General features: G+C 37.5%; 3 long non-coding RNA genes and 1 pseudogene across 3 annotated transcripts; 2 read left to right on the top strand and 2 right to left on the bottom strand.

Moving 5' to 3' along the window:
• Nucleotides 1-13953: 13953 nt before the first annotated feature.
• LOC112174011 lies at nucleotides 13954-15531 on the bottom strand. Its single transcript, XR_002925810.2, has 3 exons — nucleotides 15318-15531; nucleotides 14201-14259; nucleotides 13954-13999 (listed from the first exon to the last, which is right to left on the bottom strand). It is a non-coding gene; the product is annotated as an uncharacterized LOC112174011 (long non-coding RNA).
• Nucleotides 15532-18122: 2591 nt separating this feature from the next.
• On the top strand, nucleotides 18123-18711 carry LOC112174012. The gene is made up of 2 exons (XR_002925811.2): nucleotides 18123-18248; nucleotides 18438-18711. It is a non-coding gene; the product is annotated as an uncharacterized LOC112174012 (long non-coding RNA).
• Nucleotides 18712-30383: 11672 nt separating this feature from the next.
• On the bottom strand, nucleotides 30384-31209 carry LOC121049693. The gene is made up of 2 exons (XR_005801080.1): nucleotides 31001-31209; nucleotides 30384-30835 (listed from the first exon to the last, which is right to left on the bottom strand). It is a non-coding gene; the product is annotated as an uncharacterized LOC121049693 (long non-coding RNA).
• A 39061-nt stretch (nucleotides 31210-70270) lies between these two features.
• LOC112171154 overlaps nucleotides 70271-72089 on the top strand; it is a 6994-nt pseudogene continuing 5175 nt past the window's right edge.

Genomic DNA, 72089 nt, shown 5'->3' on the forward strand with positions numbered 1-72089 from the left:
ATGTTCTTGTTGTTCATTCTTTATCAATAGCATGTTGTTCCAAATGTGAGGTTACCTTTCAAATAATTGAGTTAGTTTTCCATCTTAATGTTGGACTTCCTTACTACTGTGAGTGACTTTGTAATTGGAATTTTGCTTTGTTATATCTTTTTCTGATTTTACTATGGAATTCTTTTGGTTTGGGTTATTTGTTGTTTGGTTCTCATTGTTCTATTAGCTGATGAAACGGTGTCCGTGAGATGGGTTGGTTGATAACTGGCTTTTTAAATGTTCTTTACTCCTTTAGGATTTGCTTGTGTTTAAGTTAAGGTGTTTCTGCCTTTATGTTTCATCAGTCGAAGGTACGTTTTACCTTTTTATTCATTTCTAATGGAAGCCTTTTTGAATTCTTTGGGGGCAGGTTTCTATGCCAATGATTTTATAGTTAAGTTTAAACTTGTTAATCTAAGTTTTGATTTTTTATAAAATGGTTACAATTTTGATTACTATTTGACAGAAGTTCTTGGCAGTAATTGTATGCCCAGCTCTGATTGTTCAAGGCAACCTATTTAAACGCAATTATCACCCTTTGATGTCTATTCTTAGGAACTAGTATAATCTTCTTGGAAGTTTAGATACCTCTGACTTTTCTTGGAGTTATCTAATTCTATTGAGTGCTGTGACTGCTGTCGAATAATCAGATCATGCATTATTGTGCGGTAGTGCGTACTCTATGTTGTTTTAATTTGTCGATCCCTTTTTATTGATGAACAGGTGGAGCAAGATCAAACTACAGGTCATCGTTGGCACTATATGTTTGCTTGGACTGACCCTTTTCTTACAGAAAGTTATCTTTCTTTGGAAATCTATCTTTCTTAACCCAAGGTTACATATGCATTCCAGGTAGCATTTGGTATGGGAACCAACAAACCTGATGGTTAGTATTTGACATCGTCCACCATGTGTTTGAGTTTGTCTCTAAGTATACTTTGCTAGTTTGAGAGTATGTCAGGACTTGATAATTTTAACAGTATAATTGTCACCATACTTCCTATTGGGACACTAATTGGCTAGAATATTCCAAACTACCCTTATCTTTTGTCCATTTATATACACTCTACATACGTAATAAACTGTCTGAATACTTTTATATAACCTGGAAAGTCCCTCACAGGATATTCCTGACAGGTTTGTTTTTAATTATTTAATATTTTGGCTATTGCTTGTAGTCAGGTTCGTCATCCACCACAGCTTGAGTAAATCAATGGAAACATACTACCAAGTTTTCTACCGTTCCAGCTAAGCTTACATACTGTTTGAACTTTATCCGTTTTGTAACCTTCTTTGCTGCAGGAAAGTGGCCGTGCTGGTCGAGATGGACACCCTTCTCAATGCCTACTTTACTTTAGACCTGCTGACATGCCTAGGCAGGTGCTATTTCTACCATTTGCACCTTTTCATTTATAATTCCTAAAACACTGCGTAATGTATATGTATGACCTTCCTTTGAGCAGAGTTCAATGGTCTTCTATCAAAACTCCGGACTGCAGAACCTTTATGACATTGTACGCTATTGTCAGGTAGTGCCCTGCATTATAAGCTTCATATTTAGTGTCGAGGTCCACTTAAACTAGACCTTGCAACAGGTCATGTTTTGCGGGGTTTTGTTGGATCACGTTTATGGTATATGAAAATTAGCCCAACCCAAACATCAACCATGAAGCTAACTATGGAGTAGGGTGAAGCCTAACACAACTCGAAAGTTACCAGTTTACTCGTGATATGTGTTGTCACTATGCCAAAAAGGCCTTCAGACGACAGAACAGTTCTGTCGTCTGAACGAACAAAAATGTGTCGTCTAGTACGGTGTTGTCTCTTGGGGGCATCAGACGACATAAAAAATAAAAGTCTTGTGTTGTCTGATGAGTTTTGCATTTTGGGAACATTGTGATCTATATCTTTAAAAACATTGAAACAACAGTTTTGTATTGTTTGATAAACAAAACAACCACAATATTTTTTAAATGCTATTGTGTGAAGCATATTTGCAAGACTTATTTGTGTGGTCTGAATGCCCTTAAATAAGAAATATGAAGACTCGTATGTAGTGTCTTCTCTCATACAACAACAATTAAAGGTTGTGCTAATTTACTTTAAACGACAATTATATGTGGTCGTAAAGAGTATCAGAGGACAATTAAGTGTCGTTTTAGGGTAGGTTTGTATGATATTTAAGTGTTGTGTGAAAGGTTTTGAAATTATACATATGTGATGTTGGGAAATGGTTTAGACAATAGATATCATATTCTTTCTGTTATGTCAATCTCATTACGATGACAATTTATTGTCATTTGAGATTATTTAGACGACAAATATTTGTGGTCTGAATATAAAAAGGACCACTAATAGTTCGTGTTTTATATTGTCTGTAATCACGTCCAATCACACTTATTTGTTGTTGTTATACACTTTAGCCAATACTTTCATCTAACTTATGTTGTTGTTTTGCCTTTCAGACTACAATTTTCTATTGTCCCATTGTCAAAAAGACAATAGACTTCTTATTGGTTTTTGTGTTGTGTCTGTGCAGCTGCAACCACACGTTTTGGTGTGCTTTTGTTGTAGCTTGCAATTTGTGACGACACATTTTAGTAGTCCCTTGTACAATTGGTATGCATTCATTCTGGAAAATAAAACTGCCAATTCATGAAACCATAAAATCCACATCCAAAATTATTCATTGCAATTTCCATTAATCCATCATTGTCTCATGTACACAAATTAATCATGAGCATCCGTTCAAAATGGCCCAAATCTACTAATCTGGGCAGCCAACAAAATATATGCACACAGTACTGCAAGCTAATAAACCAAAAGCACTACACAATCTGGGCAACCAACTAAACAACACAACAAGATAGCTAGCAGTATTGTAAGTCAAAGTTTGGCCTATATATCAACTATGCATGTCCAAAAGCTGATGCTACATATCTCCAACTACTAATTAACCTACACACTAGCTATGTTTAAACTTAAGAACATACTTTGCCTACTCTGCCCGGACAACATCAACATTCTCCATTGTGTAGTGATTTACTTTTCTTTCCCACTGCAAGGACAACAAGGACAGAAGCTTAGTCATAGATCACAGTGGATTAATCCAATAAATCAATATTAGAGTGGATTAGTTTAATCTTTTAGATTATGAGGATATCTTTTGGAGTAGTCTCATCCCTGGTTTCACAAGCAGAGGTTTGGTTAAATAAAGAGTATACAGATAACAGAATTCTAACTTTATTTGCACAAAGATTATGAGGATACTCAGCAGAAATTAATTTATAATGGCGTGTGAGGGAGATCCACATAAGCTGGTAACTAGGGTATAACAAGCCTTACAGAAGATATTATCCATGTACTAGTCTTTTCATACAATCAGACAAATCCACAAGATCAAGCAAACTACAGGAAAAGACCATGTGAGTAATATTGATGATATGATACGTGATCAAATTTCCCTAATTTATCTAGCTATATTGGTTAAACCATTGACTGCTCTCATAATTATACTAGTGTTGTGAACCTAATGAGTTCTCAGAGTATAATTATATTCAAACAGATTACAGGGACTGGTTAGAAACAAAATGCACTTATTATAGGAAAAATATAAGGAACCAACAGACTAACAGAAGAACTACAATATCTGAGAGACCAACAATGAATACTCCCCAAAGACACAGCTAAAGAAGCCTCCACTTAGCACCTAGTTGCAGTAGGTATTTTCTCAACTGGCTAAGGGAGATAGAATGAGTCTTTTATTGAGAGCTGATGTAAATATATCTACGAGCATAAGAATGAGTCTTACAAAGAAGTCTTCTTCCTTAGTTAACCAAAGTATCTGGTTGAACCTTTCTACGTATTCATCTACCTATGATGGTAATATGAATGTTATTTTCAGAACCTCAATAACAAGGTTAACCTAAGGAGTGTTCAGCAATTATATACAACTATGCAACTAATTTCCCTTTGATTAACCATAACCTCTATGATCAACAAAATAAAGAGAAAACATGCAAAGGAAAAACATTGATCCCAAGGAACTAACTCATTTAACATTTGCAACAAAAATACTATAAACTAATATGATCCTTAGTGGTCTGAGTTCATTGCTATGAGTTATAGTCATCTCAAGTTCTCAAGAGCCCAATATATTTTCATTAATCAAGCAATGGATCAGCAATTGTTTAATAAAACTACAATGTCATACCTGAAAACACCAATAATAGGAAGTCCCTTCTGAATAGCTACACTTCTCTTCATCAGGAGTACTACTCAAACACCATCACTTACCTGGCTAGCATTTCCTAAAATAAAAAATAAATGAGCTGAATTCACAATGGTTGATTCATATGCATTAAACAAGGACAAAAGTCCTGATAAATGAAGATACTATCATGAGTAACAAGCTACTTGATACTTGAGTGATGAAATACCTGCAGTTGTTGTCCCATCTGATTTAAATGCAGGCTGCAATTTCGCCAAATCAGTCATGTTTGCATTTGGCCGGATGCCATCATGCACATAAATTCTAACATGCCTCTCCTCTCCAGTTTTTGGGTCCACAATCTATGCAAACAAATAATCAACTACCGAAATGTAAACATGGGATGACTGTTCAGAGATTCAAAATATATGCAATGCATTGCTCGCTTTCTCCCTCTCAATCTCTGTCTCTTTTACACATGGCGCGCGTACACACACATGTACATGCAACAATGAATATCAGAAACACTTTTATCCTTTTACAATTTTTGTGTGCTCCTAAGAAACATTAAAATATTCAGGGAAACAAAGGTAAGCCAAAGACATGTTGACTCTTTAATGTATCATGATACTAACTTTTTGCAAAGGCATTTCAAATTCCAAAGTCCATGAATTCAAGAGCTGGTTGCTTGAATTTTGGGATTCATAGTTGAAGGGTTCACGGACTCAGGGATTTATAGAATTATATTAAATAACTAAGATACAATATATAACTAACAGGATTGAATAAGAACTACTTGCTTGAATTCCAGGATACTTATGTATTAGGGACTTTGGGACTGTTCTGGAAACTTTTTTGAAGGGATCACGGTAGGGTGCATACTCTAATATGCAGCAAGTAACGAACATTAGTCTTACCATTCTTCTCACATCCCTAAGTTCTCATAATGTTAGCCAAAAGAAAGTTTTATCTCAGAAAACTTATATTGCCTAGTACCAAGAGTCTGTTAGTAAATATGTCACACTTTTCCTACTCAACTACTACTCACGATTTTATCTTATTAGCCAAGTCAAAAGTAGTTTAAGAGGGAATGCTTAAGATAAATGGAATAAGATAGTATGGAAACCCGTTTTGACTAGGGATCTCTATAATTTTCAACCATTGATTTCACCAAGTACAGGAAGATGGATGAAAGTAAAACACTAACAAGTACACACATTGAACAAGAACTCTACTATTCTTTTTCTACCTTCAAAACAAAACTGCAAAATAAAATTTGTGCAAGACAAATCATCTCAATGTCCTCCACAATAAGCAAATAGCACTCTAATTGAAAAGGAGGTTTTTTTTTTTTTTTTTTTATTCTCCTATCTTCTCACTTGTCAAACACTGTTTTGTTTCTCTAACATATCTATGCAACATAAATCTTCAAGCACTTCAAGGAATGCCATAATAACAGTGCCATGTTCCCGCAGAACTACAGAAACTGTTGCAGCTCATGCAACAATATAAAACTAAGTTTGGTCGTAGTATAACCGCACCTAACTCTAAAAACACTTGTAATGTAACTAGGTCATGAGTGCAAGCTAAAACAATAGAAAGAAACCACTTTGGTACGATCAACAAAGTGGACCTTTATCAAAGTACATTGTCAGTCAATCCTTCAGTCTTAGTCATTTAATGTGCATCTACAACATGCTTGAAAACGAGATGACTACAACTACTACATCACACCTGATGACTGTCCTGATGCGAATAACTGAATATGAAACAGTAAAGTAAAATTAAAACCATTTGCAATGAAAGCTAAGCTAAGCTATGTGCTAATGAAGGATTGAATAAACATGAGCTATTAAGAAAGGAACTGAAAGTAACCTTTGGAACTTCAATATTGATTCCCAGTTCATTGTCTTCTTTAAAAAAAAAAAAAACTTTTAGTTAACAGTTTATTATCTCCATACATTAGGCCTAAAGTATATGTATGACAATAACGTAACCAATGGCCAGAGTCTCATCTCTCATTACTTTCCCTTTTTTAATTACAATAAAGAAAACAGAATCAAAACCAAAGTTGTTATAAGCAGCATACCATAAGAACTTATATTCTAACTTACAGTGTCAATTATACCGGTAGTCCAGTACTCATTCTAGGATTCCCTTGGGTACTTAGAGTCATTCAACGAAAGGCCAGGAATAACATTACCTCCCTGGTCAATCATAAAGTAGATTAATTCAAAACTTTAAAATATTGATCCTTTCATGGCATATAGAATAAAAGAACTGATTTAAAACCTTTATCTAGTTGCTTGACAACTTAAGCAATACCTGGTCTTGACTTGTTTTGAGATCATTACAGTTTTCCAAAAAAGTACCAATGCCTGCATTGTGATACATGTTTTGTAATGAATGTTCAAGATAAGTATGATACAATCAATCAAAGAAGTCAACTTGGGGTTTGCCGATTATAGCTAGAGGCACATAAATGATTCCATACAAAATTTTAAATCCTATTAACATTAACTAAAAGGAAAATAACAAGTAATACCTGCCCACAAGTAAATCAGTTCATGAACTTAGTTAATTGGAATCTAATCCCCAGTAGGTACCAAAATATTCATTCAGGTCATGACAAAAAAAGAAAGGTGTGTGTTTGACTAAGCTAGCTATAATGATAAGCAAACAAAACTGCTAGCTATAATATTTCTGTTTAAGGAATGACTAAGCCATATATTAGAAGCCATTTCTATAGTAATAAACAAACAACAAACAGATAAAAGGAAATTAACCTAAGACAATGCTTTGTGAATTTCTTCTGAACCCCATAAATAAAAACCACCAAACATAAAAACTTTGAGTATAGACATACAGATTGGTTTAGGGAATGATGGAGCCATCCTGGTTGTATGGATTTCACTCTACCATTAGCTTCCAAACCCCCAAAAGCACCTGAGCAGTGACTTATCATAGACTGAAATACCACAAAATGGGCAAGCAACTGCATAGATTAAAAATAAATTGTCATTATTAAAAATAACCGTAGATGATTCACAAGTATTGTCGTCATCTATTAAAAATAAATTGAACTGTAATATCCCATACCTTGCTCCAGTTTTGACAAGCTATCGCTGCACCTATTCATGGATAGTTCAAATTTCATGCTATCAACTTCTCGAATATATGGATCAATAGTTATCCACCTAGATAAAAGTGAGACATCTTTTATGACCTGAAGCAATAGAAAGAGGCAAGTTGATATAATTGTGTAGAAGATCTAGACACAATATCAGCATTATAAATTCTACATAAATAATAATCTAAAGTTTGCAATCTAATCATGAAATCTGGCAGCAAACCCAAAGAAAAGAACAGGGAAGGGAGAGAAGATCGAAGTGAAGGGTAAACTGATGGTCTAAAACTTTACAAAACTAAGTCATGCTTATTCATCAATGTCTCTATACAGTTTAGTAATTAATTCTAAGTACCAAGGCTTGCTTTATTCCCTCAAAACATAAGTTACTGCTCCATGAATTGCCAACACCATCACCATAACAGTAAATTAAGTTATATATAATAGAGATCTAATATATGCCAAAGTTATGATTAGTTCATGCTTCAGGTCTTTTGTTGACATGAAACGCATGTTCTAGATTTAAGAGAGTAATAATATCATTAGGAGAACGTATATGAAATTGAGAAAGAATTTGGCATCAGTGAACACTCCCAAATCCACCAGGCTGAGATTACCTGCAATCTACATGTTCTACATCCCATAGAGCTCCGTATTGCCTAGCCACAATCTCAATCAAAAAGAAAATCCCTCAATGCACATTCACAAGCAGATAAACACAAAAATTCTACCAAACTTTCATAAGCAAAACAATGCCTTGCCTCAACTCGAAACACCATGCAAAAGGATATGACGTGCACAGAAAAAAGGGAAATGGGTCAAAAGAAACAAAAAAAAAAAGATTGCAACTTTATACTTATTTCTACGTTCTAATAAGTGTAAGAGAGTAAGAACGGTACCAAGAACAACATGGCACAGATTAACCAAGGCATACGATAGATTAGTGCTGTAAAACACTTCCCTGCTGCCGATTTTGTACGGTCCAAATGTATAGGATTCCAAAGCCATCTGGGTCCATTTTGCACCAAAAAACCCAAATCAAAATAGATTAAATTCAGAAACAACAACAATGAGAACAAGGAAGAGTTGGAATAGGAACTACCTTGGTGGAGGCCTGGAGAATCCCTCCTTGGCTTGACAATAACGTCGTTTGGACCTCGACGCAAAGCTTGGAAGCATGTCAATGGCGGCTTCTGTATAAAGGGTAAAGGGTGATCGAAGTACCTCTCTACCACCATCAAGAACAAAACCCATACCATATTCAAAGAGAAACATAGTACCACCATTTGTATTCAACTATATATCTGCAAATCGTTGTCAACTAAAAATAATTCATTAACTAAAAGCACACTACACCAAAAATGGTCTTTTACGGCCCACCATGTGCGCCGTAAAAGCCTATTTATGGCGCACAAAAGCATGCCGTAAAAGCTCGCGCTTTACGGCGATCAAAAATGCGTCATAAAAGAACAATTAACGCGCCATAAAAGTGGTTCCACAAATGTGATTGAGGTCATTTACGGCCCACATTGCACGCCGTAAAAGACCTTCTATTTAAGGCATACCCATGCACGCCGTAAAAGAGTGACTGAATTCCTATTTAAGGCACACTTTGCGCCGTAAATGAGGTCTCTTCAAACAAAAAAAAATTTATATTGCTCAAATGTCATATTCATATTCATATTACCCTCACTATAATTAATCACATTTACAAAGTAACAATTGGAAATGTATTGGTAGAATTCATTACATCAATCAATTAACCCCCTGTCCCTAAATTCTAGTAAGCAAAGGACGAAACAAAAATTAAAACAATTCGTAGCTGCTGCTGAAGCCAGCAATGCTTCACATTTGTCAAGCATGGCTTTCTTCTGCGCTGCTACAACAGCAAGTTCTGAAACCAAACCATTCACACCCTCCACCTGCTCATATAAAGTTTCAAACTATTAGGTACTTATCTAGCTAGTAAACCAAACATTAGTTAGCAATTGTTGAACGCTTCGGACAATCTCCTCATAATTATCTGATAGTATGAAAATTTAATGCAACAAATTCTCAGTAAATACCTCAAATCCATATGTGAGCAAACTAACAGAAGAACAGAAAAGGAAAGAAAAATGTAAATACCATAGGTATTCCCAGCTCTTTGAGGTCATTTTCTCCCTTAGCTTCAATGCAGTCATATCAATCTGCACAAGATCATAAATGATACTAATAAGCTTAATCGAAAAATTTTAGAAACTTATTGTCTCCTTCACTTACAATTATCTATTTAACCTAACAAAACTCTAGTGTTTAACCATCTGGGTAAGTCTTAAAAACAGTTTCAGATATGTGCTGCTTTGCTAATATGATTGGGAAATAATGTTTGTTTCCTATGCTGGATCCTACAACTACCAAGTACCAAATGAGCTCGAACATAGTCATAAGACCATGCCACTATCAAGTAGTAAGGTAATAAACACATGAGAGATTTGATGCCCAACAAACCTATAATAAGATACTGTATACAAAAAGATGTTATGAACTAGGAACCAAAATCTAAATATCCTTAAAAAAATGTGAACACATAACATATTAGAAACAAATATAGCAAGAAACATACTTCCTCAGCCTTGAATATAATGGCATATTTTTCCAATCCGAGGTGTTGCAGCAAGCCATCTACTGTCTGTTGTTCATCACCCTAAAAATAACACCCAGAAAAAAGGTAAAAACTCAAAGAAAATAAATAAATAAAATTGAGAAGATTATAGTGGTGACTCGTATAAAAAAAAAAAAAAAAAAAGTAGCTCCTTGCACACAGTGAAATGAGCAAATGACTAGCACAATTTATCAGGTGAAGAGACAAAACTACGTTATGTATGAGCAACCCTTTAAGTAAATAGCAATTATAGTGCAAAACAAGCTCAGGAACAGAATTATAGCAAGGTAAGTTGTTTCCTTGCATCTCTAAGGACAAAGGCAAAAGTTTGTCATAGACAAAGGCCTACAAGCATAATCATGGCACAATTTTTCACTTTATTAACATTTTGACCTTGAATGCCTGTGTGCATGTTTTGGACCACTCCAGAAACCAGCCTATCCAACTTGTATTTTGAAGCAGAGCCTACCGAAAACTATTTACGATTAAGAATCTATGGCTTCTGGAACTCGATCTCTAACATCAGATGCAATGAATAGTCATCCTCCAAAGGTGGTGGGTCTAACAAGTTCATCTCTCAACCTCTGTGTTCTGTTTTTATTTTTCTATCAACGTTACATATACTAAACTAATATAGTGATTGATGTGCCATTGCTCAAACGCAGCACCATCTTATCACATTTCTTGCTTTCAAATTTCAGAACTAAAGTGATCAACAGCCTCTGTTTTAGCACTTATAGTTTATCTATTTCAGAAAACTGGCCATGCAATTGCCATTTACAGAACTTCGAACGGCCTGCTGTCCTTAGTCTTTCCTACCAACTGGACAAGGCATGCTTGCAACATGACTGATGCTTCTAACTATAGGAGAGAAGTTTGACATGCACAATGCACACAGAACTTAAAGTTCAATCCGAATATCCTACAATTCTAGATAATGCCTAGTTAGCTAGTAAGATCAATATTCTGAAATGTATATTCTTACCACAAACATAAATAAAATTAAAGAATTTCTTCAACTCAGTTACTACGACATCAATACTCAATAAGCTAAGCTAGAGTGGGGCAACAAAACATAAGAGCAAAAAGTAAATGAAATGAAGAATATATTCTTAGCTAAAATAAAACCACTTCAACCACTTCACAAACCAATCAGCAACTGTCAAAGAAGAATTGTGGTAACCATATAGTATCTTCCAAATAATATTTTGGCACCATGGTATACAGAGGAGTTCTTTTTTTTTTACTAGAGAATATACAATATAAGAAAGGAGCTGTAACGTCCCGAACCTAAATCCACGTGTTTACTAGTCATTTGGACGGTAAACGACCTTTACTTTCACTTTTACTTTCGGTTTAGTACTTTTAGTGGCCCTAAAAGTTGACTTTTTATTCGGGTCAAAATTTGAGAAAATGTTCTTCATGAAAGTTGTAGGGGACGTTAAACCGAGCGCGTGCATATGTGGTTCGTAAAAAGCGGACTTCGTATGCGAGAGTTATGGCCAAAATTGTAAAGTTACTGTTCATGGTAACTTTTGATAAAAAAGGAAATTTACCCGGGTAGGTTTCCATTTCCGGAAACCACCCCAACTCTTTCTCTCTCCTCTCCCCCGATCTCTCTTCCTCCGGTTCGGCCATTTTTCTTCTTCCATCAAATTCCGGCGATTCCGGCCACCAACCGGCGTGCCACCGGTCACCAGAGGAGCGCCTCCTCCCTCCGAGCACCCTAGCAACCGGGGTTTGGGACGATTTGGCCGGAAAACGCAGATCGAAGCAAAAACCTCCTCCGGCTGCAGTTTGATACTTTTGCCGATTCCCGGCGATTCCGGCCACCTCCGGTCCCCATCTTTCTGTCGAAGGTTTGGTTTTTACCACTGATTATTTCCCCTATGGTCTTGTAACACGATTTGAAGTGTAGAGGCCGGATCGAATTAGGGTTCTTGAATTTTCTGGGTTTGTGTTCTTGGATCGTTTTCGACTGTTTGTAGTTGTTATTTGTAAATGTTGTAGTTATGAAGTGGAATCAGTGTGTTGAGTAGGTGTTGCACCTGAAATTTGGTGGCCGGAGGTGGAGGTTGGCACCGGCACGTGAAACCCACGCACCGCCACTGTAGGTGGCGCGTGAGTTGGCGTTTTGGCCGGAAATTTCGACTTGTTGTTACTGTAATTAATCCTTTTTACGTCTAGTTGATTAATCGAAGCTTGGAAATGGATTTGGAGGTGAATTGGATATGAATATTGGTGTTTATTCAAAGAATGGAGAAATTATTAAACGAATTATGAGGAATCCATCCATCGGATTTCCTCGGTTTGGCCTTTGAGCCTATATATTAAGGAGATAATATTATTGAAGAAGATTGGGAGAAATTGGGCAATTAAAGTTGATATTAGGGTTGATTTTAATTAATCCAATTTAGTTTTCCATCCCGAAATTAAAGTTACGAACATTATATTGTACAGGACGTGAGGAGGATTTCCTCGAGGAGGGTTTGGATCGACGGCAGGCTTAGCCGTACTTAGTGAGTGGACTTTTGTTTTCAACAAGTGATGCATGCGTTTATTTATTAAAGCTTGTTTTATTTTATTAACGTATTTACCGAGCATATAGAGATAATTGTGAATTATCTTATGGAATTACTTTTAAATATTGTTTCTCATGAAGTATTTATGATTTATAACGGTTGTGAGTTTTGGATATAAAGTTATTATGCTCGGATTCGAATTTATATTTGAGACTTTATTTTTTTTTAAATGGAGTTTGGTTGGAATAAATCTCCATGTTTATTTATTGATTACGATTTTGGCATTGGGAATGCCTCACTGATGATTTATTTATTTCTTTAGCGTGTGGGACACGCTGTTAATTTATACGGCTTTTTACGAAAATCATAATACGGTTGGGAATCGTACCCGTATTTTCTTTATATGTGGGACATGGGGAAGCTTTAAGGATTTATCGTTTTTTTTAAACCGCCATACCCAGGGTCGTTATATATATATTATATTACTGGCTAGCCTATTAGTACTCCTCCCTACTTACTATGTGTTCGTAGGCGAGTAGAGGAGAGCATGGGATGCTCTAGAGTGTGGGACACTCCGACCCGAGCCAATAAGGCTCCCTTCTTTCGTATGGTGAAGGTCCTTCCCCATCTTTTATTATGATTTGACTAGCGGGGCTAGTCCGGTTTCTTTTATCCAGCGGGGCTGGAATGTTTTGCACGAGTTGTGAACTTAAAGAAATACGTTTTATAAACGTTGCATGCATCGAGACTTTATATTGTAAACTTGTGGGAAAGTATAAATTTATCTTTATTGATACTTATTTATTTTGTCCACTCACTCTAACGTTTTTATGTACTTTCCCCCTGGGCCCTTTGGTTTAAATTGCCCAGATCACAGTGCTGTGGACCGGCATAGGAGCGGAGGCTAGTACCACCTTTGTCATCCATTCTCAGTAGGTTATTGATTAACCTACTTATTGTATTATATTCCGAGTCTGTTCCTTAGATTGCTCTGAATACTTGTTGAGAGTGGATTTATACATTTGTATAATTATGTGTGTAAGAGAGTGGTTTATTTTGGGAGATTGTTGAACGATTGAGTTACGGGGTTGTATTTGTTTAAGATGTTTTGGTTGTGAAGTTCGATGTTTTTATTTGGAGAATTTTTGGATTGTTGCTAGGAAGCAGGGCGGCTTCAAGCGTAGAACTTAAATTATTTTGAGGAGTGTTTTCAGCAGGTTTAGGGTTGCCCATTTTTAGGGGAGGTTCTGTCGAATTTTCTCGAAAAGTGGGTCCCGCAGGTCCACCTAGGAGTTAGGAGGGTAATTCCGGGGTGGGTCCTGACAGGAGCGATGATCAATTGCACAAAAATTACACTTTGCTTTCAGTTCAAAATTTATTCTTAACAAAATAACCAATTAGCCAAAATAACAAAACTCACCTTCACACAAAGTGGAAAGTTCTTGCCCCTTTTATGTTGAACATATCTGAAAGCATAAATCAAATATAGAGGACCTTGTCATTAGAATGAAAGAAAAATTCAGCCATGATAAAGAAAATCAATAATAGTGACACAAAAAAAGAAAAAGAAAAAAACTGAAAACAAGAACATAGCTCAACTTGCCAGTGAAATAGACAAAAGCTGAGGATTATCACATGGTTGTAATTGTGTAGATAAAATGCTTTACCTTTCATTTGATCAGGAAGAAACTTAAGCTGCTCCCCAAGCTTGACTGAGAGAGGAAGCCTGAACATAACATAGAAAGGTACTTCATGTTTCATAGGTCACCAAATGTGACTTAAAGCATTTGAGATCATACCCCATGCATTGAGAAGTCACACGAGATAGATAGTCAGAGTCACTAAACATGTTGAGAATTCAACTGAGAATTTAATGTCCTCATAGTTCATTCAAGAAAAAGGTCATGTCCAGAGTAGTACCTTTAATGTCCTCAAATTTAAGCAGCCAACTCAAACTAAACAAAGTAATAATAATTTAAGTGAAAATGCCACACTACAAAGAGGGCACACATAGTTTAGCAATTCCAATCTTATCAACATTTATATATAGCGCATATGTCAATGTATTTACCAGAATAACTCAGAAACTAAATATATTGCGCCCCACCCACAACTACTCTTGCATATTACGCTTAAAACAATTAGGTGTAGAAGATGGCCCCACTCCCATTCCCTAATAATATGCAGCTGCCTCTGATTAAGCTTAATTTCGTGGTTAGCACCAATGCTTACTTTATTCAACAAGCTATTATTAGAAAACTGATTGAAGTAATAATATGTCAATATTTCGTCCAACAACAAAACATGATATGCCAATCAGGTAATACTCATACAAATATGCAATGAACTTAGACTAGCATACCAACACGGAGCTGCATGTATATATTATACATTACAGAGGACATGGAGAATTGAAGAGGATATCGCTCTACTATTTAAGTATACTATAGATCATAACATCTATGCACAACACAAGGAGAACAAGTACATTACACTAACTATATAAGAGAAAAGAGTTACAAGTACATTGTCAATTCTGCAGATATGTGTAATCATAACTTGAGTCCGATACGTAGAAAAGAGCAACAAGAGAGGAAAAAAAAATCAAAATGTATACAGAAAGAATAAATCTTGAGAGCTCGTTACTCCAGAACAAAAAACTGCCTAAAGAGGGAGATCGAGGAAAGCCTGTCACAATTCATGGCCGGGCCTAGAAGGTATTGCACAAAAACTTCCAAACCATAAGAGCCATTACCTACAAATTGAAAAGGAGAGAAGGATTACCCATTCATGCTGAGCAAATTTGCTTTGCTCTGACATTGGATTTGAGCACCATCATTCGGAAGTCGCCGCCCTCCACCATTGCTCCTACAAGTCCATGATCGATGATGCTGCACTGACAACCTACCCACAATCCATCGCCTCGATTAACACAGCCAACACCAAGGCCACCGCCAGTTCTAACAAAGCAGACCACATCTTTGAAAGGAACGCCGCATTGGTGGCTAGGCCACCATGCCCAATCTTTCGGATCCGGAGTCGCCGCTGCCTCTCATCGCTAGCCCCACCGCCTCTTCATCGCCAGCCCCACCGCCACAAGAGAAAGTGGCCAAAGCCACCATATCGAGATGCGCTGCTCGACCTCGCTCCGGTGAAACCCTCACCAATCCACCACCACTCGGGGAAGAAGTCCAGCTATACCAGAAGAGAAAATAAAGGAAAAAAGGTCGAAGCCAACCCAGATCCCCAAGAGGAGATGTTGGATTTGAGCTCCTTCTATATGCAAAGGCGAGAGGGAGGGAGGGAGAGAGAGAGAGAGAGAGAGAGAGAGAGAGAGAGAGAGAGAGAGAGAGAGAGAGAGAGAGAGAGAGAGAGAGAGAGAGAGAGAGAGAGAGAGAGAGAGAGAGAGAGATAATGTCAGGGTTTGGGTCTGGCGTTGTTTTGTGAAGATTGGGTTTATTAGTAAGAGGTCGATTGGGTGGGAGATTAGAATTTTAGCCGAAATAAATAGGCGGGTTCTCAAAATATGTGGGGCACTTATTTACGGCACACTCTAAACGCATGCCGTGAAAGACCAACTAGAAAAGTCTTTTACGGCGTGCTTTGGCACTTATTAAAAGCATGCCGTGAAAGACCAACTAGAAAAAGTCTTTTACGGCGTGTTTTTACACATATTAAAAGCACGCCGTAAAAGGCTAACAGAGATGAGTCTTTTACGACACGCATTCAAAGCACGCCATAAAAGACTAAGCAAGGGGAGTCTTTTACGGCGCTCATTTGGAGCACGCCGTAAAAGGCTACATAGAGGAGTCTTTTACGGCGCGCATAATATGCACGCCGTAAATTTTAGGCGGTAAAAGCCCAGATTTCTTGTAGTGGCATTAATCTTGGAACCATTACGAAATACGAATGAAAACCCATATCCAAGTACATGTAATAGTCCTAATCTTTGAAATCATCTATTTTAACAAAACTTAATAAAATTTTATTGAAGAAAAGTACATCTTTTCAATTAAGTCATCAGAGATTGAAATAGAAAGAAGAAAAGAGAGAGAACCAATTTTGATGCAGGTGACAGAAAGTCCACATGATTAAGAACGACGTAGCAGTTATGCCTTTGCCCAGCGCACTCACCAGACATCCATGGAAAATAAAACCCGAACACATAAATCGATTTCAACCGAAGGAAAACCACATCACTAAATCGAAGAGAAACCCCCAAGACAAAACCCCAATATAGCTATATCCATTTCAATCACCCCATCCCCAAATAGAAGAAAAACCTAATCGAAATCAACTAAAATCGAAATTTTGGATAATAAGCAAACCTAAAATTTGCAGATAAAACCCTAAAATCGATCTAGGATTAAACCCAATCAAAACCTTGAACTAAAAAACGATTGAAACCCTAAATTGCTTACCAATATCCGAATTAAAAACAGCTCTGTTGTTGCTGGGGAGGTCCACTAATCTAGTCGCGAAAGATGAAGTAGAGGCTAAGAAGAAGAAGGAGAGACCAAGAAGAATTGAGAGAGTGAGAAGATGAAGGAGAAAGGAGAGAGTGAGAATCGAGATCTGAGAGAGCTGAGTGAGAAAGAGAGAGGCTGGTGTTCGAGTTTTCCAGTTTCGCGGGTTCTAGGTCGAGCTGAGTGAGCAAGAGAGAGCGCGCGGGCTGGTGTTGGAGTACTGAGAAGGACAGAAAATGATTTAATTGCGAGGGATCTATGTAAAAAAGCACAAGTCAAAATAACTTCAAAAATTTTAAAACAAGCTCCACACTCAGACGACATTTAAATGTTGTCTAAATGTCACAACATTTTCTAGTCAACTAGAGTTCAGCTATTTGAGAGGGAAAAGTACCTGATCAAATTTTGGATATCCCTCCACATTTGAGATAGGAAATCATCATCTTTTACAACTACACAAATGTGTCGTCTGAATGCTCACCATTTTTTCAAATTGAACGAGTATGGTTTTAGTCTATATTCAGACAACACAAAAAAAAATTATGTTGTCTGAAAAACTCAGACGACATAAAACCAAACTTATGTCGTCTGAAGTGTGTCGTCTGAAGCACATTTTGGCATAGTGTGTGACCTGCTTTTTCATTCTGCCGTCCTTCTAGTTAGATAATTCCTCAACAATTCTGCCTCGTCCCAAATACATTTTTAATAAATGTGTTAACTGTGTGGTTAACTATTGGTCTTTTCTGTTGCAGTCAAAAAGACAATGCCGTCGTAGCTCTTTCTTTCGCCACTTTGCTGAGCCATTACAGGACTACAATCTCAGACTAATTCTCTCCCTCCAACATGGAAAGAAGAGCAACTTCTCCGATGACTACTATTCTTGTTTACATTGCAGTTTTCGTGGTTGCTGCTTATTGTTCTTCATCTGTAACAGCTGAAAGAAGCTCCCAATCTTAGACTAGTTCTCACCCTCCACAATTTCAACAGAATGTGGTCCGAGGACCATTTCAAAACCTCTGCAGATGGGCAGATCTGGTATCTCTCCCTTGACAATAATGCAGGTAAAAATGATTGAAACTTTGAATATCAATCATTTCAAAGATTAGTTTCCAGGTTCATTGCTAAATCTAGTAGCTATTATTGAATAGGGTACAGGATTCAAATGAAACAGATGTATTGATTTGGTTGGTTTAGCATGAAGCTCAAGTTGGTTGGAGGTGACTCTACTGGCGTTGTGACAGCTTACTATGTAAGTCCCATATTTTAACTTCATTCATTTATGTAAGTAAATCATACTCCTATTTGGAAGTGTGTACAATTATGCACTTGTAGATGTGCTACAATTATGTACAATTTGTATGGATGAGTTTTGAACACATTTCTTGATCGAGGTGAAACTTTTTAGTTGATCTGAATGTTAATATCTTTTCTCTGGCAGAAAGAGTGATCCCAGGAATTGAGCTGGTGCGGTTAGCGTCATGGTGTTTGCAGTATGAACCTCATGAGAGGCCAAATGCCAAGTCTCTTGTGACTGCCCTTGTTCTTCTTCAAAAGGAAACTTCGTTGAAGCGAAAAGATATTATATCAGCTTTTGTTTCATGTATAGGTAGCTAGGAATGATTTCTTGTTTGGTACATTATCTATCTTGAATGTATGGATGTTTGAAAAATGGTGATTGAATGATATGGATTAGAGTACTGTTTATGTTTTAATTACTATCTAATATTCAGTCATACAACACAGTACAAAACCATGTGTTGTATGATGATAAAAGAGTTCAAAATTGAGGCTTCTCCTACAACAGTCACTGGTTGGTACCCAATTTGATTACAATATTCACACAACGGATAACCAAATATAGTTGTTGTGTGAACTAACAACCAACAACAAAAGAAAACAAAATTTTGTTGTGTGAGATTCATAACACACAACAGAAATAAAATGATCACTGTTGTCTGAGTAATCAACAGACAAGGGAGATAATTTTACTTCAGTTGTGTGTTACTTACCTCAGACAACAAATATTAAGTTATATCCGTTGTCTGTTATTAGTCTCAGACAACAAAGAATGAGTTATATCCGTTGTGTGTTATGAATCTCAGACAACGGCAAATTTCCTTTTCTGTTGTCTGACTGTGCCGCGGCATCCCCGCGCATGCCATGCCAGGCACATGTCTGCGCAGAATTCACACAACGGAAACTAGTATTCTGTTGAGCAAAGTACTATCACACAACGGTGAAATCACCGTTGTCTGATGTTTCAATCACACAACACTCACTTAGACCACGGTGAGCTTGGTCATCACACAACACAAATCCACCGTCGTCTGATGACCTTTTTGTAGTAGTGGAAAATAATCATATATAGTGTCACGCCCCAAATTTTGAATAACGATATTCAAATCTGAAACACGATAACTTAACAAGCACAAGAAAACACATAGAAAATTCTTCATTTAAATTAAGAGATAAAACAAACCGAGCTCACCAACATCAATACAGACTCGTTCTTTAAAATCACATATTAATGTACAAAGCGTTTAATAATTTGACAATTCAATAAGTAAACACACTCACTACACAGAGGAAGAATAAAACTAACGTACACTTCAACGTCCAAGCTATAACAGCAACCCACCCTCAGCTTTGATGAATGTTACTCCGACCTGCACAATAACCCCTACACCATGGAATAGTGCACCGGGTTGAAACAACAAACCCGGTAAGCTTTTGCAAGCTCGTGTGAGTAAACCTAAATAACCAGAAATAGGTCTTCCGACTCGAAGACAACAATCAACACAATGATTAATTCCAACAACAAAATCCTTTTCTTTTTCTTTTTAGAACACATATGTCACAACCGTGACAATTAAATCATTCTAAATGAAAACCAGTAATCCCTCTGCATAGAAAATTAGTTCAAGAGATCACCGAAAAGCACACATTCCAAAATATCACAGTAACCCCTGCATATAGTTTAGTTCAGGAGATTACCTTAAAATCAAACAAAAGACATCATAGTAATCCAAATCTCACATATAAACTAAAGACAGAACACCATAAACATTCTCCGAAAACTACGTACTCATGATGCAGTAACATAGTTACCACCATGACGGTACCCATACAACAAACTAAGTGCTCATGATCCAGTAACCGAGTTACCACCATGACCGCATGCATACAACATGCTACATACTCATGATGCAGTAACCTAGTTACCACCATGACCGCACGCTTGCAACAGACTAGAGCTCTAACTGAATCGTTGCCTATCACTTTGGCCAAGGTTCAAGCATCCAATATCTTTGCACCTAGGTTACCATTGTAACCTTCGAACTTCAGACCCTTTCGGCCCTCAGAACAAGACATTTAAAGAAATCCCACACGACTCACAAATGTCACACCATAACTCCAAATCACTCTTTCAACAATATAAATCATCAAATATACCTTCGACATAAGTAATTGTTCAATTCAATAACATGAATGAAATCACCAAAAGTCTACATATCACAATGCCACACCATCCAAATATACATATTTTCACGTAAATATATATATATATATATATATATATATATATACGTAGTCATCCACTCAAGGATGCCTACAAATACCAATTATAGTTCACGTGCACCAAAATCCTAGAAATTCATTTTTATAATAAAAATCCATTTTTCATACCTGTGAACCGCAGTCCTATGAACCATAGTCGATCAAGTTCATATCATTTAAAAACAAATCTTTATTTGCATAAAACGATTTGACAATGTAGTAATAGAATGTACAAAAAGTAATTTGGTTAGTAAATGAACCACGTGAGATTTACTCACCTCAAAATCCCACTGTGTCTTCTCTTACAGTAGAGATATGGTATCGACTACTCTCCCTCAACCACCTAAGGAATGTATGTCACCACTTAGTACACGAATCGAAAACACTTAAGTGTCGAACCCCCCTTTGCACTAAAATCCTGAAAGTAAAGCCAATCAAGGCTAAACTTCATCCAAGACCACCCGAGGTCTCCGGAATGCTTAAACGATTAATATACTAAAGTTGCAAGTCGATCGAACTTCCAGATCCTCACAGACGGAAAACTGAACGAACCGAAAACCCTAAAACCCTAAAAATCATAACTTGCTCATACGATTTCCAAAAATTATGTATCGTACATCGACACGTTCGTATCGATGTGTGGGTTGAAAAGAGGGACATAAACTGACCTTGAGGTGGCCGAAAACGGCCGCCACAGACGGTGGTAGAGCCGCCATCAACCGCCGCCATCAACCACCGCCAATGGTGGTGAAACCTATATGCACTTTGACAGGACCCGCCCCGGATTTCACCCTGAAATCCGAAATGGCCCTGCGGGGCCTACCTTAGAAGAAATTCTACCAAAAATTTGGCGGAACTTCCTCTAAAAATGGACTACCAAAAACCTGTAGAAAGATATTTAAACTTCTAAACCATCCATCCTTATTCTCCTGGAGCCACCCTACTCCACAAATCACAACATCTTCCAATTCATATTACACAAATCTCAACTTAAAAACATTAATTCCACGGTTATTAGAGCAATTCTAAAACATGTGTAATAGAATAAAAAGCAAAGAGGATAAAGGATCGATAAATCCTACAATGCGGAAGTAGTGGCAACTATGCCTCAACTCTATGTACGCCCGACCTCAACTAATCTATCCTGCAAACTGGGCATTTGAAACCGTAGGGCTCAGGGGAAAAGTATTGAAAAACACGTTAGTATGAGTGGACAAAAATAAACAATCAAGATAATTTAAATAAAGCAAACTTGAATACTTTCCCACTTATTTAAATTTAGGGAAAATTTTGCAAACAGTACACCAAGTAAAGACCACTAATAATTTCCATACATAAAGTTCCAAACTGAACATTTTGGTACATGGACTTTTGAGCCCGACCCACTACGTAGACACGACGTCAATGACGCCGTTAAATATTACCTTGCAGAAAAGGGTAATTTGGTACTCTCACACTCTAATTCATTTTTTTTGGTAAAAAAAAAAAAAAAGGAAAAACAGTTCTCCTCTCTCTCTCTCTCTCTCTCTCTCTCTCTCTCTCTCTCTCTCTCGCTCGTGGAGCCGGAAGAAGGAAGAAGAAAGAGATAAAAACAAAGGAAAAAAAAACATAAAAAAAATTATTAAAAAAAAAATAACTGAGGGCATAATAGATATTTTGGTGTCAAATTAACGGCATCAATGACGTCGTTTACCGAAATGATTGGTTTGGAACTTTATGTATAAGAATTATTAGTGTCCTTTACTTGGTGTACTGTTTGTGAAATTTTCCCTTAAATTTATAAAACCTCGATGCATGCAACGTTTATAAAATATATTTCTTTAAACTCAAAATCTCGTGAAAACATACTAGCCTCGCTGGTTAAGAGAAATCAGACTAGCCCCGCTAGTCAAGTAAAAATAGGATATGGGGAAGAAATATCACCATACGGGTAAAGGAGCCCCTTAGGCTCTACCCTCAACTGCCACGCACACATAGATTGTGTGAGGAGGAGAATTAATAACCTCGACTACCACTCACGTGAGGAGGAGAATAAATCTCCTCAACTGCCACTCACAAACACAAAGTAAGTGACGAGGAGACACTAACCGAACGACCCGAGTATGGTGAGGAAAACAATCGAAAACCAATAAATCCATAAATCGATAAAGCTTCCCTAATATCTCACGAGAAAAAGTAAGTATATTCCAATGACATGGCTCCGCACGCCAAAATTATTCTCGAATTCATAAACAAATAGGCAAGAAATAAGATATATAAATAATTTCCTTGAAAATCTCACTTCCGATACTAATCCAGAAAACTCCACATCGACTAATAAAAGTATAATATAAATTTCCAGAATTCTCCTCAGAAAATATTCTTCGATAAATCACATAAATCACAAATTTAAAATCGAGTGTAGCAAACTTCAATTCGAAAATCCAACGATATAACAAATAAATATTTAGATCCGATTAATATGCTCGATAATTTAAAACAATAATTTGAATCACAATTCCATTTCCCAAATCATAATCGAGAGAGAAAATCAATTTTCGAAGATCATCAATTCAAGTAAATCCATGAGATAAATTGATATCAAATTCCAAGATCAAATCATATGCTCAAAATGTAATATGATAATTAAATAGAGCATTAATTCGAGAAATAATTGCATGCATCACATTTTAAAATAAAAGTCCACTCACAGTATACGACTAAGCTTGCCGTTTATTCGAAGTTTCCCCGTGTGGTTCCTCCTCACGTCTTGTATAATATAACGCTCGTAAATAAATAATTACATGACAGAAATCTAAATTTACGATAATTATATGTCGAAATTCTAAACGTTTCCCTTAACCTCAGCTCCTTCAAGTCACTTAGGATTCCATCCAAACTTCATGAATAATTTCTATTTGTCGATTTACAAATTCTAAAGTAAATTCGAGAGAAATCTGACAGTCGCATTCTCGTAAATCGATAACCGAAATTCTAAATTTCCAGAAATTTATAATCGATTCAAACTTCCCCAATCTTCACCAAACTTCATATATAAGCTCTACAACATTTATAGGATTTCATAGGCTAAAAATTGAAACTAAAAAGCTGCCGTACGCGTCGCCACCGCCACCACCACCACCAATGGCCACCAAATTTTGGCAGCAACACCTACTGAACAAGCCTAACAACTTTCTCAACTATGACAAAGTTAGAAAATACCTCGAAGTGGTCGAACAATTAAGCAACCCAAAGTACAATGAAAATTTCCAATTATGCCTTCTTCCTCCACGCTTCAAATCGCTGCAAAAGACTTGGGGAGCATCATCTACGTCTCAAGGCGCTTCTAATGGACCAATATTTGTCATCTGGGGTGGCCGGAATCGGGAAAAACTGGCGTTGACCTCAATCTGCTACAGTGAACTTCCATGGCTTGATTCTTCGTTTTCTGCCAAGACTCGGCGAGCTACCACCGCAGGCGTATCCAGGAGGAGGAGAGGAAGCCAGCGGTGGTCGCGGTTCACTTCCAAGTGGCCGGACTCGAGAGATGGCCAGAGTTGGAGAGAGAGAGAGAGAGAGAGAGAGAGAGAGAGAGAGAGAGAGAGAGAGAGAGAGAGAGAGAGAGAGAGAGAGAGAGAGAAAACACGGGAGGAGGAGAGAGAAGAAGAAAAGAAAAACTTACTTAGCCACAATAAAAAATTCGAATTTATACTATCTATCATGAATAGTAATTTTGGTATTTCACTTATAACTTTCTCATACGAACTCCGATTTTTACGTACCACATATGAACGCGCTCGGTTTAATATCCTCTACAACTTTCATGAAGGAAATTTTCTCAAATTTTGACCCGAACAAAAAGTTAAATTTTAGGGCCACTAAAAGTATCGAAACAAAGTAAAAGGTGAAAGTAATTGCCGTTTACCGTCTAAATGACTAGTAAACTGGTAAATTGAGATACGAGATGTAACAAACTTCTTCATCTCATCAAGCCAACAAGTTTCATAACTATCATAAAGCTTGAATTGAAGTAAAAAGGGTCGAAAAGTACCTTGGAAGCTACGAGAACTCGGAAAATTTCCAGTTTTCCGACGAGGCTTCGTTCTCCGTCCACGGGTCACTTCAAGCCAGATCCTTCTTGGAGCATGATCACCGTCTTCTGGAGGTTCTAGAAAGCTAAGTAACTTGAGCTATGGTGGCCGGAGGAGGGAGAAACCGGTGTTGACCCAAAACTGAGGTCGGATCGGGTTTTCGTTGCTGTAGCGGCTATAGGCTGAGATAGATTTCAAGGCGGCCACGGGGAGAAGCTCGGGTTTCCAATTTTGGAAATTTGGGCTTTTCTGCAATTTCTGAAACTTCCGTCATTTTATCAAAAATGGAAACTTTTTCTGAATGCGATAACTTCTTCATATGAACTCTGATTTTCGCGTTCCATCTATGCACGAACTCGTATCAACGCGATCTAGGACTTTGTTGAAGGAAATTTTCACAAAATTCAAACGTATAAAAAGTCAACCCTTGAATCGAAGCATTCCAACGAATAATTGTTCGAAATAATTTCCACTCTACCCTCGAATCACTAAAATGTACTAATGAACACTTTATTAGTTCCGGGAGATTCTAATAAATTAATAACGAATTTATGGGGTCTTACATTCTACCCTCTTTAAAGAAATTTCGTCCCGAAATTTAAGCGCACTACCCAAAAATCAGGTACGACTAAACTCATCCTCGAATCCAGTCCTTATTCCCCAGCAAGTAATGCTCTCGTCATGAAGCGTGCACCAGATATTGAGCAAGTCCATATCCCTTTATCCAAGTTGCTATGTAGTCCCGTCTGAAAAAACAAGCCGATCATCCACAATGGTCCCATCAACACCATTTCCAACAGTACCACGATCAAACACACTGGATCCAATAAAATCTTCATCTTCATCATAGTCACATCAATATGTTCCGCACAACAGGAACACTAGGAGATAAGGCAAACCTAATCGTCGAATCTCCACCCTCCACTGTAGATGCAACAGGTCCAACAGACCTCGGTCTGTAAAACTACAAGCTATATGTACAGACTACACAAGAGTCCATCATCCTGTTATCACAACTATATCTGCATCATTTTCCCAATCATACAACCCTAGCAGTACAAGAACTGAAAACAACAACATCATTTTAATCACTCAATCAACACATAAATTTGCCACAGTGAAACCATTCCGAATCACAAGGAATTTGTTTCACCAAATCACAACTACGCCAAGGTCTCGATCACTATCGAGATAAGGCATGTATAATCACTCATCAATTCCTACTATCTCATAACCAAAATCACAGTAAGGTTTAGCCTCAACTAACCTACATATAAGTCATCACAAAGCATTCCACAAACACAATCAACATTGCCAAAATCTCTACCACAACAAAAATCAGAGAAGTAGCACTCCACAATCATTCCCAATACCATACTAAGTCCTCAGACCACACCCCAACATCTAGCTAGATATACCGAAGCCATCCCAAACACCAAACAGATGTGCAGGAATGAATGCTCCACTATATCACAACACTATCACTTAGCAATCAATAACCGCTAAGTACCTTCCAACCCAAAACATCTACCGATCCAACTCAGGAAAAGCACAACTACGACAAGTCAAATACTAGTACCAACTTAGATACAAGTATTGGTCAAACACCATGACCCCAACAACCAAACGACTATTCCACACAAAAGGATACTACTTTCTATGAAAATCATCCTCGACAACTCCACCAGAGTTTAATCCAGAGGTTCCCATTGCTGAAGGACTATAACACAAAGAAGCTACACAAAGCTCCACCACTTCACCTACAGAGTCAACCTATGCTATGACAACTTAACGTTCAAGACAACATTTAACATTCTCACATACCTGATGACTATATCAATACCGAAGAGTATAGGATGGGGATTCGTTGCAGATGGGCCATCACTTGAGTAGTATTGATTGTCACCAAATATGCACCTTACGCTTTGATACCAAACTGTCACACCCCGAATTTTGAATAAGGATATTCAAATTCGAAACGCGATAACTTAACAAGCACAAGAAAACACATGGAAAATTCTTCATTTAAATTAAGCGATAAAACAAACCAAGCTCACCAACATCAAAACAGACACGTTCTTTAAAGTCACATATTAATGTACAAAGCGTTTACAAATTCGAAAAATTCAATAAGTAAACACACTCACTACACAGAGGAAGAATAAAACTAACGTGCACTTCAATGTTCAAGCTATAACAGCAACCAACCCTCAGCTTGGATAACTGTTACTCCGACCTCACTACACCAAAATTGATCTTTTACGGCCCACCATGTGAGCCGTAAAAGCCTATTTACGGCGCAAAAAAAAAAGCTATAAAAGCTCGTGCCGTTACGGCGTTCAAAAATGCATCATAAAAGAATAATTAACACGCCATAAAAGTGGTTCCACAAATGTCATTTTGGTCATTTATGGCCCACATTTCACGCCGTAAAAGACCTCATATTAAAGGCATACACGACATGCCGTAAAAGAGTGGCTAAACTCCTAGTTAGGGTGCACACTGCGCGCTGTAAATGAGATCTTTTCAAATAAAAAATAAAAAAAATATTTTTGCTCAAATGTCATACTCATATTACCCTCATTATAATTAATTTCATTTACAGAATAACAATTGGAAATGTTTTAGTAGAACTCATTACATCAATTAATTAATGCAGTTCAGGAGGAGTTACATGTGAAGATTGAAGTCCAGGGGATGTTGTTGATGGTAGAGGTGGCTGCACAGGAACAATTGCTGTTGTGAATAACCCAATCTAGAAGGCGGAGGACCAGAGACTGCCGGAGGCTTTGGATACCAAGGCTGGGGATGGGGTGCAACTTGCCAACCGTTATGAGGCATTGGGACCGATGAATTGTATCTGATGCAAACAAAGAACATAAGCATGTAGATAAGTTGTTTATTAATCTATGATATGATAATCATGTATTCTATTGTAGGAGGATATAATTGCTGACCTACTTTTGCCAAACATTGAGACATATAAAGCAATAAAGCCTCACAGAAAAGTAAAAACATACATTGGCCGCATTTCAAAAGGTGGTTAGGGAGGATATATCCCTAGTGAACCTGGCACCACATAGTAGCAACTTCAGGGGAAAAAAGAGAATTATAAAAAATAAAGTATAAAAAAAATAAAAACAAAGAAGAAGAAGAAATCAGATCAAAATTTCAAAGGACTTTACCTTCTCAATGTAGGGGCGAACCATATTTTCAATGTCCTGCACAATACTATTTGCCTGACCCTCTACATTTACCAAGGCAGATTGTTAAGAGTCATATTACATGTACGATTAATAGAGTCATATTACATTTACCAAGTCAGATTGTTAAGAGTCATCTTACAATACTGGTGCAGCTAAAATAGCCTCACAATTTAACCTTGCAAAATGTAGTTGTCAGTATAGGATAAGCAGGAATCGTTCAGTCCGGGGATTGTAGGGTACACCTACACAAAAAGGTCAATTAACAAATAAAAGAATAAAATGGGGGTTTTCAAATTTGGATCCTAATCTACTTAAAATAAAAAAGAAACAAATAAACCTATATACAATGATCGACTTCCCTAACCTAGACCAATACCACTCGGAAATTACTAAGTGTAAAAACAGAAAATTCATTTCAACATGCTACAAAAACGTGCCCATCTTAAATGCCTAGATAAGAGCCCAAATGAAAAGTCTCAGCGGATCAATTCATTTATCTGATTCATTCTAATGTAGGCTTGAATCGGAAAAGTCCTTACCAAGCCTAATACTAATAATTTTCGTAAACACTCAGCGTAATTCTCTTAACTAGTAGTATTATCTAACCCTCGAATCAACTCACACGTACAAATTAACCATTACACATAGAATTTAACACGTAATTTCGAGAATCGTTTCATCATTAAAGCATGATTTTTACCACCCGTCAGAACTAATTACTACTTGTTTAACTCAGCGTCTTAACAAATAACAATTGCTCTTGGCAAATTAAGCAAACACACAAGAACTCTCACCGTTATTCTAGCATGCAAACTTATTAACCTAACTCTGAAAATTACCTAAACACGTAAAAGGGCACAAATTGTAACATGCATCATAAATGAATTCTCGAAATTAACTCAATAATAAACTGAAAATCTCAAAAATATTAATAAAAATATTCTGAAAATTTCATGTCTCCAATTACACAACTCGCAAATCCAAACACACAAAACCGAAACAAAAATTGTAAATAGAGTCATAGTTACACTTTGAAGCTTTCCTCAGCGGCTTGGCAACAAGGTGATGAACTCGTCTCTACTAATGTGGTGGAGCGTCCTTGACTCAGCGCCTAAGAGCTTCGTAGATTGATGGATGGATGGTGGTCACGGTCTTGTAGGAGATGGAGGTTTGAGGAGTGAATTGGGCAGTCTTGGAATGGTTTTTGGCCAGGAAGTGATAGGCAAGGAAGTGATCGGCTAGGAAGCGATCTTGGCTGGGAAGTGATACTAATTCTGTTCTGGACATTGCCTATTTATAGGGGAGCATTGGTTGGCTTTTGTCGATCATACCCTTCATCATTGGACAGATGGGATTGCATCATAATTCCTTTAATTTTTCAACCGAAACGTCTCCTTTATGGCCTTAATTCCTCTCATAATGGAGTCTTTTAATAAGCTGAAACGTCTTTCTCTTATTTATTTTCCAGTTGAAACATGTTTCTCCTTTATTCCCCAACTGAAAAACGTCTTTCTCCTTTATTCTCCAACTGAAAACGTCTTTCTCCTTTATTTCCCTTCTTCATTGCTTGGTCAAATGTCTTAAATGCTTTATTTTATGACTCCATCATTGCTGTTTCCAAGAGTTCCACCAAGCAAGGTTTCCTACAACAAGCAGGAGAATATCAGAATTTTCAAGAGAAAATAAAGGGAATTAAAATATAAAGACCGCAAAAACAATCTATAGTGAGGAATCCTGATCCAGCTAGGATTTTTCATGAATTTTACTTTTTCTGCCTATTTCACTCCAAACACTCAACAAGGCTAAAATGGGGCACATATTCAATAATATCGTCACACTTTTTGCTCCTATCAAATACTAGATATGCATTTGTGTACTACCATTCCTTTTTCCATCCATAGCCTTTGAACTTCTTTACTCTTTTCCACAGGCAGATACAACGACAAAGAAATACATGTGAACAATGAGAGCCTTGACACTTACCAACAGAAACTTTTGTATGCCCAGGAAGATCAACAAGTGTCAAGTTGACAATTGCCAGGATTTAAACATAAATTTGTTATGTCAATAGGAGAGAAGAAGAAAATGTGGTAATCACAATATGCTACTAATCTCACAATCTATGACTAGGATGCCAACATAAACCAAGCCACTCTTCAGAAAGATTGGCAGACATAAACCAAGGCACTCCACAACAACCCATGTTAGATATGTTGCAGACTCATAGTTCCCAACTTCTCAATTGACCAGAAAATCTCTCATTTATAAACTAACAACATCAACCACTAACAAGCTAAGGTTAAGATAATTAGCATTCCTCAATGGGCTGCCCTCAAGTTGAAGCAAGTTATAATTAAGTAATTGACCAAGTAGCATTATTCATTAATCATTATATCTAACCAAATTTAAAGTAGAATCAAGACTGCATCATAGCAAACTTAGAAGTAGAAGCAGCAAAATAAATGAAATTAAATTTCCATATTCAACGAATACCAATTACCAAGTAGCATAATTCATTAGAATACGAAGCCCAGTTTAAATCTAACCGGATTAAACGAAGCATTATTCATTAACAATATGCATATTCATTATATCTAACTAGATTAAACGAATACGAAGCCCAGATTATACAACTTTCTTCTCTTCAATAGAATCGATACGAAGCCCTGATTATACAAGTTTCTTTTCTTCAATAGAATCAATACGAAGCCCAGATTTTCAGTATGAGTGTAGGACATACCAATTCGAATTCCAAATTTCCAATTCATTTCAATTTCAAATTCAAATTTCCCAGATTAAGAAGAACAAGAACTTATAGTGAGAGACTGAGGGAGATCCCATCAAGGAGGGAGAGAGAGAGAGAGAGGGAGAGAGGGGTGTGGCGCGGTTGCGTGGTGCAAAGAGAGCGACAAAGGAGAGGCGGAGAGTAACTATCATGACTGCCCAGCCGCCCAGCGCCTACCGCATAGTTACCATCTCCCAACCGAAAACTTAGACCTGAGCTGCTCAAAAACTAGCAGAAAATTATGAATATCAAAAGCCCAAAAACAGAATTGGAATAGCAAAGCGATGCATGTTCATCTCCAATCTAAAAGAAACCCTACAAAATTAAAATCCGATACCCCAATTTGGTATGCAGATGAGGGAGAAATGACAAAGAAATTTACCCACTGCAATTGCTAGAGGATAGGCTTTTGCTTCGACATCAACTGGTGTTTTCGGCCATGTGGGTAAAGATCAAGAGGGAGATTTCGTGAGAGAGATGGCGAGCTGTAAGCGTTGGCCGTCTGAGAGGAGAGAAGTTTTGTTTCAATGGAACCTTTATGTCCTTTAAAAAAAAAGTGGGAAGTTTAAGTTTTGGCAAAAAAATTGAGCGGGCAAACAAGTTTGAGGTGAATATAGATCATCCCCATTTACGGCGCGCAACTAATGCACACAGTAAATACGTCATCCCCATTTACGGCACGCAATTAAAGAATGCCGTAAATACCTCTACATAATACTACATTTACGGCATGCTATCAACGCAAGCCGTAAATAACTCAAGACAGAAACTCATTTATGGCGCACTTTTAAAGCACGCCATAAATAGCTATATGTAATACTACATTTACGGCATGCTATAAATGCACGCCGTAAATGACCAATTTTTACCGCACACATGCATGCACGCCGTAAATTTTAGGCGGTAAAAGGCCAGATTTCTTGTAGTGCCTGCACAATAACTCTTACACCATGGAATAGTGCACCGGGTTGAAACAACAAACCCAGTAAGCTTTTGCAAGCTCGTGTGAGTAAACCTAAATAACCACAAAAATGTCTTTCTGACTCGAGGAAAACAATCAACACAATGATTAATTCCAACAACAAAATCCTTTTCTTTTTCTTTTTAGGAACACATATGTCACAACCGTGACAATTAAATCATTCTAAATGAAAACCAGTAATCCCTCTGCATAGAAAATTAGTTCAAGAGATCACCGAAAAGCACACATTCCAAAATATCACAGTAACCCCTGCATATAGTTTAGTTCAGGAGATTACCTTAAAATCAAACAAAAGACATCATAGTAATCCAAATCTCACATATAAACTAAAGAAAGAACACCAGAAACATTCTCCGAAAACTACGTACTCATGATACAGTAACATAGTTACCACCATGACGGTACCCATACAACAAACTACGTGCTCATGATCCAGTAACCGAGTTACCACCATGACCGCATGCATACAACATGCTACATACTCATGATGCAGTAACCCAGTTACCACCATGACCGCAAGCTTGCAACAGACTAGAGCTCTAACTGAATCATTGCCTGTCACCTTGGCCAAGGTTCAAGCATCCGATATCTTTGCACCCAAGTTGTCACTGTAACCTTCGGACTTCAGACCCTTTCGTCCCTCGGAACAAGACATTTAAAGAAATCCCACACAACTCACAAATGTCACACCATAACTCCAAATCACTATTTCAACAATATAAATCATCAAATATACCTCCACTACTAGAATTATGCTCATAGACATCATGACAATTAAATCGGTGAGAAATACACGCGATGTAAAACAACGTTATTAACATCGATTCCTCAAAAACCGATTTGTATGCATATAACTGACATCGGTTTTGAAATTAGTCGGTGACAAAAGTTTCATTTGAATTTTCAGAAAAACGCGGAGCGGCTAAGTTAAAATTTTTTAAAGAGGCGCAGGAGAGGAAAAGCTCATTCTCACACTTAGACATATTTGGACTGACTTCAGCTTGCCCTAACACTATTCGACCAAACCTCCCTTTCCTCCTTCATTCTCCACCTCCGACAAAAACACTCCTCCTCTTCGTTCTCCGCCTCCGACCACAACCCTCCTCCTCGTCTTCGATCTCCGGCTACAATCACAACCCGACCCTCCTAGTCCTCCTCCTTTTCTGCCTCGGACCAGCTCCTCTGCTCGAAGACGGTGAAGAGAATCAGAGATCGAGGCCGGCCTTTTGGAGAAAATTTGAGCTTTTTGTCATAAGTAATTGACGAATTTGTTCAATGCATGTCTTCGAAGGATTTGTGAGTCCTTAATTCACTGATCTGATTTTGTTTCTTATTTTGCTTCCAAGGATTTGTGTTTCATCTACCGAAGCTTTGTGGGCTGCATTCGAGTTTTCTGGGCATTCATGTTCTGAGCTTTTTGGGCATTCTCCATATCTGGTTTGCTCTCTCTCGATTCTTCTCATTGTTTGTGATTGATTTTGGGAAATTTTTGCGCTTTTGTTGAGTTATAGGTTTTGGGTTTTGCAGAGGAGACTTCAAACTGTGTTATCTAGTCATGAAGGTTTCTTTAGCTTGGAAGTTTTAAGCTTGGGCCAACAAGTAACTACTCATTCTGCTTGTTACTTCATTGTAATCAATTCATGGTTTCTGATGTTGCAGCTGTTTGTGTGTGTGTGTGTGTGTCATTGTGGCAGTATGTATGTGTGTATGTCTTTTTACGCCGAGTTTATGCACCTCCCGAGGAAGAGGTTCACTGATTTTGGTACATTTCTCTATCTTCTTCTTTTTTTTCTTGCTATTGCAAATTGTTTCAGACTTGCAGTTTGCGTTTTACTTGTAGATGTTGATATTGTTTTCAATGTATAGCTGCTGTTAGACAGGAGATATCTGATGAGACTGATAGAGAGACCAGCCGGACCAAGGCGATTTCGAGTGTGCCTATCCATCTTAGCATCTACTCCCCTAATGGTGAGACAGAATTGTTGCTCATATTGTACAATTTTTCCTAGGATTGTGCTGACTTGAATAACTTAACAAATCCGGCATATAGGATCACATGTTTATATAATTGGATGAATAGGACTTTCAGTAGATCTAAAATTTTAGATCATAAGCTATTTTAGACCACAACATTGGAGATGACTGTTTACATTATATGGTAATTGCACAATTTTTTTGTGGTTGTTGCTTATACCTAGAGTTCTTTATTTCAAGTACTTTCACAATGCTATAATTTTATCTGTTTTTTTTTTTTTTTTTCATTTTTATGATTTGCTAGCACTTGGCAGTTGTGAACTTGACACCAATAGATCTTCCTGGACTCACAAAGGTAGTTGTAGGTGAGTTACATTCCTTAAGACCTTTGCAAACGCTATCATTGTCAAGCTCTTTGGGCACCTTACAGGAATTAAACTGATGTTGTGTTAATTTGGTGGTCTTGTAGAGGGTCAGGCAGAGAGCATAGTGCAGGACATTGAGAACATGGTTAGGGGCTTCATTGAGAAGGTAATTTAAGCAAACGGTTGAGAATATCTACAAGAAACTAGGTTATGAGATTTCATAATAATGAATGATGTTGATTAGATTCCTATGTGATTTTGTGCGAGTTTGGTGTTTCATATGTATGATAAATATGCTAATGGGAAATATGGAGATAAAAAGAAGTTAGACCAAAAGTTAAAATGAACAATAGAGTAAAAATGAACAGGTGATAGATTTTTACAGTAAAAATGTACAGCGTAATATAAGCAGCTGCCTAGCTTGTCACTTATCTACGTGTTAAGGCAACTGACAGGTGATAGATTTGTACTATATGGCTTCTCTTGCAGCCCAACTGTATCATTCTGGCTATTTCCCCTGCCAACCAAGATCTTGCTACATCTGATGCAATTAAGATCTCTCGTGAAGTAGATCCCAAAGGTAAGATTATGAACAATGTTCTTATAGACAATATGCTAGATTTTCAGATATGTGGTAGCTAAAAGAATATGGTGGGTGGAGTAATATACCTCCTCAAATTAACAGATTACAAAAACAAGATAATAGGGAGCAGTTAAGGAATCTGAAAAGTTGTAAATTGGAAGTTAAAAACTATCGAGGAAGTAAAAAGTTATCTTCAGCGGTGAGGTGAAAGCAAGCTGAACACTACAGAGTTGGAAAATGTTGTAGCTGTTTCTAATGGCTAAATTAAATTGCTAATGCTGGGGATAATTTCTAAAATAGTTATTTGCATAAAGAAGTATTACGTGAAATGGTGAAAGGTGATTACTACTATAATCTTAGTTCTGGTGGTTCTCATTTTTATTGGTTTTATAGATATTTCCCACTACATCACATTTGTCCTTGACCTTGGTAAAAAGATAAGTCAGAGTGAGTTATAATCTTATAACTTGTTACACGCTTTTGTTCAAATAATAGTGTGTATGTTATTTGAGAGTCGCAAGCTGCTCTTATTAGGACAAGTCTTCCATTTGTGCACATTGACTTTAAGTTGTTTGTATAGCAAATGATCAGGTGAGAGGACATTTGGATTTCTCACAAAGATTGATCTTATGGACCAAGGTACAAATGCAGTCGATGTAAGTTTGCTTCGGTGATTTTCTTTTAGCTTAATTTTCATTTCCAAAAAGAATTGCGATTTTGAATGCAATTTCATAGCCATAAGGAGAGGGGGGAAGAGAAATACTGGTTGCTTTTAAAGGATGTGGAATTAATTAATTTAATGACTTGGGTGGCACTTTTTTGTTCATTTTGAGAGTGTTGTACAGGTATTCTGTTATGAGTCAATTATATTATAGGTATTATTGGATTTTGATTTATGAATGTTGCTTGTTTTTTCCTCGCTTTTTGAAGTTTTCAATTCTCCGTTTGATTTCACTGTTGCTTGACTTGTTAGATAGGTCAAAGTTGTTGGTAGCTTTACACCCTTCACCCTTGGTATTAGCTTAATTAATTATTGCATTCAATGGATCTTAGGTCTTGTGATGTGCATTGCTTGCAAATGAAACAGTTTACTTCCTTTGGATGACTTGAAACCTAAGTAAATTTTTATTGTCAACTGCGAGTTGCTTTTGGGATGACATTGCAGTTAAACACTGAATCTCTTTTGGCTATCATCATCTGTTATACTCGATATTCTCCTTACAGTATCATTTTGGCTGCCATCTTTGGAGTTTCTCATTTTTAATCAATCTCTTTACCTTTACTTTCTAGATTTTGGAAGGAATATCATATAGACTTCAATTCCCTTGGATTGGTGTTGTGAATCACTCCCAAGCTGATATAAACAAGAGTGTTGATATGATTGCTGCTAGGCACAGGGAGCGTGAATATTTTGCTAATAGCCCCGAGTACAACCATCTTGCGAGCAAGATGGGATCTGAGCATTTAGGGAGGTATATGCATTATAGATGATACAGTATATGCATTATAGATGATACGTCTATTTCAAATCAGTATTACACTTCAAAAACGATGTCATTAAAGAGATGATACATCAGATTGGAAACAAAAATCTATGTCTATTTCTTTAGTGCACATCGAGTTATTAAGTAAGAAACGATGTAAAACAACTCAATGGACATCGACTTAATAAGTAAGAAACGATGTAAAATAATCCAATGGACATCGATTTATTAAATGAAAAACGATGTCTAGTATAAGTATGAACATCGGTGCCAATCTCAAAAACTGATGTTTAATAGAAAAATGGACATCACTTCATAAAAGGAAACGATGTTTAATAGATTAATGAATATTGGTCGCGTAATACAAAAGAATGTAGATTCAATCTTAAATAGTGTGATGTATGGCAAGTACCTGTAAAACTTATAAACAGCAGGCAAACTTCAAAAACACCAATGTGTAAGAGAATATAACACATCGTTTCTAGAATGAGTAACGATGTTAAAATTCATACTAGTGCTGTTGGACCTATATTTCGTTAAGCATTAAATGCATAAATATGAAGGTTTAACAATATCTAAAAACACCAATTTGTGATCATAATAGCAGTTTAACATCAATTCTGGAACATAATCCGATGTTTATTATTATATGAGACATCGGGGTCTATTTTTTTCCAATCTTTTACATCACCCACTAACACATGTGTACAAATTTTTTTTTACATCAGTTTTTGGCCGATGTATATGAGGAAAATTCTAGTAGTGCTCCGGCATAAGTAATTGTTCAATTTAATAACATGAATGAAATCACCAAAAGTCTACATATCACAATGCCACACCATCCAGATATACATATTTCACGTAAATACACACACACAGAGTCATCCACTCAGGGATGCCTATAAGCTTGTCAACTCGAAATTAGACACTAGAGTGGTCTTTGTATGTTTTGGTTACTGAAAATGATATGTTGCTATAGATGTGTTTATGATAAAGTAGTTTGAAATTTTGGTTAGAGGTACTATTGTGTTCATGAAAAAGTATGTTGAAGGTTTAGATTTTGGTGCATATATGTGTTGATGAATAAGTGGTCTGATGCTGTTCGCTCAAAAATCATCTCGGCCATGTGTCACTCGACCGAGGTCTTCTTGGCTTACACGCATCCTTCTAGCTTGGTGACATGTGCGTGGGCGTGCCAACTCACGGCCGAGAGGCCAAGCAAGGTTTTGATCTAGGTTACTGAGTTTGCACTGATCTGACTTCTAATCAGTCGATTGTGGGCAGAGGAATGATCGATCTTGGCCACGGGGTTCTCTCTGCCTTGGATGCAAGGACTTTACACAACTAGGCTTTGCTAGTCAGAGTGCTCGTGCTGTGCAACTCAGTGAGTGAATGTGAAAGTGTGAGTGATAATTGATAAATCTATAGGATGCAGATACTCACAAGTCACAGTACAAACAAAATCAAAGTATAAGGTGTTATCCTGATGCCTTGATTCAATATGAGTACGGACGAAGGAACGCATGAACCCTAAAAACTTGTTTATATGATTTTCTTAATATGATTTGTGAAAAATTAAATGTAGGAGAATAGATGCAAAGAAATCAAGTGCAAGAAAAATAATGAGCAAGGAATTAAAGAACGACAAAATAAATATGCAAGAATGTAAAGTGCAGGAAAAACAAGAAAAATACTAGTAAGTAAAATAATTGACGAGAGATACTGTAGATTGATAGAGTGTAGAGATGCAAATAGAGAATTTGAGAATATTGAATTTGTATTGAGCTATTATGTTTTTGGTCGTGGACCTTTCACAAGGATGTCTACGACCCATTTTATAGTACATAATAAAGATAATAAAACAAATACAATCTCAGCTTTAATTGTTAAGACTGGATTGATTACAAATTGAATTGTAAGAATAAAATTCATTTGATGTGCATAACTAGCGATCAATCATCATGACTCTTCAATGCTTATTTTTGTAACGGCCACACTTAGTGTTGTAATGTCTCTGAACGTAGAATTTGACATTTAGTAGCTTTTATCTGCTCATAATGTCCTGCCATTAGTGTCCCTGGTTAACTGAAACAGACATTGGATAGAGCTTTCTCAGCCACAAGTAATCCAAACCTCAACTCACATGAGCCGGACCTCGGCTGAGGTAAAGTGAGCCGGACCTCGGCTGAAGTGAGCCGGGCCTCAACTAAATACTTAATATATCACGGCCCATCATTACCCAGTCTTGCCTCCTGTGGGCCCTAAATTAATTATCTGCTACGTGGGCCTTGCCAAACTTAGGTTCAAACAGAGCCCCCCAGTCCCTTGAGCTTCGGCTTCAATGCCGAGTGGTTAAGGGATTGTAGGATTACCGATGTACTTTAATTTGGCAAGGACCGACTTTTTCTAACTCATCTGCTCCAACCTACACCATGCCATATCCGATACGCTTACATTCTTGGTAAGCAACTCAATTGGGCTGCCACCTGATCTCAACCTTACTTGGCCGTAAGTTTGACTTCACTTTTTGTTCCTTGGCCCAATTTGAGTCATTTGACCATGGGATTTTCTTATTTGAACCTCGGCTTAAAAAAAAATAGCAAGCCAAGTTAAAATAATCAATAGATCTCGGCTTCATGAATCTACCCAAAGGTAAATACTTCTCTAAACTTTGGCTTCATAAAAGCTAGCTGTGTCAAAACACAAATAATTTATGGAGCTCGGCTTCATGAAGTCTAGCCAAGGTAAAAAATTTTAGGAACTTCAGCTTCATGAAAGCTAGCTAAACTCTCCTTTCCTTCTATAACTTGGCTTCAAATCAAGCCATGGCTTTCCTTTTTAAGGTAACTAGGCCTCAAGGTACTAGCATAGTAAACTTTGGTATAGCTCAGCATCATGAACAGCAATTCTAGCCGTGTCTCTCTCTGGTTTTTTTTTTTTATAGCTCAGCATAAGCCGAGTTGCGAAACTTTTTTTATTTTTGTAAATTTCGGCCTCAGAGTTTGCCGAGCATTCCATAACGCTATTCTTGTCTTCCAAATAAACGTGCACGCATATACTTTCCTCCCCTTGAATTAATTGGATTAATTCAAGCTCATGTCAAGTGATCATATCATAGACTTCCCTCTGCCCTACCGCATCTTTAATTACATAGAATGGCTGCCATCATTCTTAAAGCACGTGGCTGCCATCATTCATTTGAACCAAGAATTAAATAATCTAATATTTAATCAATTAATTCATGCCAATGATAATTACGGAATGGCTGCCATTGCACCTTCAATTATGGAATGGCTGCCATCACCTGGCCACCGTGCAATTAATGGAATCAAATATTTAACTAATTAGTACCATTAATTAAATGGATCCCAAACACGTCTCAAATAACTGAATAAGGATTTATAAAAGGAAGTGCATCAAAGTCAATGATGGGTAGGAGTTATTTCAGAATTCTTCCCCTGTACGTGGATTCCTCATTGAATAAGACTTTTGCTTACCAAACTTCTATAAAAACGAAGCCTCTTATGCAGCTTTCCCTTGTAGAAAAATTTCAATAGCTTGCAGTGACTCCTCCAATTTCATCATGGACGACGTGGTAAAAGAAGAGGCTATAGAATTTTCAACGAAATTCAACCAAACTCTATTGTCAATGAAGGATGCGGTGCATGAAGGGGTAATTCATGAATTATCAAGGGACACTCCACCATCCTGTTATTTGGGTCCTCACTTTCCTGGAGGCATGCCGCAAGTAATCTCACAAATTCTTGATGAGTACCAAATGGACACTTGTGGCATTTTTTTGAACGTGACTAGTCTCCGTGGCGTGCCAAGAAGCTGCAAGGTTGTCCAACTCTTACAGACAAATGGAAAGCATGGGTCCCAAGAATGGAGCATTACTTCAGCGACCTTTGGAAAGAAATTGGTATCTTTCATGCCATCAAACTCACGGAACAAGACATAGTGGCAGAAAACCCATGTTAGCGGCAGCACTATGTTTTTGGGCCTCTGCTACTAATACCATGAATCTGCCATTAGGCTACATGAGTCCTACAATTTTGGACATATGTATCATCGGCCTATCACCCATTGGTACTAAAATTAGTACGAACCACAGTCTTCCAACAGCTTTTATGGATAGCTTTTTTCCTCCCAAATATGATGATAAAGAAGAACAAATGGATGCTACTAATACCATGAATCTGCCATTAGGCTACATGAGTCCTACAATTTTGGACATATGTATCATCGGCCTATCACCCATTGGTACTAAAATTAGTACGAACCACAGTCTTCCAACAGCTTTTATGGATAGCTTTTTTCCTCCCAAATATGATGATAAAGAAGAACAAATGGATGCTACAAACGAATCGAAGAGGCACCGCAACTACAGCACTTTGTATAACACATATAGTGTGGTCTACTCAAAAGAATCTTCAGAAAGACAACCAGTCAAAGAGTATGAACACGCGGCTTTCTTGTTCTACTGATTATGCAAGTACATATTTTGTTGTAAGTCAGGACAGTGCCCTCGTGACTATGCAGCAATAGCCGAGGCCCTAGCTTCTGGTACCAAACTAGCCCTCGGCCCATTTGTTCTTGCGCATCTTTAAAGATGTTTACACCGTATTGTGGCTAACAGCATGAATCCTAATGTTGGCGATCCACTTTGCATGTTCCAACTGTGGCTACGAGCTTATTTCCCTCAATTGTCTATTGCTCGGCCTGAATACAACCATGATGTTATGTATGGCTGATACCTTATGGCTACACCTTTATCCCACATGTGTTTTGAAGATTGCTTTAAGATGTTCTACACATTTCGAAGTTTAGAGAGCTTCTTTGTCTACTATTCTCAACGGCATCCAACCTCCACTGCACTCGGTTTGAATAAAGCATCAAAAGTTCTTAGTGAAGTTCAATTAAGAGAAACTTGGCCAGCCTTCTAATTTCACGGGATTTGCATTATGGACTTGCAACTTCCAGCAAATACAAACCAGGTGTTGAGATTTACCTCCCCAACTACTTCGCTCGTCAGTTTGGATTTATGCAAAGTTGCCCTGTCCCATATCAACATTCTGAAAATCTTTTGAGTTCATGGCGCTGAAAGTTCAGATAAAAAAGCATGTGCATCACCGTTTCAAAACGCTTCCGTCAACACTTCAACTGTTTTAAGATGAAAATATTTCAACCAAGCAACAGACCAACTCCTCCTTTTTCTATCTGGTGGTCAAGTTATTCATCAAAATTTGTCAGACTTATTCACGTCACGAATGTTAAAAGGTATTTCTAATGGTCAGGAGTATTGACGAGCTCAGAAAAGATGAAGATGTGGATAGCCCGAATAACCGAGATGGAGAGAATCACTCGGCCTCAAAGAAACGAAACACCATTCTTATTACTGATGTTACCGAGATTTCTCCTTCTAACTCTGGTGATAGCAACCACACAGTAGAATTATTCCTCAATGATAATGAAGCTGCCAATGAGACTTGGGTGGAAGGTGAAGACACCATGTCAATTGAAGATTCTGCTCAATCCCTACCCAAGGATGATGAGGTATTTTCCTCTTACCCTTGTCTCACCATTTTTTTTTTACATGGCTCTAAATAATCTATTGGCAGGAAAAATCTTTTGAGCCAAATCAAACGTCATATTATCATGAGCCTTCTCCAATCGAGATTGTAGAGGAGACAACAAGCTTCCAACAACAACAAACTAATCAGGTAAATTGCTAGACACGGAATTTAAACAAACTTTGTATTTCTTTACTTTGGCACGATTGCATCCACACTCATCCCTTTTTTTTTTAGGTCATTCCACCAACTCATCTTCTATCCACAGAGACCTTAGCTTTGCTAAACAAGCTCACCGATCGACAAACTAGCCATGAACAAGAGATGGCTGACAATGACCAAATAGTAGTCGCGGCCAAGTTTGTAGAGGATCTTTGTCATACTGAACTTGTAAGTGTGATCAGTGATAAACTCTACGGCCATTTCATAGCTGAACATTTCAATTTCGGCGCACCATTTTAGTCATGAAAAGACACGAAAAATTGAAGAACACCTTGAGATTATGGACGCTAGCATTCCTGTTTACATCACTGCTCTTAAAAAGTGGGACACTAGCCGTAGACTTGAAAGAAATTATGGAGATATTGTTGCTCAACAAAGTCCTCGAGACACACAGCTAATAGAGTTGTGCCATAGTTATGACAAAGATGTTCAAGAATTAGCCGAGTTGGAGAAACGTGTGATTGCAGTTCGCGACCATATGACCCAGATGATAGCTACTATCCAACAGCAATCTAGTGAACATCACCGCAAGCTTCGAATCTTCTTGAGGCACGGGAAAGCCACTTAAGAATTCTTGGCCAAGAAAGAAGAAATTGACATCGTGCTGACCAAGACTAGTATTAACTAGGACGCATGGAGGAAGATTCTTCTTTGATCAACTCAGCTTAAGCACCACCTTTTTTTTTCTTTTTTTTTTGTTCCGGCTACTTAGACCTCGACCTTAATAAAAAAAAAATTTGGCCGTTTAATTACGCTTTGTCTTCTCCTTTTTTTTTTAATCTCGTGTCATAGCCGTGCATTAGGTAAGTTTAATAACTTGTGAACTAATTTGCTTCACCCCAACTGTGATATCACCCAAATTAACTTTTGACAGCCCACCATTGAGCTGAACCTTGACTAAGATGAACCGAATCTCGGCTACGATAGACTTAATTGACTAGCCCATATCCGATTCTCAGCTAGGATTAGCTGAACCTTGGCTAATTCACATTCATTAGAACTCTTAAATTACTGCAATTACTTCTATAGGCTAGTAATAGAACTTTAGTAACTTTTCAAGGCTCACTATTGAGCTGAATCCCAAATAAGCTCACTTGAACCCCAGCCAGGACAAACTTAATTAACCAACCCAAATCCGATCCTTGGCTAGGATTAGCCGAATCTCGGCTAATTCACATTCATTACAACTCTTAAATCACTGTAGTTACTTCTGTGGGACAACGACAAAAGCTTTAGTAACTTTTCACGGCTCAACATTGAGCCGAATCCTAAATAAGGTCGGCTGAACCTCGGCTAGGACAAACTTGATCAACCAAACCATATCCAATCTTCGGCTAGGATTAGCCGAACCTCAGCTAGAACAATTTGAATTAAGTTATTGATAGGAGCAAGAAAAATTTGAATTAAGTTATTGATAGGAGCAAAAAGTGTGACGATATTATTGACTATGTGCCCCATTTTAGCCTTGTTTCTCCCTTAAGTTTAGTGTTTTGAGTCATTGAGTCATTTTGAGTGTCTTGTTGAGTGTTTGGAGTGAAATAGGCGGAAAAAGTAAAATTCATGAAAAATCCTAGCTGGACAGGATTCCTCACTGTCGATTGTTTTTGCGGTCTTTACATTTTAATTCCCTTTATTTTCTCTAGAAAATTCTGATATTCTCTTGCTTGTTGTAGGAAACATTGCCTGGTGGAACTCTTGGAAACAGCAATGATGGAGTCATAAAATAAAGCATCTAAGACAGTTGACCAAGCAATGAAGAAGGAAAATAAAGGAGAAAGACGTTTTCAGCTGGAGAATGAAGGAGAAAGACATTTTTCAGTTGGGGAATAAAGGAGAAAGATGTTTCAACTGGAAAATAAATAAGTGAAAGATGTTTCAGCTTGTTAAAAGACCCTATTATGAGAGGAATTAAGGCCATAAAGGAGATGTTTCAGTTGGGAAATTAAAGGAATTATGATGTAATCCCATCCGTCCAATGATGAAGGGTATGATCGACAAAAGCCAACCAATGCTCCCCTATAAATAGGCAACGTCCAGAATAGAATTTGCATCACTTCCCAGCTAAGATAATTCCTTGCCTATCACTTCCTGGCCAAAAACTTTTCCGAGACTCTGCCCAATTCACTCCTTAAACTTCCATCACCTACAAGACCGTGACCACCATCCATCCATCAATCTATGAAGCTCTTAGGCGTTGAGTCAAGGACGCTCCACCACCATAGTAGAGACGAGTTCATCACCTTGTTGCTAAGCCGCTAAGGAAAGCTTCAAAGTGTAACTATGACTCTACTTATAATTTTTGTTTCGGTTTTGTGTGTTTGGATTTGCGAGTTGTGTAATTGGAGACACAAAATTTTCAAAATATTTTTATTAATATTTTTGAGATTTTCAGTTTATTATTGAGTTAATTTCGAGAATTCTTTTATGATGCATGTTACAATCTTGTACCCTTTTACGTGTTTAGGTAATTTTCAGAGTTAGGTTCATAAGTTTGCATGCTAGAATAACGGTGAGAGTTCTTGTGTGTTTGCTTAATTTGCCAAGAGTAATTGTTATTTGTTAAGGCGCTGAGTTAAACAAGTAGCAATTAGTTCTAAAAAGTGGTAAAAACTATGTTCAATGGTTAAATGATTTTGGAAATTACGTGTTAAATTCTATGTCTAATGGTTAATTTGCACGTGTGAGTTGATTCGAGGGTTAGATAATACTACTAGTTAAGAGAATTACGCTGAGTGTTTTCAAAAATTAGTAGTATTAGGCTTGGTAAGGACTTTTCCAATCCAAGCCTACATTAGAGCGAATCAGATAGGTGGATTGATCCGCTGAGGCTTTTCATTTGAGCTCTTATCTAGGCATTTATGATGGGCACATTTTTGTAGCATGTTGAAATGAATTTTCTATTTTTACACTTAGTAATTTCCGAGTGGTATTGGTCTAGGTTAGGGAAGTCGATCATTGTATATAGATTTATTTGTTTTATTTTTATTTTAAGTAGATTAGGAACCAAATTTCAAAACCCCCCATTTTATTCTTTTATTTGTTAATTGACCTTTTTGTGTAGGTGTACCCTACAATCCCGGACTGAATGATCCCTGCTTATCCTATACTGACAACTACATTTTGCAGGGTTAAATTGTGAGGCAATTTTAGCCGCATCCGTTATTGACTAAACCAGATTCAATACTGGACAAATTCAACTGATCCACAGCTAACTTTAGCCAAACCTCAACTAGAACCTTAGTTAAATTATCAACCAGCTTGTCTTGTTTCACTGCCAGATACATCATTTTTTTTCTTATCCCCCAAGTGAGACGACTATTTACACAGTCGAATCACTTTAATCATGAATTATGTTCCAGCGTCTCCCATGCAGTAGGGTAGTACCTCTTTAAATGTTGGCCATTTATGGGCATATAATGCAATTCTCCATCTCAATTCTGAAGACGGCAAGCCTCATTTCCACTGATCCGATCAACAATAAATGGTCCCTCCCATTTTGGTGACCATTTCCCATATTTTGGATCTTTTGTAGTTTCAGGTAGTATTGCCTTCCAAACCAGATCCTCTTCAGCAAACATTTTACCTTTGACTCGCTTATCATAAACTCGTGCCACAGCACATTTCTAAGCTTCTGTACGGTTGTAAGCGTCCAATCTAGCTTGATCAAGATCCTCCAATTCCTGCAACATAGCCTGAGTATAGTCCTCGGCTATTAAATTATTTTGCTCTGCCACCCGAATAGCCTTAATCTTTATTTCGACTGGGAGCATGACATAATGGCCATATGTCAAGGCGAACGGGGTAGTTCCGGTTGTAGACCACTTTGAAGTCCAAAATGCCCACAAAGTCTTAGACAAAATGTTATGCCAATCACGTGGCTTGTCATTAATCATTCTTTTTAGGACGTTGATAACTACCTTGTTGGCAGCTTCTACTTGACCATTTACTTTTGGGTAATATGGGGAAGAGTGGACCATTTTGACTCCTAGATCGTTGGCCACCGTGTGCATAGCTTCCGAAATAAATACTGATCCACGGTCGGCCGTAATCATTTCTGGAACTCCAAATCTATGAACTATCTCCTGCTTAATAAAAGCAATCACTGTTTCACTAGAAATAGAAGTGTACGGCTTGGCCTCAACCCATTTTGTGAAATAATTAGTGGCCACTAGGATCCAAACATGTTGTTTAGAGGACGCTGGATGGATCTTTCCAATAATATCCATGGCCCAGCTTCGAAACGGCCATGGCTTATCTATCGGATGTAATAGCTTGGTAGGCACTCCCTGGATGGGTCAATGAATCTGACACTTCCTGCAACTACAAGCGTACTCAATACAATCTTTCAGAATAGTTGGACAATTATAACCATGTCTTTGAATTAACCAACACATTTTTATTCCGGCTTGATGAGCTTCGCAAATTCCCTTGTGCACTTCATGCATCACTTTCATGACATCCTGCCCTCCAAGACATAACAGCAACAAATCATCTGTACTTTTTACGATACACCTGATCCTTGAAGAGAACAAAATTTTGAGCCAAATACTTTTTTTACGGTCATGGCTGCCCACTGGGTTATCATGGAATCTAATGATGGGATATCTCCAATCAGATGGGTCCACAGTAACCATAGAAATCTCCATTGGCACACCACGCTCATGCAAGGCAGGCATTGTTCTCTTCGATATCTTGATGGTTTGATTTTCCTCACTTTTTGTCAAACTCATACCTAAAGCAAGCTATGCCAATTCATTGGCATCAGAGTTATCTTTGCGCCGTACGTGGGAAAAACTTACCCTATCAAAAGCCTCAGCTAACTGGTCTGCTAAAGCAAAATAAGGTAGTAATGACTAGCTTGTGCATTTGAACTCTTTCACCAATTGATTAATAACGAGTTGTAAATCCCCAAGTATCAATACCCTCCAAGCCCCCATTTCTTGTAGCATTTCCATGCCAATAATCAATGCTTCATACTCAGCTTGGTTATTAGTGCAAGCAAAATCAAGTTGACATGCAAAGTGAAACACTTATCCTTCAGGGGACTTGATCACAACTCCAACCCCGGCCGAAGTTTCCATGTTTGAACCATCAAAATGCATGGTCTAGAAGTTATTTTGCATGGATACTGCATCAATAGTCCTAATCTCCACTTCATCCATCGATTCTATTTCTTCAGAGGGGTGGTGAGCCAGGAAATCAGCAAAAGATTGTCCTTTTACCGATTTCTGCGAAACATATTTGAAAGTAAACTCTGTGAGGGCCATAATCCACTTGCTATTTCGTCCTCGGATAATGGGACGAGTAAGCATATACTTTATCAAATCTGTCTTAGATATGACTTGCACCACTGACAGCAACATATAAGGTCGTAGTTTTACTGCCGAGAAATACAAGGCCAACCATAGCTTTTCAATCGGTGTTTATCTCTCCTCCACAACCGTTAAAATTCTACTTAAATAGTACATGGCTCGTTCCTTTTCCCAGTCATTATCTTGGGCTAAAAAACTACAGCTATGTACAATTTCAATAGCCGACCTCAGACGGGAGGCACCAGTACAGGTGGGTTGTCAGGACCCACCCCGGAATTACCCTCCTAACTCCAAGATGGACCTGCAGGCCCACTTTTCGGGAAAATTCGACAGAACTTCCCCTAAAAGTGGACAACCCTAAACCTGCTGGAAACACTTCTACGTATAGTAAATTTCTATGCTTGAAGCCACCCTGCTTCCAAGCAACAATCCGCAATTTCCAAGTATAAACATCGTACTACAAAAACATAACCATTTATATAAATTACAACCCAGCAAATCAAATCTTTCAACTTCCTCCAATATTATACAACTCCCATACACTCATAATTATACAAACGTATAAATCCACCCTTTTAAAGTAATCAGAGCAATCTAAAGAACACACTCGAAATATAATACATATGGTAGGTTAATAAATAACCTACTGAGGATAGATGGCAAAGGTGGTGCTAGCCTCCACTCCTAAGCCGGTCAGCAACGCTGCGATCTGGGCAATTGAAACCAAAGGGCCCAGGGGGAAAGTACATAAAAACGTTAGCGTAAGTGGACAAAATAAATAAGTGTAAAGGAAGAAAAGTTTATACTTTCCCACAAATTTAAATTATAAAATCTCGATGCATGCAACGTTTATAAAACGTATTTCTTTAAATTCAAAAACTCGTGAAAAACATACCAGCCCCGCTGGTTAAAAGAATTCGGACTAGCCCCGCTAGTCAAGTAATGATAAAATATGGGGAAGAAATTTCACCATACAAAAGAAGGGAGCCTCCCAGGCTCGGGTCGGAGTGTCCCACACTCTGGAGCATCCCATGCTCTGCTCTTACTCACCCACAAACACATAGTAAGTAGGGAGGAGTACTAATAGGCTAGCTAGCAATAAAATATAGCGATCCAGGTATGGTGGGTAAAAACTATTAAAATCCAATAAATCCTTAAGGCTTCCCCATGTCCCACGAATAAAGAAAACACGGGTACGATTCCCAACCGTACCCGGAAATTCTCATAAAGTCGTATAAATTAACAGCGTGTCCCACACGCTAAAGGAATAAGTAGATTGTCAATGAGGCATTCCCAATGCCAAAATCGAAAATCGATAAATAAACATGGAGATTTACTCCAACAAAACTCAATTTGCAAATAAAGTCTTAAATCGACGAATATAAATATAATATAATTAGTATAAATCCGGAAATCACATCGAAAACAATTCGTCGAAAATCAACATCAATTATAAATTCAAATCCGAGCATAACAACTTAATAATCGAAACTCACAACCGGTATAAATCATAATTATTTCCTGAGAATCATTATTGAAAGCAAAACCATGAGATAAATAGCAATCAAATTCATATGCTCGGAAAATAATATGTTAATTAAATAGAACATGCTTTAATAAATAAATGCATGCATCACTTATTTGAAAACAAAAGTCCACTCACAGTGTACGGCTAAGCCTGCCGTCGATCCGAACCCTCCTCGAGGGAATCCTCCTCACGTCCTGTACAATATAACGTTCGTAAACCCATAATTACTGGATGGAAAACTAAATTACGATAAATAAAACCAAACCCTAACATTATCTTTATTTGCCCCAAAACCTCCTAATCTTCTTCGCTAATGTTATTCCCTTAATGTATGGGCTTTAGGGCCGAATCGAGGTAATCCGATGGATGGATTCCTCGTAATTCAATTAACAATTCCACCATTGAACAACATCAAAATCCATATTCATTCCATCTCCAATTCTATCCCAAAGCTGCAATTATGAAACTAGATGTATAATTGGCTAATTATCTCAACAGCAGAAGTTAAAGTCCGGCCAAATACAGTCTCACGCGCCACCAACAGTGGCGCCTCCACCACTGGCTACCAAATTCCATGTATAGCTACAACTCAACCCACTGATTAATTTTCTCAACTACAACACATCCCAATTTTACCTGGAAATGGTCGAATTCTGCCGGCGAAGATAACCCAGAAATTCAAGAACCCTAGGTTGTCGATTCGGCCTCTACACGGCAAATCTTGGCTCGAGGCTAGGGGCAAAATGATCTCCGTCGAAAACCGAGCCTTCGACGCCGGTTTGGTGACCGGAGCTGGCCGGAATCGCCGGAAATCGACAATAATGGCGAACTGCTACAGTAACCTTCCCCGCTCAAAATCGAGCTCCTCCGGCCAAAACTCCACAAAATACCACCACAGATGCGTCAAGGGGAAGGAGACGAGCTTGGGGATAGCCGGATTTTGTCGTGGGTCGGCCGGAAGGGGAAGAAATCGAAGGGAGAAAATTCGGGCGGAAAGGGAGGAAGGGTCGGGGAAGGAGAAGAGAGAGTTACCGGGGCTAGGTAGATTTTCCGAAAATGGAAATCTACCAACAGTAACTTCCATATATATATTAATTACCATGAACAGTAACTTTTACAATTTTGGCCATAACTCTCACATACTAAGTCCAATTTTTACGCACCACATATGCACGCGCTCGGTTTAAAGTCCTCTATAACTTTCATGAAGAACATTTCCTCAAATTTTGACCCGAACAAAAAGTCAACTTTTAGGGCCACTAAAATATTCGACAATTACCGTCCAAATAGTAAGTAAATCGTTAAATCTAGGTTCGGGACGTAACATAGGTTTGCTAACTAACATTTAATCTCGTCAAAAGCCTGTTGATGTTCAACTCTCCATATAAAGGGTTCCTCAGCTTTAAGTCTTACACTACCAGAATTATGTTATTAGACATCAGTCTAGAACCGATGTAAAACTAAATTCCGACCGACCTCTTAGTGGCTGATGTAAAAGATCCAGACATCAGTATAAGCGCGTCAACAACCGATGTTCCAGACAACGACCAACATCGCTTCTAAACCACAAATCGATGTATAATCGTTACAATCATCATAATTTTGTATGTTAACTATATTTAATTATTCATATTTTCACATTTTATGCTTAAAAAAGTATATGTCAAACAATACCTAAGTGAATATTTAAATCGATTACAATTTCAGAAATGATGTCTAACACTCTCGTAGACATCAGTCACCAAAAAATTTTGTTTGTTCGTGTCCATTTTTACGTGCATGTTGCCATCTTATTCTCTTGAGAACAATGTCTATGCCTTTGTGTACATCGTGTTTTTTATGTGAAACGATATTTACTGGTTTGTTGTACATCGTTTCTTTTCAAATAAACTGATGTGTTTCTTGTTTGTAGACATCACTTCTATTTTTGAACACCGATGTCCTGTATTTCATGGTAAATCGGTTTAATTTATAATAGCTGATTTGTACGTTGACAGTAGATAACGGTTTGGTGCTTAGATATCGATGTGCATTGGTTTTGTGTACATCGATTTTGAGGTGACATTTCGATATGTTGATAATGATGAGACATCAGTCCAGTTTTAGGTACTGATTTCTAATCTCTTAATTGACATCGTTTTCTTTGACATTTGTGTTTTGTTCCCCATTTATATACATCAGTTCATATATATAAGAATGATATGCAAATAATCATCTAGCTGGTGGTGGTTGGAAAAGATCTAGAAATACATTTCTCATTATCCAAAACATGGGGCTTTCCATTAATTTTCTCATCTTCATTCATGATTCTACATACATAATTCACAAAATAAAACCCCAAAACCTTTAAAGGCTAGCCCATACACATAGCAACCAACTACATCAGTTCTACATATATACACCAAACTTTCTTTCAAAGCAAAAACTAGCCTTTATCAAAATCATGTTAGTAGCCAAAAGTCTTAAACCAAACTCTGCATATAATCAGCCACTTCAATCCGCACCTCGTCAATTTGAACTATATGATTTGCGCGTCTTTACCGCCCACTAAAAATGTATAAAAGAACATATAAGTCACAATGGGGCTAAACAAGCTAATACTTAATTAAACCAAATTGTTCTTCATAATAATGCATATACGTACCTTGGTTGGAAATGAAAGTGACTCATCCTGTATAATGTCCTTCATGTATCGCATAACATAATAGCCACACTCAACCCCACCCGGTTGTTTAGGTACGCCCTATTTTTTCAAATTATTGAATTAGGAAGGCATATATTGACATACTAGGTGTAATGTATTATCTCAGCCAATTAAACACATGTATAAACCTTACCGGAAGCGGTTTTACTTTAGGCATTTTGTTGACCCTACCAGTTTCAGCATTGAAGGTTTTCACCGCACTACACAACCATTATCATTATCCAATTTAAATGCTAATTGGTCGGATATGTTAAAAAACAGCTCAATGTATATAATGTAATACTTACTTTATCACCGAGGTCTCCCATTCTTTGTAATGGACTGGTTTTGGCAACGGATCCAATATGTAGATTTCACCTTCCCATAGGATAGTTAATATCCAATGCTTTCTGCAATAAAAATGAAGCCCACATTATGCAAAACATAAAAGCAGTTTAATGATACCAAGTATACTATAAATATTGTAGCATTACCCCGGATTGTAAGGCATAAAGAAAATACGATCAGATTTTCCCTCTTTTAACCGATCAACTAAGTACCGCACAAAATCCGGTCTTTCACAATTATATGTAGCTGTCGGATCAACAAAAGCAAAAGTGTCCAAAAGGTCCCTTTCAGTAATAAGTTCATGCAAGTACCTGTGTCAAAAGCTAAGACATGAAATGCAGCAAAACCCCATAATCCATATCACATATTAATAAAAAAAACTTAACATCTATGTAAACTTCATAACCCCGAAACTACATGCAAACAATGAAATAGCAATACTAATGTCCATTGCCTTCTGTCCAACCAAATGCTACCAATTGTCCAAAAAAAAATTTGCCACCCATATCAATTGTCCAAAACGACAAGATCTTTCGACTTATACAACAAAAGACTTTAGATACACTAAATTAGCCATCTCTATAAGTGTGCTGATGTTCCCATTCAACATGTCATTTCTGTATAGAAAAAGGGAAGAAAAGAAAGAAAATCACAGGAACTATCTGCAATTCCATGGGCATTACAATATAAAGACAACAAAATTGAGAAAGAACTATAAATCAATGTACAAAGTACCAACCAAAATAGATAAAAAAGTAGAGCTGAAGAACAAACGACTATAAATGGGTTAACATCAGAGACCAATTAACCAAACTAGAATACTGAGCTGCCAAAAAAAAAAATACTGGAATACTGAGATCAGAGATTTATATTGGATCATTTCTAGCTCAACAAAATAAGAATTATTGCACTAGAGAAACTGAAGCTTACTCCTCATATGCTGCTATAACTCCTTGGCCAATCCACTGCATCTCTAACAGATTAATCAGACAGATAAAGAGTTGTGTGGGTTCGCCAAACACTTCTTTAGAAAACACCGTGCTTATTGAGCTCCCCGTTTCTTTCATGATAGTTGTTGCATGTTTATACAACAACTTGCAGTACTTCGGCACCCACAGATTAATCTCAACTTGATCAAACAATGACTTGACGAATTGTGGATTCTTCTTCTTTTTCTGCAAAACCCCATAAAATTTACATCATTAATACCACAACTCAACTGCCATTATCTATTGCTAACTAACTTATGCAACTATTCTTCCATAACAATTAAACTGTCATAAAAGATGCAATAACATATTGATGTAATTAGAGCTGCACCTTGCTTTCTAGAAAAAAAATAAATTAATAATCAATGCATGTTCTGATAAAGATGAGAAACTTTTGTGATTTATTTGGTGTTGCAGATTCAACTTGTTGATAACATAAAGCAATACTTTCAGTTTTGGTTTTCTCTCAACTGGTAGCATTGCATTCAATTGCTAAAAGATGCAGCATATAACATGTAGCAATTAAACAACACCTAAGCCAATAAACTAATCATAAAAGATGCAGCATCTAGCAAAATCCAACCACCTAATTTAAATTGAATGGCTTCTTTAATCCAAAACCTACCGAAATAGAAAACTCATTAACCAAACGTACCTTAAACATTGTTTGGACAACAAGATCCTCAGGCCAAGCTACGTGACTCCCAAGAGCTTCCCTAACGAATTCCATCTCACCCGTGGTGGGGAAAGGAAGCAGTGCATCTGGTTTAAGTATATCATCCACCGATTCACGAACTGTAATGCCCCGTACCTTAAAATCTTTACTAGTTACATTTTTTACCGTTATTGACTGAGGAGTTGACTTTTATTTGTCCATTGAGTTAAGGAATTTTTTTGAGAATGTTATAGTTTACGAAAAATCGAGTTTGTGGACACGTAGTTTGTTTAAATCGGAGTTATATCAGGAAGGTTGTGACCAAAATGGAAATTTACTATTCATGATAGATATTTTAAAAGGGGGGTTTCCCTTTTGGGAAGAGAGAGAGAAGTCAAAACTGGAAAAAAATCGGGAGAAGCCCGAATTTTCTTCTTTCCCTTCCCTCTTCGCGCGCACAGTGACCGGAGAAGACTATCCGGCAAATCCGTCGCCGTCAAGCCACCCCCAGGTCGTCTCACCGGTCAGCAAGCTTCCTCTCTTCCTCCTCTTCCATCTCAGATAAGGATTTTAGGTGTTAGGCTTGGATTGAAACAAATCGAAGAGGAGAGAAAAACTGGAAATTTTCGATTTCTTGATTGGGTTTTTGGTTTCCGGTGATTTTCGGCCAGAAACCTTGGTGAATCTTATTGTTGGAAGAACACTGATCTTGTGGGTATGCTTATTGCAGCTTGAATCGACCGGAGAGGAGAAATTCAAAGGTGGACAGTAGCGTGAACAGTAGCTGATGAAATCTGGAATTTTTTTGGGATTGAATTTCCGACCACTTCTGCTTAGTTTTGGTTGTTGTTGCAGGTATAGAAATGGTTGGGTGTGTTGTGGAGATGATTTTGAGCTAAATGGGTTGACAGGAATTTGGATTTAATCTTTGAGTTTTGTATTAGAATTGAAGTTGTTTGGATAGGGAGATTCCTTGGAATTTTGATGTTGGAGGTGGTTGTTTTGAGTATTGTGGATTATAATTTTATAGGTTAAATCTCTTGGTGAAATAATTTAGTGTTGGTTTTTATTTCTGAATTTTTATGGTCCAAAACTCTTGGTTAAATGTTCTTGGTTATAGTTTCGTATTGAATTAATGTGTTGGAAAGTTGGAGAAGTGATTGTGGATTGAAAAGGAAAATTAAGAGAGAACTCGGAAAATTTGGGAAGGAATTATTTTATAATTTGGTGGTTAATTATGGTTAAGGAATTGAAATTAAATTGACTAGTTATCGAATCGATCCTTGTGAAGGTTAAAGTTTCATTGGGGACGTGGAAATCATTAAGAAAATTCAGAAATTGAGAATTGAATCCTAAATTGGAGAATTTGGTCGTTAGAAGAATTATGTGTAATGAGTATTAATTTCCGAAGGATTAAGCATTGTTTCTCAGATTAATTCCTTATTGAGGTTAACTATATCCTGTCCATTTGCTACAGGACGTACTGATCCCTCGAGCGAGGAGGACACAGGAAGGCAACAGGGTTAGCTGCGAGACTCACCTGTGAGTGGACTTTTGTTTTATTTAAATAATGCATGCAGCACAGTATTAAATTTATAATGGATTATTATTTGAGTAAAGGTGGTTTTTGTGAAAAGAAAAGAATTTAAAGAAAGGAGTTGGCAAGGAGGCTAGTTTCGGAGCATGCGTAAAGTACCTAGTCAGCAGTCCCCTCTAGGTAATAGTCTGGTCGGCAGTCCCCTCCAGACTATATCCCGGTCGGCAGTCCCCTCCGATGAGTCATCTGGTCGGCAGTTCACTCCAGATGATATGAGGTAGTTAGTCGGCAGTCCCCTCTAACTACCTGTGGTTAGTCGGCAGTCCCCTCTAACCACCGCCTCCTAAATCCGGTCGGCAGTCCCCTCCGATGAATCATTTGGGCGGCAGTCCCCTCCAGATGGCATGAGATGACCAGACAACAGTCCTCTCTAGTCATCGAACGATGTTTCTTGAAAGGATGGTTTTCAAAGGAATGAGTTGGAATTGTTTTATAAATCTCGCTGCATGTTGGTTTTTTTTAACGAGAAAATGGGAAAGCATTCAAGCATTAATTTCATAATTTATTTTAGTTTCGTCCACTCACTCTAACGGATTTTAAATGTTTTCCTCTAGGCCCTTCGTTTTTCAAATGCGCAGATTTCAGATTTGTCGAGATCGCGTCCAGGAACTTGAGGCATATGAATCAGCGCTTCCGTTTTGTCCGTAGGTTATTACTTAACCTACCTTATATGATATCGGCTTAGTTGTGTATATCTGCTCTGATAACCAGTTTACTTTGGAGAATGTTAATGTTTGAGAATCTATTATCGTAGTGAAGTTAAGGTGACACTTGTGCTATCGGTATGTAACATTTACACATGGAATGTATCTAGGAGTGTGAGTTTAGTTTTAAGTATGTCCAGGTTTTGTAAAATTTTGGGTAGCCCATTTTAGTGGAGGTTTTGTCGATTTTTTGGTAGGATTTCACTTAAAATGGGTCCCACAGGCTCATATCCGGGTTCCAGGGTGAAACTTGGGTCGGGTTCTGTCACGAACAGTTCCATCCTTCAATGGAACTCCATGTAGTGTCTTGCTTAGTTCCCCCTCTTCGAATACGGAACCGAAAGCAACTATATTATTGATATTATCCAACACTTCATATACAAATTCAAGACTGATTTTCAACTTGTCATACAGTCCATGCACAAACTAAAGACTCAAAATCATCACTTAAACACTTCAAACACAAATCATCAACTAAAAATTAGCTACATACTTCACATAGTTCATAGACAAACCAGCAACAGAGTTGGGTTGCTAACTTGAACAGCTAGGATTTCACAATGCACAAACTAGTCAAGCCTTGAAGACCCGCGGATAACCGGCTGCTCCTTGCAACCAACTTGGTATCTTACAATTTATTAAGATAAGCAACATCAGATTATCGCAATATTGAAATTGAATACGACTTGACTACAACAACATCAGATTATGAACAAAAAGAGTACAAAATGATTTCAGTCATTGTATTAGTAATACTCCCATGTCCCTCCTACTTCATTCGTTACATTATTTCTTATTTGGTTTTGAAGTAAAAACTCCAAAACTCAGTATACACAAGCCATACCTCTATGAAAATCATTTTCACAATTCCTTTATTTTTTTTGTTCTTATTGATCAACTATCATTTACTGTTTACCAATTAAGTTTTTTTCTTCCCTTTTTTGTTTTTATCCTTTGTAAGAATATATTTTCAGTTACTGCATACAACATATAGTAAGCTATGGAAAATATATTTTTGATCCCCACCCCTTTGATACAATTGGCTATGACAGTGCCTTTGCTACTGGTATTCCGAAAACCAAAACAATAACTGGAACGTAAAACATAAAAAAACACCAATAAAGACTACAGCTTTCATTACAACTGACCAACAAAACAGCAATAAAGATTTACCAACTAGTGCAGTAAAAGTACCTATATATGTACCAGAATTCAGTACAGCAATGCTCCGAAAGATAAACGGGTTACCGAAATAGAAGCACGCTCCAGGATCAACACTAGTTCTTCAGAAGCTTCGAAACTGGACCATTGATGTGTACCTTTAGGCAGCTGCAAAAGAATCAATTCAAATCAAGTCAAAATGTCATCTACCTGCATGTTATAGCACATAAAAGAAAATTGCAGTTTACAATGTATTGTAACGTTGTATGCAGTTGACAATGCAGTTTACATAGCCTTCTAAATGCTCCCAAATCGAACAATTGTTAATTAAACTTGTTTGATATTCTTCTTTCCAAGAATTCTTGGGCTTTAATCCTCAATACTTACATAACTCATGAATAACGTGAAGTCGAGAGTTTTAACCCATTATCTAACTAATTACTTATTTCAAAGGATAACACCCACTAAAACTTCTATTAGAACATAAGCAAAACATAATTCAATTACAAAAGCGTAAAAGCCAAAAAAAAATCCTTCCCTCTTTTATATTTATCCTTTTTAAGCATATATGTTCAATTACTGCACACTAAAAGTAATAAGCCATGGAAAATATATTTTTTACCCCCACCCCTTTAATACAATTGACTATCTAGCAGAAGAGGGAAGTGACTTTGATTCCCTGTATATGTTTCCGCCATTAAAGAATAAAGCCCAGCCACTAGCTAGCATGTGGTGCTAATATGATTCACATGATCTCCTCAATACCAAGGAAATAAGAGCACTATCAACTATCATGAATAAAAAGCCAATTCAAGAAGACAATAGAGGTTTGCTCATGAGCTCAGCCCCAAGGAAGATTGAGTATAGCAAGACACCCATATTAAAGAACTGACAACAGCCTATAACACATCATACAACTCAAAATTGAGCTGATGTAGAAATAGTATAATTTTCAAGGAAAAATTAGAAATAGAAAGGAAACTAGTAGAAGCAGATGAAAATAATTAGAAGCAATTGAGGTTTATAGCACCAGACCTTAGTACGGAAACCCTATGATACATTTAATTATGTCCACCACATAGACTGAAACAAATTCAAGTCTTCCCACTAATCCACTACCATATTGCAGAATGCATCCAGACAACTAAAAATATGAACACACACGAACACCTACATTTAACGAAGTATTATCACATCCCTCTACCAATATAAGTGCAGATGACATATTAAATAATATTGAATTTCATAGGCAAGACAATTTCAGTAATCATCAAAAACACAAGCAAGAAACCATACCAGTTTTGGATGCAATAAGTCTGCCTCAATGTAAAGCCTATGTGAGAGAAATGATACCTACATGAAGTATAATAAAAGCTTAGTCTCCCTGTATAACTCCAGTCAAAGCACATAGCTTAAAAATTCTTTCACAGCAAAAGTTTCATGTAGCAAGCAACAACATACTATTAAAATTGTACTTGCCTCTTACTTATTTTTCCATTTCAAAGTATTTATAAGCATGTTAATGCTTCCCAGATGTATTCATTCTCAATATTCACTTGACTTCAAGATTGGTTGACATCCTTGTACTTAAAAGCCTTTGACCTGGGTTTACAGTACATCCTTGTACATACCCAAATTCATACTCTCAAGCATGTTGAACCGAAGCAATTTTAACTCAATAACACAACACATCATTAATGCTCAATACTTTTGCCCCAATCGAAATCTCTATCTAAGTAAATTGGAGACAATAAACCATTCACCAAACTAATAGAAAAACCCAGCAGTAAACCAAATCTTTTCAATCTAAACCAAAGAACAATTAACTCCAAACTATTTTCCTATCCGGTCAACACCAGATCTCAAAAGAATAACAACATCAATAGTTCATACTCAATGTGACCAATCAAATCATAGAATAAAGAAAATAAAACCAAAATTGCATAGCTCACAATTTCAATTGGTACAAAGATTGGAAGGAAGCAAGAGAGAACATACCCAAGCTGGACTTCACTTTATCAACAAATTCACCGTTGTTGAAGCCACCCACAAACTCGCGCTTCTTCAACTCTAAACAAAAACAATCATTCTTCAACAATAGCCCACAAATCCATACAATAATTTTCGCCTAAATGAAAACAATAGACCACAAAAACAATGATACGTACTAAGATTACTTCGTCTCCAACCGGTGACTCCTAGAATCCTTCAAGAGGTAAATCCTTTTAATCCTAAAATGAAGTCGCGCCGACTGGCCGCCGCTTTCTTGCAATCACCGAGCTTCGATTCCAGAGACTAAGATGGAACGACGCTGTTTACAAATGCCTGCATGATGTCCTCGTCCTCCTCGGAGCACAATGCGTCGACGAATTTGGGTTTGGCCGGGGGAGACCAGCAGCGGGAGTTGATGAGGAAGTCGTCACCATAGTAATGGGAGGTGCGTAAGATGACGGACTAGACAGAGTCGATGCCAAAGAAGCCGAGGACGTAGATGAAGGAAGCAACGAGGAGCTCTAGACTGGTGGCGAGTTCGAGTGAGCTTAGGGTCCAGAATGGAGGTCAAGTTTTGGAGGAGATCCAGTTTGGGGTGAGTTCAGAATGAAGGAGTCGAGCGAGAGTAACATTAGGGTTTTCGATCTGTTTCTATTTGGGCCCAATTTTTTTTTCTAAGTGTGAAAGTTAACCCGCTTCTTCATTTCACTTAAAAGACTTAGAGGTTTTTGCAAAAATAGGTTCCCGCAAATTTTCGAACAAAACTTCTAACACCAGTCATTTTAAGAACCGATGTTAATGATATACATTTAAATTGGTATTTTCATAAAAAGATGTTAGATTACTTTTTTACATCGTGGGCAAGTCTAACAGATTTAAAACATGCGATGTCTAATAACATAATTCTAGTAGTGTTAATAACGATGAAAAAGGTTGTATTTTTCCAGCTGAATTGGCGATGAATCGCCTTAAAAAATTTACTTTCCCAAGAAAGGATTGTAATTTTTTCTTATTTGTTGTCGGTGGTGCACTAATGATGGACTTAGCCTTGTTTTTACCCACTTCAATGCCCATCTGATGCACAAGGAAACCCAAGAAGTTATCAACTGAGACCCCAAAAATACATTTTTGTGGGTTCATTTTTAACCGGTAAGCTCTCATCCTCTCATAATGTCCTGCCATCAGCATCCCTGATTAACTGAAATAGGCATTGGATAGGACTTTCTCAGCCACAAGTAATCCAGACTTCGACTCAGGTGAGCCGGACCTCGGCTGTGGTGAAGTGAGCCGGGCCTCGGCTAAATACTTATTATATCACGACCCATCATGACCCATCATGCTATGTGGGCCTTGACAGACTTAGGTTCAAACAGATGCATATGTTTTTGGTCATTGTTTATGTGAGTGTAGAAGAAAATGGCTGAATTGGAGGCATCAAGGAAACAAGGAGCCAATGTTGCTGCTGCTGCAAGTTCTAAGTCTGTCAAAGTTACTACTGAAACAACTTCTAAGTCTGCCAAAGCTGATGCCACATCAAAGGGCCAAGCTCCAACAGCTTCCAGATCATATTAGAGGATCAGGGACAATTCTAAACAAAGGAGAAAATAGGAAAAAGGCTAGAATGTCACATTAGCAAGCCCTATTATTTTTTTGTCCAACCATGTTTTGTGTAACTCGGTTGGTAGCTCTAATGCCCTTTTTGTTAGTATGATTAGAGCTATTGAAAATGCAAACATTTGAAATGTTGCAAACACATATGGGCTGCTAAGTCTTTTGGAAATTTAAGAAACTTTCATGTTTTGTATGAATGATATTTAATTTGGGCCCTTAATTCTAAGTCCTGATGTGTTTCCTTACATATTGTGAGGTTTCAGAACTTGTTCATACTAAAAAAAAAAAAATGTCTTATGTTTGATGCTAAGCCTTCAAGATCAAGTACATTTCAAATATATAGGAAATTTTTTTTGCAAGTGTGCAAGTTTTTTGGCTGGAACATTTAAAAACATTGAAATGGGAGGCGTAATTGGGTTTCTAGGTTAGAATAGAGGCAGGGGCAATTTTGAAATTTTGCCTGATAGGTGGGACCCACATGATCTGATGTGGCATGCCTCGTCAGCGAGTTAACGACTCTAATTGATAGATGATTGACGAAATGATCTATTAGACGAGATTTGATAGCGCAAGGGTGTTTTTGATGAAATTGAAAGTTCAGGGATTGAATTGATTTCAACCCTAAAGTACAGGGTAGTAACCCGTATTTAGCCCATTGTGAAAATAAGTCTTTTGTTTTTTTAGGATCGCATGCATGGTTTCAATCCTAGAATGTACTGACCAAGTCTTGATCTAACATCAGAGGATAGTTTATTCAAAATTTATTCTTCCATGGTCACTCAAGGTTCTCAAGACTCTTTGCATCAATTTTCTAGTGTTCACTGCTCAATTATGGTCTGAAAAGTCTATTTTTTCCAAATTATCTTAAACTCACTTGCACCTAGATTATCTTAAACTCACTTGCACCTAAATCTATTGTGGGAGTTCATGTTGTGCTATGTTTTTATGATGGGTTGAGATGAGTAGTTTATGCTTCTTTATGAAAATATTTAAAGAAGCCTAGCTAGGCTATTTCTAAAGTAAGCGGGCCTTGGTCGTGGTGAACGATATGAGGATTGGGAAGAAACATGAATGGTTTGATCACCCCGGCGGTATTTTCTTGTCTGTCATCCTGTTTTTGACTCGAGTTGATATGTCATTTGGAGTGTCCTTATTACACTTAGTGCCTTAAAACTAACTGGTTTGAGCGCCACTAACATAAGACTTGTTACATGGGTCAAAAATGTGGTTTTATTTCTTAAAGATCAAGATTAACAAAGCCAATGATTATGAAGTGTATATATGTGTGTGTGTGTGTGTGTGTCTATATATATATCTCATGTTATAAGTTTAGAATATGGAGTGATAAGGATCATCGCAAAAATTGGACTTCATCTCATTCCTTTGTAATCTCTTGTATATCAATTCTTATCCCGTGGATGGTTTAGCTCAAGTTTTGTCAAAAATCTCATGAATCATAAAAAGATAAAAGTCATCTTTGAGCTGTGTTTTCAAACGAAGTTGTCAAATTATCTTGAGCTTCTTTGTTGGATCTAGACGCATTTCAATGTGGTCTGCTATCCTCTGTGGATCTTTCCCTAGCTTGTCAAGATCATTGTAGGATTGACTATGTCTCACATTCTTACTTGCTTGCATTTTTGAATTTCTAATAATCAGCTGCATATATTGAGGGGGAGTGTTCATTGACAAATTTGGCTCTCCTTGTTTACTTCAAAATTGAAGGTTGTTAGTTCAACAAATGTTATCCTAGCATGGTTGGCCATCTGCATTTTTCTGCTGACTTTGTGCTCTTGAATGGTGTTGTCTATTTTAGTTGATAACTTTTTCCCCTTGTCATTCCTCGACAAACAGAGGGAGTAGTTCCAGGGAGCTTTTAGTGGTTCTTTATTGCTAATGCTATTCATGTGAACTCAAATGCTTGGTTTCATTGTTTATCTTGTGCCTCAAATTGCCCATGCTTCACCCATGCTTCACTTTGTATTTCTTGTGCAATTATTTCAGGCTTGTTTTGCAGTTGTTGTCTAAGTGTTAGATTAGTTTTAAGTTTCAAAGTAGTGTTTTGTTTAGGAATGCCAATTAAAGGGGGAGATTGTTAGTATAAAATTTATATTGGCATTCTTTATTTTAAACAAAAGCTCTACCTATTAAGCCCAAGAGTTTGAAGCCCAAGTATGAAGACCATTTTGTTTAGTCTTCTTCTCCTTTCTATTCTGCTATCTTGTTGTCTTGTATTTTGCTATCTTGCTGTCTTGTCGAAGGCCATCTTTAAAGAAGAAATCTCCTCATTGATACTCTAAAAGTAAGCAAACAATTTAATCCTGCAAAATGTAGTTGTCAGTATAGAATAAGTAGAGATCGTCTAGCCGGGGATTGAGAGTACACTTGTAATTGCAAAAACCAATAAAGAATTAATATAAGTACAAAATATTATATGTACAAAAATAAAACAAAGAATGAAAATATATACAAGTAAACACAAATAAGGGGGGTTTAGGATTATTAAATCAAAAATTAAATAAATAAAATAAAGAAAATGTAAAAACATATATATAAGGGTGGAACGCAAGGAACAAAGATCAAAACCACAATCATATGAATGAAATCCAATCACAAGTCCTATAGCTAATCTTCTATGTCATGAGAAAGAAGTTGACCATGTGAAACGTTAAAAAGCAAACGATTTCCCATTTTTTACTTTCCTTCAATATTTAATCTAAGTGAAAGCACCGAAATTAAACCTATTGAGCATGCAATCATAGTCTAGAAAGCTAGCTACTCAAGATCACATTCAACGCATGAAGAACAAAGAAAGGATGTCAACCAAAGTGCACAACCTAGTATGAGAAAGTTCATCTATTTGCAATCCTCCTTAATTGATTTCGACTTTTGTCCAAAGCCTTCACTACTTATGAAATAGGTTCACAAAACTATTAGGTGAATTGTTTACCTAAATTTAGCTCCAATTACATGCATATATCCTAAGTTGGACACCAAAGAACACAAACATATAAAAGTTTTCTGTAATCCAAAATCAATCAAGCAATCTCACATAAGCAACATAAAAATCAACATATAGAATTCGCAACTTTATTTTAAAACATATAAACAGACTTTAAACTTTGCCCTTAATGTCATGTTAACTAGAACTCATCACTCTACGAATCAAACAAAGGAAAACAAAAGAAAGTATGAAATACACCGTGAATGATGAATGACAAAGCCTTGAGACGAAGAACTTGAAGATCCTTGAAAGCAAGCAATCTTCTAGGGACGACACAAGGGTGGGTGGTGTCTAGGATCTTGATGTATTGCATGACTTCTCCTCCTCCTTGGTTGAGACGCAGAGTTTCTGAAGACTAAAGAATGGAGATAATTTTTGGTGTGTAGAAATTATCTGAGGGAGAGAGAGGTGTGTTAAGTGGTGTGGTGAATGCTCCTATTTATAGGAGGATGGCAACTTAGTCTCCAAGTCTTCATGAATCTTCTATTAATTTCCTAGGAATTATCTGCTCATGCCACACAGCTTCAACCAATCAAAGAATGTCACGTCAGCTCTGCTATGTCATCCAACCAATGAGATGCCTCCAAAATAACACCTTGATTTAAGAGAGATTATTTTTGCATTAACTACATGATTATTTTCTGATTTATCTCCTTAATTTCTGTCAAGGATGAATGTGGACATCAAGGAATGTATCTGGACCTGTTTTCAACCTTTCTGCTTGTTGCAATCCCTTGAAATTCTCCTTCCTTATCTGTCGAAGTCTCCCTTTGGCCATAATCATGTCTAGATGCATTTAGGATTTAATTGAGATGTCATTATCCATGTATATTCTTGAAATTCGGCCAAAATCAGTTTGTGTCTAATACGGACCCAAAATCTGATTTTTATCCATCTTTTCTTGCCAAAAATGACTCTCAATCCATATCACCTTTGTAGAGGACGTTTTGAGCTTGTTCTTGGGCTCTCCTAGTCCACCCAGGTATCCTATTGTCATCAGGACTCCTAGTCCAACGAGGACTCTTCACATGAAATGTTCTTGAACCTTTCAGAGTCTTCTTTTGCTCTCCTAGTTCAACTGGGACTCCTTGTGTCACGCCCCTGTACCCTGACGACTCACATCCTACCGCTCATTACATACCCAATGACTATATCAATACCGAAGAGCATATGATGGGGATCCGCTGCAGACGGGCCATCACTCGAGGAGTATTGATTGTCACCAAATATGTACCTTACGCTCTGATACCAATCTGTCACGCCCCTAATTTTACACACATGAAAATCGATATATATATATATATATATAATCCCATAATTATACATGCGTGAATGTTCAGTCATCAATACAAATACCTGGAACATCTTTCCTTTAAACAAGTACATACTGATACCCTGAATCCATCCAAGTTAATATACACTCGCTCCATAGAGTTATATATTACACAAATTTACGAATTAAATTGTCATCACAAAATAAAGCGTAAATGCTCCTCAGAGCTTACTGCAAATATAGCGGAAGTCATATACTGGCAAAGCCAACAAAATTTGCTTCCTACCCGTCCTGCTGCCAACAAGCTACCTCAGCTTCAGCCACGATTTTCCTGACCTGCAGGATTAGCCCCTACACCAAAAAAATGGTGCACCGGGGTTGCCAAACAACAAACCCGGTAAGCTTTTGCAAGCTCGTATGAGTAACTCATGAACATCAATCAACAACTCACATCAATCTACTTAAGGAAACATGCAGCCAAGATTCCTTCTAACATTCTATATCCTTTCCACAGAAAGGACAACATGAGTCACCGCTGTGACCATGCCCTATTTGCTAACTTAACCATCAAGTAGCAATTCAAGTCTCATCTAGACAATTAAAGAAGAATGCCATCGGAACTCTCCTTTAAGCTGCATACCTATGAGTCTCAAGCAACCTCGACCGTTACTCCCATAAGCTATCATGGCAGATAAACTAGAACTCTATTGAAATTGTAATCACTCGTCCTACTAAGGACGTGATTACCTATTTCCTGCCTTGATCACCATCTATGACATATGACTTCAGACTCCGTCTGGTCATGAAATCAAACATCAAGGTCACCGTCTGCAACCTGTCACCATCTGTGACATATGATCTTTAGACCCCATCTGGTCTCAGCTCAACCATTGATCACCATCTGTCACCATCTGTGACTCATGATCTTCAGACCCCATCTGGTCACGAAATCAAACATCAAGGTCACCGTCTGCAACCTGTCACCATTTGTGATCTATCACCATCTGTGACATAAGATCTTCTTAGACCCTATCTGGTCTTAAGGTCAACGTTAAGTAAGTCGCATCTGACCTAAAAACGTTACAAACATCTAGTTTCAGCTTTCCTAATCCCTGCTCACCATCTGTGACCCTTGGTACAAAGACCAATACATCTAAAATGAGTCACGCTTGACTCAAGAATGTAACATCAAGCTCAATACTTTTCAAACGATAGAAAACATCTTTTCTACAATATTGTTTCTTGAAACAACAATAATATGAACACCATCATGCATATTATTATTTATCAGAATCATCCACAAGGATATATATATGTAGTCATTCGCTCAGGAATGCCTACTAATACCAACTATAGTTTGCAGTTAATTAATTAACGCCAAAACAATAATGGTACTTCTGTTCATAAAGATCCTTGTGAGATTTACTCACCTCGAAACTCCTGCTGCGTCTTCAATGCAGAATAAGTAGTCAAACTATAGAATAACCGTCCAAATACTTCGTCAAGTACCTAATCACAAACGGTTTCCACTTAGTAACGATTCATATTTGATTTAAGTCCGAAACCCCTGTTTTGAACTAAAATCCCCAAAGTGGCGCCAATCGAGGCAAAACCACATCCGAGACCTCCCAAAGTCTTCGGAATACGTCCACGATCGATGTGACCAAACCACAAGTCGATCGGACGCTCGAATCCTCACGGATCAAATAAATCGATCGGTATGAAACTGCAAAAATCATAACAAATCCATTCGAACTCCAAAATTTGCATATTATATATCAAAACGCTCGTATCGACGAGTAGAAGACATATAATACCAGAAACAGTCCCATACATGGCCGGAACACTGCCGGAACGCCGCCACAGGCGGTGCTGCACCGCCGCCGGCCAAAACTCAATATTTCACAAAACTCCCAACATCAAAAAGCTTCATCTAAGCATGCTTGTGAACTTTCATAACTGGATCGAAGTCAGAAAACAAGCTTAAGGGATCGAAAACTACCTCACGAGCTGTGAACAGTAATCCAATCCGAGTTGATCGAAGTTTCACGTGAATCGATCCAAACAACCACCAAGGATCGAGCGGCGAGGCTGCTCTGAGCTCAACCAAGAAGACTCGAAGCCTTGCCAACGTCGGAATAAGGATTTCCGGTCGGGTCCGATTTCTTCAACCTGTGCCGCCTATAACTGCCACCGAGAAGGAGAATCGTCGTAAGAGACCACCACAGAGACGACCGGAGCAAGGAGGCGAGTCGTTCTGGGCTGGTTTCACCGGAAGAGGTCGCCGGAGTTGCAAGTTCCGACCGGGTCGGAATACCGGGTCCGGGTCGGGTCTGAAGGAAAATTTCGTTTCTGAAGGTGCGGACGAGAGAGAGAAGAGAGAGAGAGGAAGGTTTTCGGAAAAGGAAATGAGGAAAAATGAAAATAATTTCTGATTTTCCCTTTATATACTAAAACGGAAACTTCTTCCGATAGCCATAACTTCCTTATACGGACTCCGATTTACGCGTTCCGCATGTCTATGAACTCGTATCGACGCGCTCTACGACTTTCGTGAAGGAAGTTTTCCGAGAATCCCAACATATAAAAAGTCAAACTTCACACGACCCCCTAAACTGTGAAATTCAAATATTTATACGTACGAAAACCATTCCACTTCACATACAACCTACGAATAAAGTACAATAACAAATATTCGTACAACTGGTCCATTATTAATCACCAAAATTAAACAACAGAAAACCAGGTCATCACACCTTGTGTCATTAGGATTCCTTTTCCTTATAGGAGTAGGCTTCCTAGTCGGACCAGGATTTCCTGGCTGGACCAGGAAAACTTCATTTCTTCATTTCAACTCATTTCTGCAGCCCTCGTGCCTTTCCTCGATCATTTCCAACGTTCCCTTGGTTCTCATGTGCCTTTAAGCTCATTTCTTCTCCATTTGCTCCAGTGCACCTAAAAATAGAAACTACATTGAAACTGATTTATTTAAGAAAATAACTAAGTAAAATCTGAGGAAATAACTATTAAGACATCGCATTAAAATGCTCCTATCACTCATGGCTCAGGTAAGCTCATGCATCATTGCATAGATTTCACAAAAGTATGATGATCTTTGATTTGCTGCAAAGTTATGGGTTTTTCAATTGCTTCCTTTTTGTTGTACTACGATAGGTAGTGTGTCAAATTGATAATCTGCAGATTTAATCAAATCTTGTGTCAGCTGTGAACAAGGGGTATGGGTTTACCTTTGTAATTTGAAATTAAGGGTATGGGTTTACCTTTGCAATCTGAAATTAAGAGTATGACTTTACCTACTCCAACTGAATTTAAGGAGCTCTTGTGTGAACTGATTTTCTTCCTCTGCTATATATATATGCAAACTTTGTTCCTTCTCTTGTATTGAAAATAGTTTTGGTTTTCAATCTCTTTGTTGTTCAAGAGTTATTATCTTTGGTTTTCTATTTTTCAAAGTGTCTTGTTCCATGTTGAAAACAATTTGAAAAAAACAAACCATTCATGTCATGAGATCATTTGGCTTTTGCAAGCTTCAAAGGTGAAATCTCCAAGAAGAACTTGCTACGTTCATAGCTTGTTTCATAGCTGAGATTTCTAAGTGTATCACTTGTATAAACATTTAGCAAGGAATAATTACACACAACCTAGTGAGTCAGTCTAGGAAGGATTGCCACGGTCAGTGCAATTCCTGTGTTGTAAACTTGTAATCTTTTTTTTCATTAGTGATTTGGTTTTGGTCTTTCAAGATTTAAAGGCCACGGTTTTACTGCATCAACAAAACATGTGTTCTTTACTGCTTTAGTTTTCTTGTTTGGTTTTACATGCATTCTGTTCAATATCAGTACTCAAGATTGATCATCCAATTGCAATCCCTAAGAAAGTTTTTGAACAAAAAAATTGGTTGTGAGCCTATTCACCCCCTCTAGGCTCCTTCTAGGATCTTCAAGTTGAAATTAGTGGTATTTAAGAGAGCCTTGCTCCATCGACATCTCTTCTTTCTTCCCTGGTCACGTCTAATATGAAGCTATCGAAAAAAGTTCAGTGACGACCATTGTTTGCATTAGCTAGTTTGGATTAGATTTGTATGGTTAGAAAGTTTGATTTAACCATTGGCATTATGAATAAAATTTTGATTTCTTTTCATATTGACTCCATATTAATTCTAAGCTCTTTATTCAAGGAATGAACTGTGGAGAACTTCATTGTCTTGCAGATAGTGTGACTATACACACAATTCTCCACTGTAGACAACTTTTCTTGGAGATGTTGCCTATGTATTCCTCTGTGACTACAATGGCAGAACCATCAAATTTAGTTCAAGGACGTGGAATGGCCCAATTCCTTTTACCTAATGGCACCTTGATCAATGTTGCAAAAGCTCTCTACGCTCCTAGGGCAAACTAAACTCTATTGAGCTTCAAAGATGTTCGACCCAATCTAATGGATCCAAAAGCTCTCTACGCACCTTGATCAATTTCTTCTTTTTTCCTTACAAATAAGGCCTTGTGGTGTGATCTCTAGGGTCATAGGTATCGATACTTAGCGTTGTAGGCTAAGCTGAGAAGTTGAAGAAAGCACAGTGGTTGCTAAGGCGTTCCTCAACTTCTCTGGTTCAACCAAGGTTGAGGTTTGCACCGGAGATCGAGGCTTTGGTATCTGAATAGAGTTGTGATAAGGACGTAGGGAGAAAATATAGAAACCAACATTTTCCTTATTTGCATATTAAAGGATTAACTTAGAAGTTCGTACAATACTCATATTGAATCAGTTCATGTATGTACATTGTCAGTAAACAGTACTATACTCCTATTGTTGTAAAGATATATAATTTTTTTTTTTGGTTACATTGAAGGGATTGAACTCTTCGGAAAAAAGGATAAAACAAAGAAAATATAATATGTTCGAAGACTAGTCCTTAAAGCTTATGTGGTTTGATGTGGTGTCCAATGGCCTTCTTTTTTTTTTTTTTTTTTTTTGGTATGTTTGGTCGGAGCCTTCTAGTTGTTTTGAAAGGTGGAAGAGCATAATATGCTTTCTATAAATTAAAAAAAAAAAAATTTAATGAGCATAATAAACAGAAAAGGCAGCATATTTTCGATTTACTCGACTGAAATTACAGTTGACCTTCGTATAGTTCCATAGACTATTTATGTCTTGATGTTTCTCTTAGTTTTGCACAGCTGGTCCGATGACCGAGTCTTACAAAGTGTCTGGACCTAAAAATTGGAAGTCATTTAAAGTATATTTTACATTAGTTTAGTTAGTTACCCCGCCACTGTGTCTGCTCTAAGCTAGAATTGACCACAAATCATGCTGATACATGCTTATATAATATGCTGAGTATGAGTACCACAAAGTCAAACACTTTCAGTTTTGTTATCTTCAAATTGTTTTATATGCCTCTGATCACACTTAACCAAGCATAACAGCTGTATGCCATTTCTATCTTTGATTATTCCAAGGGCAGCGTATCTAATGAGATGGAAATTGACCAAAGACGTCACTTATTCTTCTGCACATCTCCATCTCCATATATATCTTTGGTAATTTGATTGGACTGAGTACAACATTTTCAAATATGATCAGAAAAAACTCCACCAACCTTGTTCTTTCTGTCATTTTCTTGTTCCTTTCTTCATGGATTTGCTTGGCCATGGCACAAAACAAGGCCAGTATCCCAGTTAATGTGGGTGTTGTTCTTAACCTTAATAGACTATATGGAAAGATTTGGTTGAGCTGCATCAAAATTGCGCTCTCAGATTTCTATGCTTCTCATGCTCACTACAAGACTAGGCTGGTCTTGAACATTCGGAACTCCAAGGAAAATGTTGTTGGCGCAGCTGCTGCAGGTTCTCCTCCCTATCATTGGCATTGTTTGGCTCTCATTCTGGGTTCAAACAGACATTTCACTACATAATTCATTACAATTGTTCCAGTTAGTAAGCATCTGCATGCTGTCATGATTTTGAATGATAGTTGCATTTTATTCTTCTTGAAACACAGCCTAAATGAATTTTCCTCTACATACAAAATTGAATTACTGTTTAAATAATTTTGGCTAATTTCTTGCTCGTTGGTAGAGCATTTTACTCCACAGTAGTGCATACTAAAAAATCTTATCAGTTTAGTTATGTCTATATGTATATACCGTCCAGGATCATGAAGGTTTAAAATACTAGCTCCCTTGTATGTTTAAATGACAGGTTTCTTAGGCAAATAATATGCTATGCGATGATTCAAATTCAACTGATATCTTTGATACATAGTTGCAATGGTTTCACAAATATGTAAAAACTAAAAAATCTTATCAGTTTAGTTATGTCTGTATGCATATACCGTCCAGGATCATGAAGGTTTAAAATACTAGCTCCCGTGTATGTTTAAATGACAGGTTTCTTAGGCAAATAATATGCTATGCGATGATTCAAATTCAACTGATATCTTTGATACATAGTTGCAATGGTTTCACAAATATGTAAAAACACAACAATCTTGGTCACATTTTGCAATGTGTATTTGTTGAAAGACTAGATCAATATGATTTTCTATACTATGATTCAAATGATACTTTTGATCTATGTTTCTGATTGTCCCATGTTCCTAATTATCATATGCTTTATACATTTCATTTTCAAGAAGCATATATGAGCAAAATGTTACTCTGAATTTGTCAAGTGAATTGTGTTTTTTTGTTTTTCATTGCAACAGCTTTAGATCTGATAAAGTATGCACAAGTGCAAGCAATCCTAGGGCCAGTAACATCAATGTAGGCAAGCTTTGTTATCAACCTCGATGACCAAGCTCAAGTGCCAATTATATCATTTTCTATGACAAGCCCCTCTCTTACATCGTTGCGAAGCTCCTACTTTTTCCGATTTACTCAAAATGACTCATCCCAAGTGAAAGCCATTAGTGCAATAGTGAAAGCTTTTGGATGGAGACAAGTTGTGCCCATCTACATAGATACTGAGTTTGGTGAAGGAATCATACCATATTTAACTGATGCCTTAGACGAGGTTGATGTCTTTATTGTCCACATGACAGCCGATCTATCCTCCAGGCTATTTGCAAAGGCAAAAGAACTTGGAATGATGAGTGAAGGCTATGTTTGGTTAGCAACTACTGCGATAGCGGATGTTTTACAGTGAACAAAATCATCAGTCATCAAGTCCATGGAAGGTGTATTGGGTATAAAAACTTATGTTCCAGAAACCATGGAGCTTGAAGAATTCAAGCTTCTGTGGAAATGGCAATTCCAACAAGACAATCCAACCATCATTAATGCTAAACTGGATGTTTTTGGACTTCGGGCTTATGATGTTGCTTTTGCACTAGCCATGGCCATTGAACAAGTGCGGACTACCAGCTTATTTGGCTTCCAAAAGACAAATTCTTCATCAATCAGGTCAACAGATC

This window comes from Rosa chinensis, chromosome 6, assembly GCF_002994745.2.
Source record: "Rosa chinensis cultivar Old Blush chromosome 6, RchiOBHm-V2, whole genome shotgun sequence".
Lineage (NCBI taxonomy): Eukaryota > Viridiplantae > Streptophyta > Magnoliopsida > Rosales > Rosaceae > Rosa > Rosa chinensis.